The sequence below is a fragment of the Bombina bombina genome, chromosome 1, assembly GCF_027579735.1.
Source record: "Bombina bombina isolate aBomBom1 chromosome 1, aBomBom1.pri, whole genome shotgun sequence".
NCBI classification, from domain to species: Eukaryota; Metazoa; Chordata; class Amphibia; order Anura; family Bombinatoridae; genus Bombina; species Bombina bombina.
Window position 1 is genome coordinate 1,022,163,157 of NC_069499.1, and position 72,089 is coordinate 1,022,235,245.

Genomic DNA, 72,089 nt, shown 5'->3' on the forward strand with positions numbered 1-72,089 from the left:
GCCTGAGGCACTACATGACAGGAAATAGTGCTGCCATCTAGTGCTCTTGCTAATGTATAACATTGTTGCAAAACTGCTGCCATATAGTGCTGCAGTCATGTGCACACTCCTGAGCCTACCTTTCTGCTTTTTAACAAAGAATAACAAGGAAACAAAGAAAATTTGATAATAGAAGTAAATTGGAAAGTTGTTTAAAATTGTATGTTCTATCTAATATATAAAAGAACATTTTTGGGTTTTATTTCCCTTTAACGGCACTCTGGTATGAATGTTTTAGGAGTACTTATAGATAACAAGCTAACGGTGGTTGCACAATGCAGGGCAGAGGCTTTATGAGTAATATGATACAAGCATGTATTAAAAGAGGCATTGATGCAAGGGAGGAAAGCATAATTATGTCCCTATATAAATCCCTGGTAAGACCTCCCCTTGAGTATGGAGTGCAATTATGGGACTAATCTCAAAAAAGACATTGCATACCTTGAAAAAGTTCAGAGAAGGGCCACAAAGCTAATAAGGGTAATGGAGATTTTAAGCTATGAGGGAGAAGTTAGACAAACTTGGTCTGTTTTCTCTAGAAAAAAGGCGCTTGAGAAGTGACATGATTACTTTATATAAATAAATTCAAGACCCATATACAGAGATGGCAGAAGCTCTGTTTATTCCAAGAAAATTGTTTGTGACAAGAGGTCACATTTTAAAAGGAAAGGAGATCTAATCTCCAGCAATGCAAACGTTTTTTTCACTGTAAGAGCAATAAAATTGTGGAACTCATTACCTGAGGAGGTAGTAAATGCCAATACCTTAGATACATTTAAAAATGGTTTAGATAAATGTATTGTTAGAAACAGAATTCAGGGATATGATTGCTTGTGTTAAATGTGTCACCTTTTTAAATGGAATGAATTAAGCTGAGCTGGAACTTTTATTGTAAGTATATTAGTATAAGACTTATATAGGTTGAACTCGATGGACTTCTGTCTTTTTTCAAACTCATCTACTTTGTTACTATGGGTACTAACACCCGTAGATCCCCCTTTAAATTTTCCCATACATGCGGGGGACTCGGGCTGGTTATTGGTGTCCAAGTCACAGAGCAACACCTCTCAAATTGACCTCTTGTGTCCACACACACTCTCCATGAAATCTCCTGATAATGGGGCAAGAAATAGAAACAACATCTTGCTGTACATAGCTGAAATGAGCTTGAGAGAAATAGCTGGTCACAGTAGCATTTGTGTCTGAGATTAGTGCACAAAATATGCACTAAATCTACAGCAACATGAGACACTTCACAAAATGGAAAGAAAAAGAGGTGCAATGGCGCTACACTAATATCTGTGGGAATGCCCTATATACAAATCTATTAACATCAATGTGTTTACAAAATTAGCAAAAAAAGGTCAGAAAGTACTGGCCCACAAGTATGTACATCTTAGCACATCTGTTTCCCTTTTTATTACTTATATCCCCTATACAAAAGTAAGCCATAATAAAATATAACCTTTATTAAAATTGATTAAAAACTGAAAAAAATAAAAACACAGGAAGGTCACTGTAAGGTTACTAACTGGCCAGTTTTTGACTTGTTAGCATGTATCTAGCTCAATCAATTTCTATTATTTGAAAGTCTGTAAAGTATATACATTGCTGTTTATCTAAGAATATTTGCATCAGGTATAGGAAAGCTATACTAATATTGGTGTCACTTTATTTATCTACTTATAATGATTTTACCCTTATTAATAAAATAAATTATTTATAGTGACAAGATTGGAAAATATTATGTACAGTGTTTATGATTTACATTTGAGTTGGTTTCACTTTTGTTTTATGCTTGAAATGATATTATTGAATAAAATAGTTTGGTGTAACCATAACACTTGGTCTTCAAATTTATTTGTGATTTATTTGTGTTTGATGTACATATTGAGGGAGAGGAGAGAAGAGAGACAAATCACAGAGTAAAATAGACTTATAAATAAATGTCTATTTCTACTATATAGATTTATTGAGCTTTTGCTGTAATTAGCCTTTAACTAACTAATTTTTTATTATACTGTTTAATGCCACAATTATTTTTATGTTCAAAGGTTCTTAAACTTGACACAAAAACATTTCAATGAGCACTCAAGAGCTGTATAAAACTTAGCGTTTATTTTCATCAACGGGTAAAAAACATTCAATGTAGATTATAGGCAACAAAGTTGATAGGGTTTCCCCAGAACCTGCTGACGCGTTTCGGGGATCAGCAGGTTCTGGGGGAAACCTTATCAACAGCCCGACTTTGTTGCCTGAATGTTTTTTACCCGTTGATGAAAATAAATGCAGCTTTTTTTTTTTTTATCTTTTATTGAGGTTATGTGAAAAAGAGAAAACAAAGGACATACATCAAATGCCACGTAAAATACATGTCAACAGTTTCCATGAAGCACAGTTCAATAACATGAATAGAAAAAAAAACTGACATATAAACTCATAAAACCTCCATTTTGTAGATAAACGCTAAGTTTTATACAGCTGCCGAGTGCTCCTTGAAATGTTTTTGTGTTAAGTTCAGTGATTGGATGGAGTGAGCACCTCCAAGTGTATCACGAATCAGGATCCAACAGGCTATTAACTACAGTGCACATGTGACCGGAATCGGATGACGTAACACGCCAAGTGAATTGGGACGAGAGTACAGGGACGGACCGCCTTGTGGCTGAAGCGGTAATGCAACTATTTCTAAAAGACCGTTTAGGTATGCCTGGAGGGGTAGCAGAGGATACTGAGGGCCACAAGTGAAACCGGAAATTCGTCCAGCTGTAAGTACGCTCCCAAGAACTCCTGTGTTTAAGTTTGTGCAGGTTTGTTCAGTTGCCTGTATGGTGTGAATTACAGCAGTAGGTGCTTGACTTTTTCTTGTTTGCAAAGGTTCTTAAACTCTTTCCCTTTAATGACAATTTGCCATTTTCTGGATTCTGCAGGAATGTGTGCAAAACTTGTGTATTTTTGTCTCATATATATATATATATATATATATATATATATATATATATATATATATATATATATATACTGTATATATATTTATATATATATATATATATATATATATATATATATCTATTGATACTAAAAAGAGAAAACAGTATGTTCTAGCGGGCACTTGCACATAAATACCCCTGGTATCAAGTACTTAGTGTACCAGGGATACACTGATAGGTATGATATAGGTGAGCTGATGCATCGTTTTCTGTCATATGCAAATATTTAGGCACCCCTGACAATTTCTAAGATTTTCATTTATATAAATAATTGGGTGTTTGGATCAGCAATTTCATTTTTATCTATCAAATAACTGAAGGACACAGTAATATTTCAGTAGTGAAATAAGGGTTTATTGGATTAACAGAAAATGTGCAATATGCATCAAAACGAAATTAGACAGGTGCATAAATTTGGGCACCCCAACAGAAATATCACATCAATATTTAGTAGAGCCTCCTTTAGCAGAAATAACAGCCTCTAGACACTTCCTATAGCCTGTAATGAGTGTCTGGATTCTGGATGAAGGTATTTTGGACCATTCCTCCAAAACATCTCCAATTCAGTTAGGTTTGATGGTTGCCGAGCATGGACAGCCCGCTTCAGATCACCCCACAGATTTTCAATGATATTCAGGCCTGGGGACTGGGATGGCCATTCCAGAACATTGTACTTGTTCCTCTGGATAAATGCCAGAGTAGATTTTGAGCAGTGTTTTGGGTCAATGTCTTGTTGAAATATTCAGCCTCGGTGTAACTTCAACTTTGTGACTGAGTCCTCAACATTATTCTCAAGTATCTGCTGATATTAAGTGGAATCCATGCAACCCTCAACTTTAACAAGATTCCCAGTACCGGCACTGGCCACACAGCCCCACAGCATGATGGAACATCCACCAAATTTTACTGTGGGTAGCAAGTGTTTGTCTTGGAACGCAGTGTTCTTTTGCCGCCATGCATAACGCCCCTTGTTATGACCAAATAACTCAATCTTTGTTTCATCAGTCCACAGCACCTTATTCAAAAATTAAGCTGGCTTGTCCAAATGTGCATTTGTGGCATGTGTGCAGAAAAGGCTTCTTCCGCATCACTCTCCCATACAGCTTCTCCTTGTGCAAAGTGTGCTGAATTGTTGAACGATGCACAGTGACACCATCTGCAGCAAAATTATGTTGTAGGTCTTTGGAGGTGGTCTGTGGGCTGTTTTTGACCGTTCTCACCATCCTTTGCCTCTCCAATATTTTACTTGGCTTGCCACTTCTGGCCTTAATAAGAACTGTGCATGTGGTCTTCCATTTCCTCACTATGTTCCTCACAGTGGACACTGACAGTTTACATTTCTGCAATAGCTTTTTGTAGCCTTCCCCTAAACCATAATGTTTAACAATCTTTGTTTTCAGGTAATTTGAGAGTTGTTTTGATGCCCCCATGTTGCCATTCTTCAGAGGAGAGTCAAAGAGAACAACAACTTGCAATTGACCACCTTAAATACCTTTTCTCATGATTGGATGCACCTGTCTATGAAGTTCAAGGCTTAATGGGCTCACCAAACCAATTGTGTGTTCCAATTAATCAGTGCTAGGTAGTTACAGGTATTCAAATCAACAAAATGACAAGGGTGCCCACATTTATGCACCTGTCAAATTTCGTTTAGATGCATATTGCACATTTTCTGTTAATACAATAAACCTAATTTCACTACTGAAATATTACTGTGCCCTTCAGTTATTTGATAGATCAAAATGAAATTGCTGATCCAAACACCCAATTATTTATAAATGAAAATCATGGAAATTGTCAGGGGTGCCTAAACCTTTGCATACAACTGTATCTATATATATACAGTCACTCTAGACTTTGAAACGCGTCAGGCTATTGAGTGTGGAATCTGGCTGCTCCATATACTTCGTGCACTTTTCGGTACTATTTGGGTGTCCCGCGGGCACTTAGTTTCCGGCTGTGCTTTTATTATTGACATATATTTTACACGCTGCTTTGATACCTCATACTTGATTGAGGGCAGACTTGTGAGTACCACATTTTTATTTTTAATAAATATACCTATGGTTTTACGGTATTACACTATGTCTGGTCTCCTCTTTTATCCCTAACTTTGTACACCGGAGCTTCAGTGAAAGGAGAATACACTGTGCTAGTGAGAAGAAGCGGGGTAACGCTGAGGACAGGAGAAAGATTTTTCCAAGGAAACTTCAGGGAAACTACCTCTTCACCTGGCTTTCTACACGCCTGTCACTTACCTCATATGATTGGGGGCACAGAAATAAGTGAGCTGTGAGACCTTTTAAGGACACAGCATTAGAAGAATCGCTGAAATAAATCTTGTCTATACTCCGTATAATACAACCTATAGACTGTCTGAACACTACTCCTCATAGGGGTTCTTATAGTTTGCGATTATACTTGCTCCAATATATATTTATATAACAACTAATCTGTATAGATTATATATATCTATATTTTAAATCTGAAATAATTTCTATGTGCATAGGTTGTATTCTGAAATCATACCATTGGTGTTGCTATTACAAGTTACATTACAAAGGTCTAAATATATTCCTGAATACAGAGGGATTAGCGCTGTTGAACATACTGAATCTTCTTCATACATTTCACCTTCCGTGTCTGGAACTTAGAGGGTAATTTCTTTACACAACATATTGTATATTCCAGCAGCTTTTCTCGACTACCAACTCAATTGTCCGCCTCCAGCCCAGTTGCCTGTTTTTACAAGCACTGTGCTTTACAAAACCTTTTTGCCTGATATATATATATATATATATATATATATATATATATATATATATATATATATATATAAATGATGTATTGTGTGTAAAATAATAATGGGCCCGAAATATTGGAATTAAACTCCATTTCATAAGCATAGATTGCTGCTTTGAGGCCCGTCGTTTCAAGCTCACATGAATTAATAGTTAATTAACCTGTCTGCCACCTAAAAGGTGGTGAATTTAAATCATCCCAATCCGATCGGGATGATTGACAGCCCCTGCTAAAGGCCGACTATTCTTAAAAATATATATTTCTATGTATATCTGATATGTGAAATATATATCTATATATAATCATTTATATATCTATATATATATATATATTATTATTATTAATATACTTTATTTATTTAGCGCCATCATATTCAGCAGCGCTGTCCATGGATATAGTTCATTTAAATAAAACAATAATATAAAACTTCTAAGAGACAGGACAAAATTTACAAACACATACAGAAATTCCCATGGGAACTTACAATCTAGAAGTTATATATTTATATATATATACATACACACACAGACATATATATATATATATATATATATATATATATATATAGTATCTCACAAAGTGAGTACACCCCTCACATTTTTGTAAATATTTTATTATTTCTTTTCATGTGACAGTTTGCTACAATGTAAAGCAGTGAGTGTACAGCCTGTATAACAGTGTAAATTTACTGTCCCCTCAAAATAACTCAACACACAGCCATTAATGTCTAAACCGTTGGCAATAAAAGTGAGTACACCCCTAAGTGGAAATGTAAAAATTGGGCCCAAAGTGTCAATATTTTGTGTGGCCACCATTATTTTCCAGCACTGCCTTAACCCTCTTGGGCATGGAGTTCACCATAGCTTCACAGGTTGCCACTGGAGTCCTCTTCCACTCCTTCATGACGACATCACAGAGCTGGTGGATGTTAGAGACCTTGCGCTCCCCCATCTTCCATTTGAGGATGCCCCACAGATGCTCAATAGGGTTTAGGTCTGGAGACATGCTTGGTCAGTCCATCACCTTTACCCTCTTTAGCAAGGCAGTGGTTGTCTTCCAGGTGTGTTTGGGGTCGTTATCATGTTGGAATACTGCTCTGTGGCCCAGTCTCTGAAGGGAGGGGATCATGCTCTGCTTCAGTATGTCACAATACATGTTGGCATTTATGGTTCCTTCAATGAACTGTAGCACCACAGTGCCGGCAGCACTAATGCAGGTCCAGACCATGACACTCCCACCACCATGCTTGACTGTAGACAAGACACACTTGTCTTTGTACTCCTCACCTGGTTGCCGCCACACATGCTTGACACCATATGAACCAAATAAGTTTATCTTGGTCTCATCAGGCCACAGAACATGGTTCCAGTAATTCATGTCCTAAGTCTGCTTGTCTTCAGCAAACTGTTTGCAGGCTTTCTTGTGCATCATCTTTAGAAGAAGCTTCCTTCTGGGACGACAGCCATGCAGACCAATTTGATGTTGTGTGACATATGGTCTGAGCACTAACAGGCTGACCCCCCACCCATTAAACCTCTGCAGCATTGCTGGCAGCACTCATACGTCTATTTCCCAAAGACAACCTCTGGATATGATGCTGAGCATGTGCACTCAACCTCTTTGGTCGACTATGGTAAGGCCTGTTCTGACTGGAACCTGTCTTGTGAAACCGCCGTATGGTCTTGCCCACCGTGCTGCAGCTCAGTTTCAGGGTCTTGGCAATCTTCTTATAGCCTAGGCCATCTTTATGAGGGGCAACAATTATTTTTTTCAGATCCTCAGAGAGTTCTTTGCTATGAGGTGCCATTTTGAACTTCCAGTAACCAGTATGAGAGAGTGTGAAAGCAATAACACCAAATTAAACTCACCTGCTCCCCATTCACACCTGAGACCTTGTAACACTAACGAGTCACATGACACCCAGAAGGGAAAATGGCTAATTGGGCCCAATTTGGACATTTCCACTTAGGGGTGTACTCACTTTTGTTGCCAACGGTTTAGTCATTAAAGGGACAGTATACACTCATTTTCATATAACTGCATGTAATAGACCAGTGATTTGCAATCTTTTTTTTGCCGTGGCACACTTTTTTACATTAAAAAATCCTGCGGCACACCACCATCCCAAAATTTTACAAAATCACACATTGTAGCCTCATACAGGATATATATATATATATATATATATATATATACACACACACACTGTACTGTGCTGTCATGCCATGCCTCCTACAAACTATACATGACATATTGACATTCATTCACAAGCAATCATAATGATTGTCTGTGAATGAATGTCAATGTCATGGTTGTAAATGATGCCTGATGAGCCTGTCACATACCTCCCAATATTTCAAAATTTGAAAGAGGGACACCCCCTCACACCTGAGGATCTCTCAGGGCACACTAGTGTGCCATGGCACACTGGTTGAAAAACACTGTAATAGACACTACTATAAAGAATAAGATGAACAGATACTGATATACAAATCCAGTATAAAACTGTTTAAAAATCTTACTTAGAAGCTCTCAGTTTAGCTCTTTTGAAAAGGTAGTTGGAAAGCCCACTGCAAGTGGCAAATAAGACACTCCCCCCTCCCCCTTCTTTTGCATATGAAAAGACCCTTTACACAAACAGGAGCAAGCTGGAGAAGGTAGCTGACAGTATTCACATAAAACTTTGGGGCTTGGTTAGGAGTCTGAAAATCAGAGCAATGTTATTTAAAAATAAGCAAAACTATACATTTATTTAAAAAAAACCTTTATGGGCTACATAAATAGATCATCTACAAAACATTTATGCAAAGAAAAAACATAATTTATGCTTACCTGATAAATTCCTTTCTTCTGTTGTGTGATCAGTCCACGGGTCATCATTACTTCTGGGATATAACTCCTCCCCAACAGGAAATGCAAGAGGATTCACCCAGCAGAGCTGCATATAGCTCCTCCCCTCTACGTCAGTCCCAGTCATTCGACCAAGAAACAACGAGAAAGGAGTAACCAAGGGTGAAGTGGTGACTGGAGTATAATTTAAAAGATATTTACCTGCCTTAAAACAGGGCGGGCCGTGGACTGATCACACAACAGAAGAAAGGAATTTATCAGGTAAGCATAAATTATGTTTTCTTCTGTTATGTGTGATCAGTCCACGGGTCATCATTACTTCTGGGATACCAATACCAAAGCAAAAGTACACGGATGACGGGAGGGATAGGCAGGCTCATTATACAGAAGGAACCACTGCCTGAAGAACCTTTCTCCCAAAAATAGCCTCCGAAGAAGCAAAAGTGTCAAATTTGTAAAATTTGGAAAAAGTATGAAGCGAAGACCAAGTTGCAGCCTTGCAAATCTGTTCAACAGAGGCCTCATTCTTAAAGGCCCAAGTGGAAGCCACAGCTCTAGTGGAGTGAGCTGTAATTCTTTCAGGAGGCTGCTGTCCAGCAGTCTCATAGGCTAAACGTATTATGCTACGAAGCCAAAAAGAGAGAGAGGTAGCAGAAGCTTTTTGACCTCTCCTCTGTCCAGAGTAAACGACAAACAAGGAAGAAGTTTGGCGAAAATCTTTAGTTGCCTGCAAGTAGAACTTGAGGGCACGAACTACATCCAGATTGTGTAAAAGACGTTCCTTCTTTGAAGAAGGATTTGGACACAAGGATGGGACAACAATCTCTTGATTGATGTTCCTGTTAGTGACTACCTTAGGTAAGAACCCAGGTTTAGTACGCAGAACTACCTTGTCTGAGTGAAAAATCAGATAAGGGGAATCACAATGTAAGGCTGATAACTCAGAGACTCTTCGAGCCGAGGAAATAGCCATTAAAAACAGAACTTTCCAAGATAATATTTTTATATCGATGGAATGAAGGGGTTCAAACGGAACACCCTGTAAAACGTTAAGAACTAAGTTTAAACTCCATGGTGGAGCAACAGCTTTAAACACAGGCTTGATCCTAGCTAAAGCCTGACAAAAGGACTGGACGTCTGGATTTTCTGACAGACGTCTGTGTAACAAGATGGACAGAGCTGAAATCTGTCCCTTTAATGAACTAGCTGATAAACCCTTTTCTAAACCTTCTTGTAGAAAAGACAATATCCTAGCGATCCTAACCTTACTCCAGGAGTAACCTTTGGATTCGCACCAGTATAGGTATTTCCGCCATATTTTATGGTAAATCCTTCTGGTAACAGGCTTCCTAGCCTGAATCAGGGTATCAATAACCGACTCAGAAAAACCACGTTTTGATAAAATCAAGCGTTCAATTTCCAAGCAGTCAGCTTCAGAGAAGTTAGATTTTGATGTTTGAATGGACCCTGTATCAGAAGGTCCTGTCTTAGAGGTAGAGACCAAGGCGGACAGGATGACATGTCCACTAGATCTGCATACCAAGTCCTGCGTGGCCAAGCAGGTGCTATTAGAATTACTGATGCTCTCTCCTGTTTGATTTTGGCAATCAATCGAGGAAGCAGCGGGAAGGGTGGAAACACATAAGCCATCCTGAAGTTCCAAGGTGCTGTCAAAGCATCTATCAGAACTGCTCCCGGATCCCTGGATCTGGACCCGTAGCGAGGAAGTTTGGCGTTCTGGCGAGACGCCATGAGATCTATCTCTGGTTTGCCCCAACGTCGAAGTATTTGGGCAAAGACCTCCGGATGAAGTTCCCACTCCCCCGGATGAAGAGTCTGGCGACTCAAGAAATCCGCCTCCCAGTTCTCCACTCCCGGGATGTGGATTGCTGACAGGTGGCAAGAGTGAGACTCTGCCCAGCGAATTATCTTTGATACTTCCATCATTGCTAGGGAGCTTCTTGTCCCTCCCTGATAGTTGATGTAAGCTACAGTCGTGATGTTGTCCGACTGAAACCTGATGAACCCCCGAGTTATTAACTGGGGCCAAGCCAGAAGGGCATTGAGAACTGCTCTCAATTCCAGAATGTTTATTGGAAGGAGACTCTCCTCCTGATTCCATAGTCCCTGAGCCTTCAGAGAATTCCAGACAGCGCCCCAACCTAGTAGGCTGGCGTCTGTTGTTACAATTGTCCAGTCTGGCCTGCTGAATGGCATCCCCCTGGACAGGTGTGGCCGATGAAGCCACCATAGAAGAGAATTTCTGGTCTCTTGATTCAGATTCAGAGTAGGGGACAAATCTGAGTAATCCCCATTCCACTGACTCAGCATGCATAATTGCAGCGGTCTGAGGTGTAGGCGTGCAAAAGGTACTATGTCCATTGCCGCTACCATTAAGCCGATCACCTCCATGCATTGAGCTACTGACGGGTGTTGAATGGAATGAAGGACGCGGCATGCATTTTGAAGTTTTGTTAACCTGTCTTCTGTCAGGTAAATCTTCATTTCTACAGAATCTATAAGAGTCCCCAAGAATGGAACTCTTGTGAGAGGAAAGAGAGAACTCTTCTTTTCGTTCACTTTCCATCCATGCGACCTTAGAAATGCCAGAACTAACTCTGTATGAGACTTGGCAGTTTGAAAGCTTGAAGCTTGTATTAGAATGTCGTCTAGGTACGGAGCTACCGAAATCCCTCGCGGTCTTAGTACCGCTAGAAGGGCACCCAGAACCTTTGTGAAGATTCTTGGAGCCGTAGCCAATCCGAATGGAAGAGCTACAAACTGGTAGTGCCTGTCTAAGAAGGCAAACCTTAGATACCGGTGATGATCTTTGTGGATCGGTATGTGAAGGTAAGCATCCTTTAAATCCACTGTGGTCATGTACTGACCCTCTTGGATCATGGGTAAGATTGTCCGAATAGTTTCCATTTTGAACGATGGAACTCTTAGGAATTTGTTTAGAGTCTTTAAATCTAAGATTGGCCTGAAAGTTCCCTCTTTTTTGGGAACCACAAACAGGTTTGAGTAGAACCCTTGTCCTTGTTCCGACCACGGAACCGGATGGATCACTCCCATTGTTAACAGATCTTGTACGCAGCGTAGAAACGCTTCTTTCTTTATCTGGTTTGTTGACAACCTTGACAGATGAAATCTCCCTCTTGGGGGAGATAATTTGAAGTCTAGAAGGTATCCCTGAGATATGATCTCTAGTGCCCAGGGATCCTGAACATCTCTTGCCCAGGCCTGGGCGAAGAGAGAGAGTCTGCCCCCTACTAGATCCGGTCCCGGATCGGGGGCTCTCGGTTCATGCTGTCTTTGGGGCAGCAGCAGGTTTCCTGGCCTGCTTGCTTTTGTTCCAGGACTGGTTAGGCTTCCAGCCTTGCCTGTAACGAGCAACAGCTCCTTCCTGTTTTGGTGCAGTGGAGGTTGATGCTGCTCCTGTTTTGAAATTCCGAAAGGGACGAAAATTAGACTGTCTAGCCTTAGCTTTGGCCTTGTCTTGAGGTAGGGCGTGGCCCTTACCTCCCGTAATGTCAGCGATAATTTCTTTCAAACCGGGCCCGAATAAGGACTGCCCCTTGAAAGGTATATTAAGTAATTTGGACTTAGAAGTAACATCAGCTGACCAGGATTTTAGCCACAGTGCCCTGCGTGCCTGTATGGCGAATCCTGAGTTCTTAGCCGTAAGTTTGGTTAAATGTACTACGGCCTCCGAAATGAAAGAATTAGCTAGTTTAAGGACTCTAAGCCTGTCCGTAATGTCGTCTAGCGTAGAGGAACTAAGGTTCTCTTCAAGCGACTCAATCCAAAATGCTGCCGCAGCCGTAATCGGCGCGATACAAGCAAGGGGTTGTAATATAAAACCTTGTTGAACAAACATTTTCTTAAGGTAACCCTCTAATTTTTTATCCATTGGATCTGAGAAAGCACAGCTATCCTCCACCGGGATAGTGGTACGCTTAGCTAAAGTAGAAACTGCTCCCTCCACCTTGGGGACCGTTTGCCATAAGTCCCGAGTGGTGGCGTCTATTGGAAACATCTTTCTAAATATTGGAGGGGGTGAGAACGGCACACCGGGTCTATCCCACTCCTTAGTAACAATTTCAGTTAGTCTCTTAGGTATAGGAAAAACGTCAGTACTCGCCGGTACCGCAAAGTATTTATCCAACCTACACAGTTTCTCTGGTATTGCAACAGTGTTACAATCGTTGAGAGCTGCTAAGACCTCCCCTAGTAGTACACGGAGGTTCTCCAATTTAAATTTAAAATTTGAAATATCTGAGTCCAATCTGTTTGGATCAGAACCGTCACCCACAGAATGAAGCTCTCCGTCCTCATGCTCTGCGAGCTGTGACGCAGTATCAGACATGGCCCTAGCATTGTCAGCGCACTCTGTTCTCACCCCAGAGTGATCACGCTTGCCTCTTAGTTCAGGTAATTTAGACAAAACTTCAGTCATAACAGTAGCCATATCTTGTAATGTTATCTGTAATGGCCGCCCAGATGTACTAGGCGCCAAAATATTACGCACCTCCCGGGCGGGAGATGCAGGTACTGTCGCGTGAGGCGAGTTAGTCGGCATAACTCTCCCCTCGCTGTTTGGTGAAATTTGTTCACATTGTACAGATTGACTTTTATTTAAAGTAGCATCAATACAGTTAGTACATAAATTTCTATTGGGCTCCACCTTGGCATTGGAACAAATGACACAGATATCTTCCTCTGAGTCAGACATGTTTAACACACTAGCAAAAAAACTTACAACTTGGTTATAATCTTTTTTAGCAAAAAAACGCACTGTGCCTCAAAGAGGTACTAACGATTAAATGACAGTTGAAATAATGAACTGAAAAACAGTTATTGCATCAAACTTTAAAACAACACAACTTTTAGCAAAGGTTTGTTCCCATTAGTAAAAAACAACACTAATTAAATTTGTACATAAGAAAACAAAACAACGTTTTTTATACACAGTCACTATAAGAATTCTCACAGCTCTGCTGAGAGAATTTACCTCCCTTCAAAGAAGTTTGAAGACCCCTGAGATCTGTCAGAGATGAACCGGATCATGCAGGAAATATAAAAGTAGCTGACTGGAATTTTTTGATGCGTAGCAAAGAGCGCCAAAAACGGCCCCTCCCTCTCCCACACAGCAGTGAAGAGAAACGAAACTGTCACAATTAAAGCAAAAAACTGCCAAGTGGAAAATAATGCCCAAACATTTATTCACACAGTACCTCAGCAATGTAAACGATTCTACATTCCAGCAAAAACGTTTAACATGAGAATAGTTATTAAAAAGGATTAGTGACCTTTAACACAGTAGTTCCGGTGAAATACCATCCCCAGAATACTGAAGTGTATACATACATGTCATTTTAACGGTATGGCAGGCTTTTCTCATCAATTCCATTCAGAAAATAAAAACTGCCACATACCTCAATGCAGATTCATCTGCCCGCTGTCCCCTGATCTGAAGCCTTTACCTCCCTCAGATGGTCGAGAACAGCAATATGGTCTTAACGACTCCGGTTAAAATCATAGTAAAAAAATCTCTGTCAGATTCTTCCTCAAACTCTGCCAGAGAAGTAATAACACGCTCCGGTGCTATTTTAAAATAACAAACTTTTGATTGAAGTCATAAAAACTAAGTATAATCACCATAGTCCTCTCACACATCCTATCTAGTCGTTGGGTGCAAGAGAATGACTGGGACTGACGTAGAGGGGAGGAGCTATATGCAGCTCTGCTGGGTGAATCCTCTTGCATTTCCTGTTGGGGAGGAGTTATATCCCAGAAGTAATGATGACCCGTGGACTGATCACACATAACAGAAGAAATTAGTGTATAATGTCCCTTTAATGGCTGTGTTTTGAGTTATTTTGAGGGAACAGCAAATTCACACTGTTATACAGGCTGTACACTAACTACTGTACATTGTAGCAAAGTGTCATTTCTTCAGTGTTGTCACATGAAAAGATATAATAAAATATTTACAAAAATGTGAGGGGTGTACTCACTTTTGTGAGATACTGAATATACTATATATATATATATATATATATATATATATATATATATATACACATGATTATATAGAGGTATAGATATATACTGATTTATAAAGAAACATATATTTAAAAATACTTAGAGCATTTTCCCCTATGTAAAGAACATTGGAATGTGAAATATTGAGTTCATGTTTTCATGAGGCTTCAAAGAGCTCCAATGCACTTATATATATGTCTATATATATATATGTATACAAATGTTTTTATATGTGGATGTATGTCTGTAATGTAAGAACATGTATACACATATAAATACATATGTACACACATATATGCATATACTATATATATATATATTTATACACAAACACATGTATACATATTTAGACATGTATATGAATGTATCTCTATGTCTCTTTTTTCTCCTAACACCTTTGAGCCTTTATAACTTTTTATGCAATATTTTTTTTTTATAAATATTTTTTTATCAGAAAGTATTAATAGGATTTTTGATGTATTTTGTGCAACTTTTATGTCTCGTTAACCAGAGCTCTGACATTGCTCTAACTAGGGATGGGCGAATGTGCTGAAAGTGTAATTTGGTAGGTAAAACGAATAGTCCTGTGGACATTTATTTTGGACAATCGAATATTGATAAGAATGAAAATGCATTAAAATTCGGTAATCAAATGTTATTCATTTTTAAATGTTCATAATAAAATCGAATGTCCACATTCGAAGTTTCGAATGTAACATTTGATTTAACAAATACTATTCAGAAGTTCAATAGTTCATGTGGTAGGGAATTTAGTAAATTGATACATAATAGATACAAATACATCAATTCGAATGTTTCTATTTTGAATATTGCATCATTTGAATATTAAATTTAAAGGGATCATTAGAAATACTATTACAAATATATTTTGAATGTTCAAATTTGAATATTGCATAATTCAAATATTATATTTAGAGAGCATTAGAAATACTATTACAAATATATTTAGAATTTTCGAATTCAAATATTGCATAATTCAAATTGACCTTTTAGAAAAATTTGAATGAAATATTACATTTAAAGAAAGCATTAGAAATAATATTACATAAAACAAATGTTAGAATGTTGTGTAGACATTTGAAATTCGAAATGAATAAACGAATGTGTTACAATTCGTTTCAATTTCCGAATTTTGCAAAATATTCGTCCATCCCTAGCGCTAACCCAACCTATGTTAGATTCTATTAAGCTCAAGGAAAATGTGTTTACTTTCAATTGGTAATATGCACGCTATTCCGTTGCGTGCAAACGGTTGATAAACACTCCATATTGCTTGTGTGCTACAGTTAGTGCAACATGATTAAGGGATAACACCCGAACATCGCTGTTTTATTTTCTTTTTTGGAGTTGATGTGAATAAATAATACATCTGATTTGCTCTATTGCTACAGTTAGTGCACCACTTGGAATCTAGCCCTGAATGTGTTTCCAATGTTCCATTTACCTGCTGGAGTGTATTAAACTGTTTATACATAGGGGCCGATTCTTGATACAGCTGTTTCTGGCTCGCGGAAAAAGGAGTTAAGAAGCAGCGGTCTTAAGACCCCTGTTCCTTAACTCGTCCAACGCCTCTGAGGTGGCGGACAGCAATCCGTGCGATCGCATACGATCGGGTTGATTGACACCCCTGCTAGCGGCCAATTAGCTGTGAATCTGCAGGGGGTGCCAGAACTGCTTGTGCAATGATAAATGCCAACAGCGTATGCTGTCTGCATTTATCGATGTGCGACGGATATGATTGCTACAGTGGATCATGTCCATCCGCACTTTTATAAATCGGCCCCATAGTTTCTTTAGCTTTATATTGCCATTTAAAATAGCTGCTTTACCCCTTTAAACCTGCCACCTATACTGAACATTTTGACTATAGAAAAGTTATGTTAACATAACCAGCAGAAGAAAATACATTCCCAGTAAGGAGTGGAATAGATAAGTACTAACATGTTAATTTTTAATCGCTCTTTTATGTATTGGGCTTTGGTATACAGACAGAAATAAGAGATGAGATAAGGAGGTCTGACCTCTCTGCAAGCTCAGCCCATTTAAATGGATTGTAGTTTCAAAGAACAAACACAGATATTTCATATACTATACAATTTTCCATACATGTTTTGCTCTGCAGCTGATATATACATAATTAAGGGGGAAACAATTTTACTGTATAGTGTCTCTTTAAGCTTGGTATTAACTATTTGCACTTGCTAATGTGATTTCTAATACACCTAAAATGCTATAAAAAATATCATTGGAGTAATGCAATGGCAGCACAAAAATGCAAGTGTTATGTATCACACTAGAGCAATATTAACTCTTCATAATTCTCACATTTTAGTTCTTAGGCAGTAATCTGGCCCTTATGGAAGGCCAGAGAGGCCATACATTTTTTTTGTTATGTTGAGAAAACAAGTTGTTTTGTAATCATAACAAGCTGTTTTCTCAACACAACAAACTTGTTTTCTCAACATTACAAGTTGTTATATGAAGATTGTTTTTTACTCTCAGATTGTTACATTTGTCTGACTAGATTTCAGTCAGGAAGTGTTACAGTGATGGAGCATACTGATTGAAAGGGAAAGCAGCTGTCAAGGCTGTCACAGCAACCTGTAACCTGCTACCTAATCTTACCAGCAGCCAGTACAAGAACTTTTATTCAGAACTGTGTGCCTGTCTGGGAACATTTATCTTGCCTTCATATCTGTTATCCAGTCACTTCAACGAAGTGGTTATCTGGCTGCCCTTTAAACACTTGGAGCCTGGAACCTCCAAGTGAGGTGCAATGCGAGAGCGCGCTTCCATAGGCTCAGACATTGCATGAGAACTAGCGCAGTGAAAGGGGTAAGTCGTGCAGCGATGGGCAGCAAATTTAAATATATATGTATATAATTATACATACATATTTATGTGTTTATATGTATATATACACATATTAACACATATAGTAAATATATATGTATATAATTATATGCATGCATATTTATGTGTTTATATGTATATATACACATATTAACACATACAGTAAATATATATGTATATAATTATATGCATGCATATTTATGTGTTTATATGTATATATACACATATTAACACATAAATATGCATGTATATAATTATACATACATATTTATGTGTTTATATGTATATATACACATATTAACACATATAGTAAATATATATGTATATAATTATATGCATGCATATTTATGTGTTTATATGTATATATACACATATTAACACATACAGTAAATATATATGTATATAATTATATGCATGCATATTTATGTGTTTATATGTATATATACACATATTAACACATACAGTAAATATATATGTATATAATTATATGCATGCATATTTATGTGTTTATATGTATATATACACATATTAACACATACAGTAAATATATATGTATATAATTATATGCATGCATATTTATGTGTTTATATGTATATATACACATATTAACACATACAGTAAATATATATGTATATAATTATATACATGCATATTTATGTGTTTATATGTATATATACACATATTAACACATACAGTAAATATATATGTATATAATTATATGCATGCATATTTATGTGTTTATATGTATATATACACATATTAACACATACAGTAAATATATATGTATATAATTATATACATGCATATTTATGTGTTTATATGTATATATACACATATTAACACATACAGTAAATATATATGTATATAATTATATGCATGCATATTTATGTGTTTATATGTATATATACACATATTAACACATACAGTAAATATATATGTATATAATTATATACATACATATTTATGTGTTTATATGTATATATACACATATTAACACATACAGTAAATATATATGTATATAATTATACAAACATATTTATGTGTTTATATGTATATATACACATATTAACACATACAGTAAATATATATGTATATAATTATATACATGCATATTTATGTGTTTATATGTATATATACACATATATACACATATTAACATATATATTTACAGGGAACACACAGTTCCCATAGGTCTTCTGCTGTAATAGATGTTTGAATAAAATTGCCTAGAAATAGTTATGTTAGTAGAGAAAGTAAATTGATTTGAAAATCCTTGAGATATGCAGAAAAGAATGACCTTATCTGATAATGGGTACAGTAAATAGTGACTTTGCAACATACAGACTGAGCTGATGATTTGTGTGAGGTGTGTAGACACCATTCATAAGAATCTTATGGTATTTCTGGCATGTCAGATTTTTATATTTTTTTCCATTTATTTTTGCAGCTGCTAGAACAATGATACACTGCAGCTGTACATGACAACTCAACTTACTTTATGTATAAAACAATTTTTACTAAAACCAAGAATAATGCCTTAAAACTAAATGACCTCATTACGAAGTCAAAGTTGTTTTAAGCTAAGACCGAAATAATGTAAAATATAGAATATATCAGGATCCAAAGAGGGCAAGAAGTGCTTATGAGTGAACAAATGGAAGCAGGCACTCTTTGGTTAGGCAAAAAATATATTAAAACATACCTTTATTTAACCTTTAAAAATAACAGCAGTGTATCCCAAACAGAGGGCAGATATAGGCAGTAACAGTCTGACGCGTTTCGCGCCCCCTAGTGGCGCTTCCTCGTAGACTTGTGTGTCAGTTCAGAGACAAGTAATTTATACCCTAGGTAACCATCACTTAACTCCTTCTGTGCCACAACTAATTTTTAAAAAACACAGTGAAAGTGATGTTTAAAAACAACTCTAATTAAAATACAGTTACATGAGAGAGGTATCTATACATCTTAGAACATGTTTAATTGTATGCCAAAAATACATAAAAAAATGTATATATGCATAATGGTAAACAATAAACTTATGTAGTGCATGCTGACACCACTGTGTTGTTCTATCCTTAAGAAAAAATATATAGAATGCATAATTTCAATATGGGATTAAAAAATCCATTAAATTAATCCTGAAACAGCCACATATGTGGAATTAAACCACTGTAAACAGGACAATAAAACAATACCTGAAACAGAAAAGTTATTTATGTAAAAAAAATTGGAATATTAAGGATTTTGAAAAATCAGGATGTTAAAAAAAACCATTTTGCAAAAAAAAGCTATGTTAGAGAAACCATTACATTGAGAAGGGTAGTAAGTCTAATAACAGCACAGAAAAAGAGAAAAAGAGAAAAAAGTATGGAATCCATATGCAGCCCAATTAATGAAGAGAATGAGTGTAATGTAGAATGCAATATGAGACCCAATGATATAACATATCTAAAATATTTACATTGGTTTTAGATGACACTTGTGTACCCAATTATTGCTACATTATGTGTAATCCATAGATTTCTAATTGTCAATGAAGTAACTTATGTCAAACTCCTTGTTCATCCCCAATGGTGACCTTGTTTTTAATTTTAGAATCAAGAAGAGTTCCTTCCTATCTAGGACTTTGTTTTTATTACCACCTCTGGCAGAAGTGCTGGCTAAGTCTATCACCTGAACTGAGAAATTGCCCTTATTGGTGAAATGTGTGCCATTGAAGTGGCTCGCTACTGTTGATTCCTTTACATAATTCTTAATGTCTCTAGCATGTTCCCCTATTCTCTTCCTGAGCTCTCTAGAGGTTTGGCCAACATATTGGCACTTACACAGATTGCAAGTAAGCAGATATACCACCCATTGGGTGCCACAATTGGCATAGAATGAAATGTCAAATGTTTGATTTGTAACACTAGATACGAAGAAATTACCTTTTAATACCATAGTGCATGTATTGCAGTTTCTGCTGCCACATCTGAAATTACCTATATGTTTGAGCCACATTGTGTCTTTGGAAGGAGCATGTCTGTAAACCATGCTAGGTGATAATGATTGTGCTAATGTTCTGGGTCTTTTTGGGACAAATTTGCACTTTTTGACAAGTGGTTTTAAGATCTCATCCCCAGATAGCAAATGTAAGTGTTTTTTAAGGATTTTTACAATTTGGTCATATTGGGCCGTATACTCAGTCGTGAAAACTACTGAGTCACTAAAACTGTTGTTACTTTGTTGTCTGGAGTGTCGGTTAGCAGAATTTGCATCCGAGTTTTTAATAAGTTTACGACATTTAGATAAAGAGCTTTTGTTATAACCTCTGTTAACTAATCTGTTTCATAAACCTTGTCTGATTTTGTGTTCCTGCACAATCTGATAAACTGCCCCTTCGAAATGGCCTGAATGAGGTGTTTAGGATGTTGAGATTTGGCGTGTAAAATAGTGTTGCCGGATGTTGGTTTTCTGTATGTTTTTGTACTGATATTATGGTTATTTCCTTGTAGTGTTAGATCCAAAAAGTCTATTTGTGTGCTATTGAATGTTCCTGTAAATTTGAGTCCCATGTTGTTATCATTTAGATAGCTTATGAAATCATGGAATGAGGAATCATCTATAGGTTTTTTTACTATGAAAATTAAATAATCTATGTATCGTGAATAAAAGATGATATCCTCATACCATGGATTGGATGGATCATATATGTACATAAGTTCCCATCTGGCTACAAAAAAGTTGGCAAACAATGGGGCGAATTTCGCCCCCATCGCCGTGCCGAATGTTTGTTGGAAATATTTTTGGTCAAACATGAAAAAGTTATGTGATAATAGGTACCTCAAAATATCACTGACATAATATTTTTTGACATCATCTAATTGCATATCTTTGGCCAAGAATGATTCAACAATCAAAACTCCCAAGAGCTGGGGTATGCAGGTATATAAGGATGAGATATCAACTACCATCCACGTGTAGTGTTCCTGCCACTCAATAGTTTCTAATTTCTTGAGAAGATGTGAGCTATCCTCCAGGTAGCTCAACTGACCCCTGGCAATGGGTTGAAGAATGGCATCTATCCAAGCTCCCATTGGTTCAAAAAGGGAGCCAATGCCAGAGACTATTTGTCTACCTGGAGGATGCTCAAGAAGTGCTTATATAAAGCCAGATTACAAGTGGAGCGCTAATTTATCACACGCCCGCATACAGGCAAATATTCCCGTTTGCGGGTGCACGATAAATAACCAGCCATTACAAGTGACTGGTTATTCCTACCGCCACTTGAATTTATCACAGTAGTTTGACTCTATTCATTATTATCTATATAGTGTGTTTATATAAATTTGTGAATATAGACATTCATTTATTTCCTGAACCAATTTGTTAGCTAAACCTATATGGTTTTAACAGGAATACAGATAGGATTTAACCGATCCTCTGTTCAGATAAAAGTGTGCCCTGACTTCATTCATTTTATTAGTCTATTTTATTATGACAGATATCACGCCCTTACCCCATGGATAACTTCATATCAGTTGTACAATGTTTCCTTAATTTGTGGTATGTAATTATTTTAGTCCTTTCAATATTGGCATGTACGTTTCACTGTAACACAATACTGCCTAGAATATATATACTTGACACTTATAGATATGCACTTTAATGTATTTGAATTAACATATGATTATGACTTTGTACATTGCTATTGGTTAATTTATAGATTTATTAAATGTCGGACGGACATCGCTAAATGCCGAATACGCTGTCGGCATTTAACATTGCACAAGCATTTCTGGTGAAATGCTTGTGCAATGCCGCCCCCTTCACATTGACGGACAATCAGCCGCTAGCAGGGGGTGTCAATCATCCTGATCGTATACGATTGAGATGATTGCTGTCCGCCACCTCAGAGGTGGCTCGTGCTGAAACAGCTGCATTCACAGCATAGTAAATCTACCCCATAAAGCAGGAAGTTCTTCTCAATTGGTGGGAAGGATTACACTAGCTGTATATTTTGAGGTGAAGACCTCAAAATATCACACTTTGAATTGCACAATAAATTATAGAGAATCCAGTGAGTACCAGCTACTCTTGCCTCTTGCTTGATATATATATATATATATATATATATATATATATATATAATCAGTACATAACAGCATACCATATCTAATTCAGTGCATCAAAAATGCTGAGATACAATAGACATCAAATAGAAAAAGAGTTAACAAGAAAAACGTATAAAAATCATGTTGTAGTGCAAGAGGACATTTTCATTTTATAGGGATTGATAAAACTTTCAAGGATTGCCATTTGAGATCAGTATATTGAAGATTGAGCTGTGAGTCTCCCATGTGTAATGTACACAATGACATCTCTCATGGCTAGTTATGCAGATAGTCAAAGTTTGATAACAAAAGTCCATCATTCTAATTTTAAACTCAGTGTTAAAATGCGTTCCAGCAGTAATGTCAGTGTTGCAAGTGTTGGTTTTATGAGTCATATAATATAAAGCCATAATCTAGGGAAAAACTATTAAGGCTTGGCAATTAAAGAAAGATGAAGAAAAAGGTAAGAAAAGTGGTATTATTTAGAAAGCAAGGTATATAGAGTTCTGGCCAGAGGAAGTAGAGTAGAAAAATTCAGTAGAAGGCAAAGAAGGGTGTAGATGGAGGCCAGTTGGAAAAAATAGCCTCACCACACCCACCCTGAGGATTAAGTGACTTTTCCATTATGCCGGGAATAAGTGGATTGATGCTACTGACAGTGCTTGAGCCCAGTAGAAAAAAATCAAATTAAACTTGTCTAATTGTTCTGTATGAAATAGTTAAATTCCTCTAAGGTACTGTATTCTTTCTAGACATGACTGAGGGGTAGGTATCTGATTAGATTTACAGTGTCTACCCCATTTATTACTATCTGCAAAAGTTGGGATCTTAACACAAGGGAGTTTAGGTTTCATATTTAAAAGTGCCATTGCAGACTCTAGTGTGAATAGTTAATCAAATAGGGGTCGTAGTAGTTCTACTGAAATGTAGAAAGGAACTTACAATTCCACCAGATAAGTGACATTGTGTCCACCTCTTTACAGTCCCTCCAATAACTACCAAGAAGCTGAGTGGTAAAACAACAAAGTCTAGCCGTACCAGCAAGTTAAAATTGTGTCGGTAAGTTCCAGTATTTGTGTGTATAGTAAAATATTATGAACCAGTCCTCTAGGGCCAACCCAAAGTCTTTCTGCCATTGAGTGGTGTACAGCATATATCGAATGTTTGCAAATTTTTATTAGTATATAATAATTATCTAATATTGATCAGATATGGCTACAAAATGGGAACAAGACAGACATTCGATCCAACAAAAAAGAGAAGCAGATTTAAATGAAGTTTTTCTAAACCCCAATACTTCTAACACGAACATTAATGATAGAATTAATCAAACATTAAAAGATATTCACAGACTGATGCACAAACAGGACAAACTCTGATGGAACCACCACTTTTTTGAGAAATATAAAGAGTTACATATGATCCCACAGGGATTAAGAATACAATTATTCCCAGCCTTTGACTTTCATGATCCTGCTTTAAGCGCTGAGTGGGAAGAGGCACTCTCCCAATGTTCTGATAAGTTGATGAAAATACTCATAAAACATGATAAGTCTGAATATGACCTGCTTGAAACTCAGATAAAAGATCTAAAATAAAAATTAAAAGAATTTGAATCCCTAAGTGACTTTGAGAATTCATATAAAAAATACCAACAGGAACTTGACAAATATGAACAAGAAATCAAAGTCATGAAACAAAGTAAACTCAGCAGAGATAAATCAGATTATGAGAATAAAAGGGTTTATAAATGGAAAAGAAAGAACAATAATAACAAAGATAAACCTTCACGCATCTACATAGTTAAGAGTGATATATCTGATACTGATATAGAGGAAACAGACAACTCTGAATCAGAAACAGAAGCTTCAACATCTAATACTATTAACAATGACAGAATCACACGTAGAAAGAGGAAAGATTTTTTAGAAGAAAATGCCTCTTCTCTACCAGACGCACAAGAAGAGGCAGGGGGGAAACCCAAAAGGCAAATGAAGAACAAAACCAATTCTCAAAACAAAGCAGAGAGAAAGAAATGGAAACCATACAAAAGACAGAGACCCTCTCAGATAAGGATGAAAAAATGAGAATCATCAATCTTTCTCATAAACTGCTCACAGAAGATCATACCCAAGTACTGTCAAAAGTACTATCATTTTGTCCAACTTCCAAAAGTGATAAATTTGAATTTATTAAACATGTACAACTTTTTTTTAAGAAAAATAGCGCTAAAGAGATTGTATAGTGCTAACACTAGTAATGGCCTTGAGGAAACAGACATACAAACATAGTCAGAAGATGAATTGATTACATTAGAAATAATGCAAAATCTTCTCAACGATAATGAACCTGAACGTGTAGCAACTTGGAGCGACAAAATCAGAAATAAGTCTCAGTTAATGCCTAAAACTAATCAGAATCCCTATTTGGAAGTATTTAATAATCTGGTATGTAACCAAATTGTAAGTTTAAATACTCAAAAAACTAAACATAATCTTTCTCAAAAAGAAAAAGAGGCCTTATCTGATTTGAGGAATTGGAAAGATGTGATAATAAGGAATTCTGATAAGGGAGTTAATGTGGTTATCTGGCCGGTAGATATGTATCTACTGGAAGCTGAAAAACAACTAAGAGATACAGCATGCTACCAAAAACTGGGTTTCAACCATGCACAAGAATTGTTACAGAATCACATGCAAATGATAGAGTCAGCCAAACAAGACTGCATAATAACCCCAAAAGAGTACAGATTCCTTAAAATTACTAATCTGACCACAGCAACATTCTACCTGATCCCTAAGGTACACAAAAATCAACATCATCCACCTGGTCATCTGACTGTTTCAGGAATAAACTGTTTAACTGAAAAAGCCAGCAAATATGTGGATTATAGTTTAAGAGATTACTTACCTCAACTCTCCTCATATATTTAAGATACTCTGGATCTACTGAAACAATTGGAAAATATACATGTAAATACATCAACCTGGCTGGTGACGGCTGACGTTGAATCACTGTATACGAGTATAACTCACGACTTAGGACTCAAAGCAGTCAGCAGTTTTCTCAAGATGGGATCAACGGAAGATATCTCACGTCATGATTTCATTCTACAACTTCTTAGCTTTGTCCTCCATCACAATTTCTTCACCTTCAATTATGGTTTTTACCTACAGGTCAGAGGGACGGCGATGGGCACTGCCTGTGCGCCCACCTACGCCAACCTATTTCTAGGTTGGTGGATGCAGCATAAAGTTTTCTCTGATGACAATTTACAACACCTGTCACACATACCTATGTGGTTATGTTACATAGATGACGTGCTGTTCCTCTGGGAAGGAACTAAAGAGGAGCTAGATTGATTCCTGTTAAATCTAAACAAAAATTATCTGAATATTAAACTTACATATGAAGCAAGACAAACAGAGATAATCTTCTTGGATCTCTGTATAACCAAAAACCCTGAAGGAATAATCAATACTGATGTATACAGGAAAGCTACAGCAACCAACAGCATTTTGCACAGTACAAGTGTACATGCTCCTAATACAGCTAAATCACTACCAATAGGAGATTTTCTAAGAATACAAAGAAATTTCTCAACAGAAGAAAACTACCGCTGTAGAGCCAAGGAGCTAACCAACAGATTGTCACTCATAGGGTACAGGGTAAGAGATCCATTAAGAAGGCTGAGTTCAGAGCCAGACGAACCCCTAGACATAAATTACTCAACAAATCAGCAGATACGAAAGTCCCAGAACAAGTCAGATTCATCACCACATACAACCCTCAAACTAAAGAGGTTGTGAAAATACTACAAGACAACTGGCATATTTTAAAATCGGATCCTGTACTAGTATCACTGCTAGGAGATCCTTTAAGTGTCGGTCATGTAGCATCTGCAGTTTTATGCAAAAAATTAATTATATCACAGAGAGATTTGGCAAAACAAACAAAATGAACACGCATATTAATTGCCAAACACAAGGGGTAATATATGGGGGGGTAGTTATCAAGCCGTCAGCCTCAAATACGCTGGAATTCTGCAGCGTATTTGTGGCGAGGCTGATTCGCCTTAGTTATCAAGCCCTAGATACCGGCAAAAGTAGAATTTTGTGACGTAAGCTTCGATCCGCCGGACTCAGTCCGACACAGATCGATTCTTACATCACTACAGATGTTCCGCACACAAGTTCGGCACAATCTGACTACTTTTGCTAGTTATCAAAAACCTAGCAGGTACGCTCGGCACTTTTCCGGCCCAGCGTACCTGGTTTTCAATCCGCCGCCCTGGAGGTGGCAGATCCCATAGGAATCAATGGGAGTCTGACCATAGCGAAAGTTCAGGTTCGCTGCTGCCAGACATCCCATTGATTTCTATGGGAAACGTCTGCACCTAACACCCTAACATGTACCCCGAGTCTAAACACCCCTAATCTGCCCCCCCTACACCGCCGCAACTAAATAAATTTATTACCCCCTAAACCGCCGCTCCCGGAGCCCACCGCCACTCTAATAAACTGTTTAACCCCTAAACCGCCGCTCCCAGACCCCGCCGCCACCTACATTATACCTATTAACCCCTATCCTGCCCCCCCATACCGCCTTACTCTATAATAAAGTTATTAACCCCTATCCTGCTGATCCCGGACCCCGCCGCAACTAAATAAATAGTTTAACCCCTAAACCGCCACTCCCGGAACCCGCCGCAACCTATCTTAAACTTATTAACCCCTAATCTGCCCCCCCTACACCGTCGCCACCTATAATAAAATTATTAACCCCTATCCTGCCCCCCTACACCGCCGCAACTCTAATAAAATTATTAACCCCTAAACCTAAGTCTAACACTAACCCTAACACCCCCCTAACTTAAATATTAATTAAATACATCTAAATAAATTTAACTCTTATTAACTAAATGAATCCTATTTAAAACTAAATACTTACCTTTAAAATAAACCCTAATATAGCTACAATATAAATAATAATTATATTGTAGCTATCTTAGGATTTATATTTATTTTACAGGCAACTTTCAATTTATTTTAACTAGGTACAATAGCTATTAAATAGTTATTAACTATTTAATAGCTACCTAGCTAAAATAAAGAGAAATTTACCTGTAAAATAAAAACTAACCTAAGTTCCAATTACACCTAACACTACACTATACTGAACCAATCAGCCAATCTGATTGAACTTGAATCTGATTGGCTGATTCAATCAGCCAATCAGATTTTTCTACCTTAATTCCGATTGGCTGATAGAATCCTATCAGCCAATCGGAATTCGAGGGACGCCATCTTGGATGACGTCACTTAAAGGTACCGTCATTCGTCGTTAGTCGTCGGGAAGAAGAGGATGGATCCGCGTAGGCTCTTCTGAAGATGGCTCAGCTCCGGATGGATGAAGATTGAAGACGCCGCCTGGATGATGACTTCTAGCGGATCGAAGACCTCTTCAGCGCCGCCTGGATGATGACTTCATCGGATAGAAGATTTCTTATGCGCCCCTTGGATGATGACTTCTGCCGCTCCGGATCTCCTCTTCAGTTCCATCGGTGCTCGGCTGAGTGAAGACGACTCAAGGTAGGATGATCTTCAGGGGGGTAGTGTTAGGTTTATTTAAGGGGGGTTTGGGTTAGATTAGGGGTATGTGGGTGGTGGGTTTTAATGTTGGGGGGGGTGTATTTTTCTTTTACAGGCAAAAGAGCTGTTTTATTTGGGGCATGCCCCGCAAAAGGCCCTTTTAAGGGCTGGTAAGGCAAAAGAGCTGTTTACTTTTTAATGTTGGGGGGGTGTATTTTTCTTTTACAGGCAAAAGAGCTGTTTTATTTGGGGCATGCCCCGCAAAAGGCCCTTTTAAGGGCTGGTAAGGCAAAAGAGCTGTTTACTTTTTAATGTAGAATAGGGTAGGGAATTTTTTTTATTTTGGGGGGCTTTGTTATTTTATTAGGGGGCTTAGTTTAGGTGTAAGTAGCTTAAAATTGTTGTAATATTTTTAAATGTTTGTAACTTATTTTTTTTATTTTTTGTAACTTAGCTTTTTTTATTTTTTGTACTTTAGTTAGTTTATTGAATTGTATTTAATTGTAGTTATTTGTAGGTAATTAATTTAATAAATTTAATGATAGTGTAGTGTTAGGTTTAATTGTAACTTAGGTTAGGATTTATTTTACAGGTAATTTTGTATTTCTTTTAGCTAGGTAGTTATTAAATAGTTAATAACTATTTAATAACTATTCTAACTAGTTAAAATAAATACAAAGTTACCTGTAAAATAAATATAAATCCTAAAATAGCTACAATGTAATTATTAATTACATTGTAGCTATCTTAGGGTTTATTTTACAGGTAAGTATTTAGTTTTAAATAGGATTCATTTATTAAAGTATAGTGTAGTGTTAGGTGTAATTGGAACTTAGGTTAGTTTTTATTTTACAGGTAAATTTCTCTTTATTTTAGCTAGGTAGCTATTAAATAGTTAATAACTATTTAATAGCTATTGTACCTAGTTAAAATAAATTGAAAGTTGCCTGTAAAATAAATATAAATCCTAAAATAGCTACAATATAATTATTATTTATATTGTAGCTATATTAGGGTTTATTTTAAAGGTAAGTATTTAGTTTTAAATAGGATTCATTTAGTTAATAAGAGTTAAATTTATTTAGATGTATTTAATTAATATTTAAGTTAGGGGGGTGTTAGGGTTAGTGTTAGACTTAGGTTTAGGGGTTAATAATTTTATTAGAGTTGCGGCGGTGTAGGGGGGGCAGGATAGGGGTTAATAATTTTATTATAGGTGGCGACGGTGTAGGGGGGGCAGATTAGGGGTTAATAAGTTTAAGATAGGTTGCGGCGGGTTCCGGGAGTGGCGGTTTAGGGGTTAAACTATTTATTTAGTTGCGGCGGGGTCCGGGATCAGCAGGATAGGGGTTAATAACTTTATTATAGGTGGCGGCGGTATAGGGGGGCAGGATAGGGGTTACTAGGTAAATTTCTCTTTATTTTAGCTAGGTAGCTATTAAATAGTTAATAACTATTTAATAGCTATTGTACCTAGTTAAAATAAATTGAAAGTTGCCTGTAAAATAAATATAAATCCTAAAATAGCTACAATATAATTATTATTTATATTGTAGCTATATTAGGGTTTATTTTAAAGGTAAGTATTTAGTTTTAAATAGGATTCATTTAGTTAATAAGAGTTAAATTTATTTAGATGTATTTAATTAATATTTAAGTTAGGGGGGTGTTAGGGTTAGTGTTAGACTTAGGTTTAGGGGTTAATAATTTTATTAGAGTTGCGGCGGTGTAGGGGGGGCAGGATAGGGGTTAATAATTTTATTATAGGTGGCGACGGTGTAGGGGGGGCAGATTAGGGGTTAATAAGTTTAAGATAGGTTGCGGCGGGTTCCGGGAGTGGCGGTTTAGGGGTTAAACTATTTATTTAGTTGCGGCGGGGTCCGGGATCAGCAGGATAGGGGTTAATAACTTTATTATAGGTGGCGGCGGTATAGGGGGGCAGGATAGGGGTTACTAGGTATAATGTAGGTGGCGGCGGTGTCCGGGAGCGGCGGTTTAGGGGTTAATAAGAGTTGCGGTGGGGTCTAGGAGCAGCGGTTTAGGGGTTAGTAACTTTATTTAGTTGCGGGGGGCTCCGGGGGCGCCGGTATAGGGGGTAGAACAGTGTAGTTAGTGTGAGTGCTTAGTGACAGGGGTATCAATAAAGCTGTGAAAAAACCAAAGAGCAGCGAGATCGGATCAGTGATAACTATCACAATCCGCTGCTCATCGCCCCGTACTTGGTGCGTGGCTTTTTGACAGCTTTTTTGATAACTTAGGCGAACGTATTCAGGTCCGCGGCGGCGATGTGAGGCGAGCTTAGGCGGGCGTATTGGACCGGCGAAGGCAGGTAAAGTAGACGGCTTGATAACTAGAGGCCATGGTCTCCAATGCAAATGTGATCAAATCTATGTGGGTATGACCACCAGAAAAATCAGAATTAGAGTACAGGAACATCTGAGAAATATCAAAAATGCTCACAAAGATACCCAGGCGGGCAAAACAATTACCTCTGTCACCAGACATTTTTTGAAAGAACACTAATCAAAGCAATCAGATCTCCAATGCTTTGGTTTACAAAAAATAAACCTGGGAATTAGAGGTGGTGACCTAGAGGCAGCACCATTACGTGCAGAAAGATATTCCTACTTGACTCAGTTCATCCATCAGGGTTAAATGAACAAAACAATTTTGCCCCTTTCCTGTAAATCACATCATAATTCTATGATGAAGTTCTTAGAACCACCAATGAATAGGCATCATGATAGCAATAACTTGTATCTGTACTGGGTTGTAGCTTTGATTTAATTGAGAAATACAACATACAACCTCTCAACTATCACCCCCAATCCAATACAACAATTGTTATCGTTATATACTTGGATATACACATTTATAGATACAGTAATATCTATTAGTCATTTACATAATATCCTTTTCTTTCTGGATATCATTAGGTTTACACCCACCTTATTCCACTCTTTTTATACAACTCGAAACACGTTTGTTGATTCAAATGGGTCACAATTTTATTTAAGCCTGTAACCCAGGACAATATAACTTGCACTTTCCATGAATCATGGGAAATCTTAATCACACATTGATATCTACATAGCATTTTCTCTTATATATAATAATTTTCAATTTTATGGTAAATAAGTGCCATTCAAGTTCACTTTAATGTATTATTTTTCACTAGGAATCCACATATTATGTATACATATTTATTTTTGTATCTATGAAGGCACCGTGATATCTTATTTCAGGCTGCTGTGTTCCAATTCATCTTTAATTTATCCCCCATGCACAATCACACTTTTTTACACTTAATCACTTTCAACACATTGTGATACCCAGAGAGTGACATTATATCTATATGATATTAGTATTCTTTATCAATATAATATTACATTGATTTCCATGTATATTACCTTTAACATGTACTAGTCTATCACTGTCTAAATGACAGGATGCCGAGGATATCCTCGCAATGTGATATCATGATGATGTCACTCAGGGGGCGTGATCTGCTTCAACCAAACGCCATAAATATCCACCTTCAGCGCGATGCCCACTCACCCTTTGATAAAGCCATCTTACGGCGAAACACGTTAGGGCTTTGGTGAGTCTAGGAGCTCTTGTGTTTGTGAGGATAGTTTAATGAGGATATCATATGCAACTTGCAGTATACCGATTAGCTCATTCAAGTGTACTGGTTTCTATGGGTTATAATTAAGCAGAGATTTTCTAAAGCATGCTAATTTTGAGCTCCACAATCAGCTGGGCACTTAACGGAGTGTGAACGCTCACAGCACGGCTCTGTTTTTCTCTGCTATTATTTAATGTGTGATATCAATTTTAACCAACACATATATATTTACTATAACTATGTCTCAAGTTAGTATCTTGTAATTGTTGTGCTCTCTACTTACCCAATTATAAACAATATTTTGAGTGAATATCACTATATTAATAGCATACCCATATTGCTTTACCACACTTTATTAACTCTTTGTACATATATCCTGATATCAGGGTAAATCAGGTATTTCATTGAACAATATGGGGCCTATCTATCAAGCTCCGAATGGAGGCTCGCCAGAAACAGCAGTTATGAAGCAGTAGTCACAAAGACCGCTGCTCCATAACCCTGTCCGCCTGCTCTGAGCAAGCGGACAGACATCGCCGGAAGTCAAACCGATCGAGTACGATCGGGTTGATTGACACCTCCCTGCTGGTGGCCCATTGGCCGCGAGTCTGCAGGGGGCGGCGTTGCACCAGCAGCTCTTGAGAGCTGCTGGTGCAATGCTGAATACGGAGAGTGTATTGCTCTCCGGATTCAGCAAGGTCTGGCGGACCTGATCCACACTGTCGGATCAGGTCCGCCAGACTTTGTTAAATAGAGGCCTATGTGTGGTTATCTTACTTTAGTGGCGGATTAAGTTCAGCAGTGTATAGCTGCATAATTTTGTAGAATCCACGCTGTTTAGTCACTCAATTATAAACATTAAACTAATAATAGATTGTTACACTAAGAGGGAGTGTTGATTATCAGCACACCATTACCGATTTACCTACTGTCTTTAAATCCACTTGTTATATTCTGATGCCAATATTATTTTGTCATATTGTGGATTTTTAACCTCAGTAGTCAATTTACATGAGTTCTGTATAGTTTAATTACATCAGACCAGTATCCATAGTTTGGTTACACAAGATATTTGATACTTTTTGTATCTTTCATAATCCCTTACTCTTCAGGTTATTTGTTGGAGTTACTGACATCTTTGTACATTGTTCTTATGTATAGAGGGAAAATAATATTATTGCTTGAGAATCAGGTATTATCCTTACCCCTTCATTTTCTTTTCTTTTTTTCCCCTAAGGACAGGATATGCAGGGAATTTGTAGTTCTAGTTATTGAGCTGGGACTTTTTTGTTGTACATTGTACTCCATTACTGTTTACACTAATCACACTGACATAATCCCACCTTATCTAGGTGTTCAACCAAACACCAATTTACTTTCCGGTACATGGTATTGATCTGATGATTGATAACCCTCATTAACTTAATTAAATTGATTTTAATTGCACATCCCAGTAATTTAATATTTTTGCATTTTTAATAAAAGTATATTCAAGCGAATTACACCTTGACCCCATTTGGGCCTATTCTTAAGGCATAGCATATGTATTTGTCTGCTTTGAGTGCTATACGTGTACTCTTAAATGGTTTTCTTCCCTACCATTTCCCTGTGGTACAGCATATATTGAATGTATGTCAAAATTTAGTTTTTTCCCTTTAACACCTGGAGAGCTTTTCCTTTGACATCTAAAAACGTACATCATTGTTTAAAATATCAGGTCATATTATTTCTCCCAATGATCATCTATCTATGCACTTTTTACTCCACTCCTTTGCTTTATATTATTTCAGAATTTTTTCTCATATCTTTAAAGTGCTCTTCAGCCTCAAGTAATGAACAGAAAGTGAAAGTAATTTCCTGTCTACCCAAAATGTTTTTATCTAATAAAATAAAAGGGCATTTTAGCCCATAAAATGATTATATGTCTACACTACATGAAGAGTATTCTCTTTGTGTTCACATGTTTATTACACCTCATTAATTAATAAAGATACACCATTTGAGTGTACAATGTATTTAGCTACTGCTAGTATGGGTCTTTACAGCTTAAAGGGGCAGTCTAGTCAAAATTAAACTTTCATGATTCAGATAGGGCATGTAATTTTTTTTAAAATATTCATTTTTATTGTGTTTTCAACATGTTAACACATACATTTGTTTCTCTTACATTGTCTCATTTAACCTCACCAAATACATTGTCATAGTATAACCAAAGGCACAAGGGGAGATGCAAAAGCAAAACAAAACAAACAAAAACAAATAAACAAACATGATATCATAAGGAACCACTTTATCTTTAAGTCTTTACCCATTTTGAACCCTTCTTAGCTTATAATATTTTATAATACTTTGTCTTATAATTGCATACTATAACCAGCAAGACACAAAAAAAAAAAAATTGATTCCGAAATAAAGGGTAAGAACTCAATTTAACCTTTCATCCTGTTTCTGACCATGTGAAAACAACATTATTATCTTATCTCGGAGAGGGGGGAGAAAAGGGGGGGGGGAAAGGGAAAAAAAAAACAAAAAAAACAATTAAATAATTGTCTACAATAAACTAAATAGCTCCATTTGTAAGTTATATTGTATTTTACCATACTCCCAAAATAACTAGTTCTGAGTGTCTGAATGGATAGACTAAATGATCAATTTCTTTTTTTGACAAAGTTTTTATGAATGCAGACCATTTTTGAAAAAAGCTACACACACTACTTGTGTCATAAAGTTTTGTGTTATATTGCTCTAGGATGCATTGTTTTTTTATAGAATTAATTATTTCTGGGATAGATGGAACAGACACCTCCTTCCATTTCTTGAAAATCATATACCTTGTTGCTAATATGGCCACATTAACAATTTTTTTTTTATCTGGTAAAATTCTTGGATCTAACCTAAGAAATATTATCTCTATAAGTGATAGGTTCAGTTGGGAGATTCCCACCCTTTTGTTTAACCAATATTCCAGCTTCTTCCACATCGATTTTAATTTTGGACAATCCCATATCATATGTTTTAAATTAGCCGCCTTTAATAAGCATTTCGGGCATTTATTAAATTGAGAGTTCCCCCATCTGTGTCCCTTTTCAGGGGTAAAATAAGTCATATATAGGAGCTTTATATGGGATTCTCGCCAGGTTGCAGAGAGGGTTGTTCGTCTGACTTCTGATAACGATGTCTGTATATAGTCTGCCTCCACCTGCCCCTGAGCTAAGTTGGGCGCCCACTTAGATTCGATTCTTGATATATTATTTCTCCCTTTTTCTGAATTCAGCATTTGATAACAGTACGTAATTGTTAATCGTCCCTTTTTAGTCTGATTCAGCCAGTTCTCCAATGGTCCTAGTGACCAATCCCATCCTGAATGATTTATCAGTTTCCAAGTATAATGTCTTGCCTGTAAATAAACATAAAATTCCTTATGGGAGATATCAAATTCCTTTCTTATATCAGCAAATGTTTTAATAAACCTCCCTGAGATATCCACTAATTGTATTACTTTATCTAAGCCCGCTACTTGCCATCTTTGCAATGGGATTGATTGCAGGCCCATTATTAGATGGGGATTCCCTTTCAATGGTAAATACTTGGAAGTTTTTTTATCTATATTCAGGAGATTACATATCTTTGACCAAGCTTTAATTGGAGTAATAATAGCTTTAAGATTCTTAATTGCCCTTGGCAACTCATCTAATTCGATATGTATTAATGCTGTTGGAAGATATGGGGAAGTTATATTTCTTTCTAGATCATTGTCCGTTACATAATCTTTAAGGGAAATCCAATCAACTACAACTCTCGCCAAACCCGCCAGGTTATATAGATAGAGATCCGGTAAAGCAAGGCCTCCTAATTTTTGAGGTAAACTAAGTTTGTCTAACGCAATTCTAGGCTTTTTGCCTTGCCAGATAAATTTTCTAAGGGCCATATTTAAAACCTTGATATCTTTAACCTTCAAAAGGACTGGAACATTTTGAATAATATACAAAATTTTTGGAAATAGGATCATTTTATATAAGGCAATACGCCCTGAAAGTGAAATGGGAAGATTCTGCCAATTTTTCATTATACTGACTACACTCTTTAAAATTGGTGGAATATTAAGGCTATACCACTTCTCAGGTGTAAGTGATACTATGATACCCAAGTATCTGAATGATTCTTTAACAATTTTAAATGGTATATTTTTCTCCAATTGCTCAGGTATTTTTAACCAAAATAATTCGGATTTTGATGCATTCATTTTGTAGCCTGAAAACATACTAAACTGATTTATAATTGACAATAACTTAGGTATATTTGTCTGAGTATCCCTTATGTAAATTAAAATATCATCGGCATAGAGTGCTACTTTAAGTTCTCTGTTGCCTATTTCTATTCCTTCAATTTCCTGCCTGATCAAAATCGCAAGGGGTTCAATTGCTACATTAAAAAGCAAAGGAGAAAGAGGACAACCCTGCCTTGTGCCCCTTGCTAAACATATATCTAATGATTGTCTAGCATTTACTATTAACCTTGTAGATGCATTGCTGTACAGATTCTTAATAAAATTCGAGAATTGACCCCTAAAACCAAACTGACCTAGCGTATGAAGGAGATGGTCATGATGAACTGAATCAAATGCCTTCTCGGCATCGATTGTGATCACTGCCTTGTCATGGCTAATCTGATCTCCTTCGTGGCCTTTGTTTAAATCTGAAAAATAGTCAATAGTAAGGAACAGCTCTCTAATTTTAGCTGAGGAGTTTCTATTCATCATAAAACCCGCTTGATCTTTATGAATTATGGTTGGTAAAAAGGTTTGCATTCTTCGGGCGAGGATGGAAGTCATAAGTTTATAATCCGCATTTAACAAGGCTATTGGCCTGTATGATTCTTTCTGAGTTAGATCTTTCTCTGGTTTTGGTAATAATATTGTATAAGAAGCTGCAAAGCTAGCAGAGGGCAATTGGCCCTCGATGTACATGCTGTTGAATAGCCTTGTCAAATGCGGAACTATCAATGGCGATATTATTTTATAAAATTCACTTGGAAGTCCGTCAGGGCCTGACGCTTTATTAATAGGCATATCCTCAATACCCTTCCTAACCTCTGCCTCGGTGATAGAGGAATTCATTTTTTCATTTAAGTCCTCAGTTATTTTTGGACAAGAGATCTTTTCCCAAAACTTCACACGTTCTATCTTATTTGATGCCCTTAATGAGTAAAGATCTTTATAATATTCTGCCATAACATTTAAAATTTCCTCTGGCTTTGTAATCAATTTATCTCCTTTCTTAATGGCTTCAATTGGGGCAGTTCCTTTATCTTGTTTAACTAAGTTGGCAAGGAGCTTGCCAGGTTTGTTTCCATATTTAAATAGCTGCGCTTGTAGTTTTAGTTCTCTTTGTGTAGTTTTATGTATGAGAAAGGTATCTCTTTCCTTTTTAGCTAGAGTATAGCTATTCCATGCCTCAGGGGTTTTATTCAATATATAATTATTATAAGTGTTTAATAGTGTTTTTGAAATGTCCTCTTCCTTCTTTTTATATTTTTTTGTTCTATTAATATTGTACGCTAAAATTTCCCCCCTTAAGACTGCCTTTGCGGCTTCCCAAAATATTATTGGTCGATTAACATACTCACTATTTAATTCGGAATATTCTTGAAATTTCAGACTCAGCATTGTTTTAAACTCCGGGTCTGTGGCCAAATACTTTGGGAAATGAAATAGTGAGTATTTGTTTCTAGGATCCTGTGTGTATACTTCAAAGGTTATCGGGGCATGATCCGACACTGTAACCGGAAGAATTTTAGATTCTATGTTTAAGTTTAAGAATTTCTCGTCTACCAAAAATAAATCAATCCTTGAGAGCGTCTTATGCGCCTTCGAGAGACATGTGTAACTCTTAGTATCTGGATTATATAATCTCCAAATATCCTTAACTTTTAAATTTGTAAACAATTTAGCAAAAATTTTAATTTCCAGGTTATCTTTCTTTGTTCTTAAGATTCGAGCATCTTGCCTTAATCTATCTAATGCATACTGTGGGGTCATGTTGAAATCTCCTCCGATTATCAACAAGCCCTCCTTTTTTGCAAGTATTATATTTTGCAAAGAATCCCAGAATTTATAATCAATGATATTTGGTGCGTATATGTTACAAAATGTGTAAGTACTTTTTGCGATCTTAACCTTTAACATTAAGAATCTCCCACCTGGATCTATTTCAAGGACTGTAGTTTTCGCTTTAATTTTTTTGCCAATTAAAATTGCTACTCCCCCTCTTCTTCCCAGGGCTGGGGCCGCAATAACTTCCTGAACCCATGACTTTTTAAGTTTAGTTATTTCTTCTATTTTCATGTGTGTTTCCTGGAGGAAGGCAACATCTGTGTTTAACTTTCTTAGATGAGAAATAATTGTCTTTCTTTTGATAGGAGATGTTAAGCCTCCTATATTCCAGGAAACCATTTTAAAACTAACATCCGTGGCCATTATTTATTGGGATAAGAAGAACAAAACATAACCAAACAGAGCAATGCAAGACAAAACAAAACAAGAAAAAAAAAAAAAAAAAAAGGGACCCCTCTCCCCCCCCCACCTCCCCCTCGAGTGTGCTATCCTGAATGTCCCATTTTCCCCCTATTACCTCGAATATCAGGACTACCCTGACCAAGGCGTCAACCCTTTTTATGGACTGACCATGTATAACAAGCAAAAAGATAAGAATTCTCATCATCTTTAACACTGTTGTGGTGAACCTTTCCCTGGACCCACTTGATCGCATTATTCCCCCGTCCTTACTACCTTCCCATGCGTTTGACTCTGCCCCTTATCTAAAGGTGGTAATTGGGCTATATAATTTTCAGCTTCTTTGGCTGTTTCAAAAACTTGAGTCTTGTTGTTTATTGTTATTTTCAGTTTAGCTGGATATATTATAGAAACTTGATACCCTTGATTAAACAATTTGGTACAAATTGGTGACAATAGCCTTCTCTTGGCTGAAGTCTCAGCTGAGAAGTCCTGAAACAACAATATTTTAGCGTTTCCTAAAAATATAGGTTGATGTTTCCTAAAATGTTGCAGCAGGGTAAGTTTGTCCTGATAATTTAACATTTTAACAATAATTGGTCTTGGTCTAGCATTCCCTTTTTCAGTGTTATACCAACCTATCCTATGAGCCCTTTCAATTATCATTCGTGGTTGTGTTTGTGGTATTTGTAATAACTGTGGTATTGTTAAAGAAAGAAATTTCTCAAGATCCTCGTATTGTTTATCCTCAGGTACACCTATTATTCTTAAGTTGTTTCTTCTCGCACGATTTTCTAAGTCTACCAGCTTTAGCTCAGTTTTTATTAGTTTAGCGTTTAACTCCTTTAAATCAGTACTATGCTTTACTGTAGTATCTTCTAGCTCAGATATTCTCTGTTCTGCCTCTGCGATTCTATTAGCATATTGACGAATTTCTGTGGAAAGAGAGTTCATGTCATGTTTAATTTCTTTCCTCAGATCATCGAATTTAGGGGATAAAGCCTCAGTTATTTTTACCACCAAAGCGTGTATATCAATTGGTTCGCTCAATTGCGAGGCATTACTGCTAGACTGTGTTTCTGCTGAAAGCTCTTGTGTATTCTTATTTCTTTTCTCTCTTTGTTTTGCTGCCATGACTGATGGAGAAGTTCTGACAGGTGGAGTGAAATATTTATCCATAAATGTGTGTGTTAGTTGTGTAATTTGAGGGATGTGAGAGTGAAGGAATCCTACTAATAGTGTTAAGAGGGGAAGAAAAAAAACAAAAAAAACAAAAAAAAAACAGGGGTATTGCCCCCCTGCGTGTGCTACGTGAAAATAAGTGCTTATTGGTGAAGGGTGTAAAAAAGAAAAAAAAAAAAAAAAAAAAAAGGGGGTGTTGCCCCCCTGGGTGTGCTACGTGAAAATAAGTGTTTATTGGTGAAGGGTGTAAGAAAAAAAAAAAAAAAAAAGGGGTGTTGCCCCCCTGCGTGTGCTATGTGAAAATAAGTGCTTATTGGTGAAAGGTGTGAGAGAAAAAAAAAAAAAAAAAAGAGATCTGTGAACTGTGATATAGATTACTCCCCGGTCATGGGAATCTCAAAAACTTTCAGAAATTTTATAATCCCTTATCCAGAAATTCAGTATGTCTTTTCAGGTCAACTATGTGCGAGGATAAGTCTTATATGCAATGATTATATGCAATATGGTAGAGTCTTTTCTAAAAATTGTCAACTAATAGGGAGATTTTACCTTATTACCTCACCTGTCCGCTAGCTCCTTCCTAGGCTTTCTTTACCTAGCCCGCTGTAAGTACTTAGCTAAATATATTTAGTTCAACAACATTTACAAACACAATTTTCTAGGGTACACTGTTACATAGAAAAAAGGTTGAGAGCACACTTATAACAGATTGGCATGTATTCAACAAAAAAAAAAATGAGATTTTTAAATTAAAGTTTTACACTTTCGTTTCAGTTTTTTTGCCTAGCCTAAGAAGCCCTTATGAGAGAATAATTATACATTACTTAACCTTTCAATCAGGGTAGGCAAACTTTTTTTTTTTTTATTTTAAAGAAATGAATTATATACATGCCATGTATATATTTTTTTTTTTCCCCTTATCCCCTTTGACTTTACTGATCCTTCTAACCCCTTACAGTTAAGTGAACATTATCCAACCTTCTATACAACCTAAATAATATAAGGCAAGGATTTAATATTTATGCAGTTAGATATATAATCCCTTAGTCAGAGGGAAAGAACCTTAGTTTACTGTGGAAACAAATTAACCTTCATCAGCATTATTATTACATTGTATCACAGAAACAGACACTGAGTCTGGAAGGCAGAAAAAAAAAAAAAAAAAAAAAAAAGGAAGCTCCCAACCTAACTGAAGCTTTCCTTAAAGTCCAGCAGCACAATTATATATAGTGTGTTAATATGATACACACTCTTCAGCTTTATTCCTGATAAGAAAGCCGTTTCATATGAGAGTCTGCATTCGATTCCCATTTAGTCCCCCCGTATCCCCTCCTCCATCACCCAAGGGCCAAGGCAGGGAAAAAACACAGTGGGGTCTGAAGAACCAGATCAGTCCGGCCAATGCAAAAGATAGAGCTTACCCAGGGGACCTCAGCTTCAGCTCAACACCTGGCTCAGATCACAGGCCCTCTTGAAGTCTTGGGGCCAACTTTGCTAGAGGATGGCTTCTGCTTTATATCCAGAGCTCCCCCATGCAGCACCGGTGGGGGGGAGCGAGACAGGGACCAAGCCTTTTCCAATCCCGGCACCGCGCCGAGTCTGCACATCGCAGAGCCCCTTAGCAACGAGCGGTCTATGGCGTCTCCCGGGCTCACTTGGATCCTCCGTCCAGACTGGGAAGGACCGCCCCTACTCGATCACGTGTGGCTCCAATCCTCAGAGCCAGCGACAGCAGGATTCCTCCACGCTGCAACCAAAAAACAGCTTAGCTCGCCGGGGCAACCCCCATCTGGTCAGCGCTGTGACAAGGAACCACCACCACAAGGTAAGACCAGCTCACGAAGGTGCCTCTCCCCCTGCTTCCCGGAGTGCCACAACACCATGTATTTTAGTCCATAGTTGCTCTCACCCTCACGCAACACCGGTGGGAGGGTGGAGTGAGTAAAATTGTAAGTTTTCCCTTACTAGTGTCTGCACCGTTACAGGGGGGGGAATCCAAAAAAGTTTTTAAGTCAGTCCATGATATTGCTGCTAGTAGCAGCTCAGTGAGATGGAAAATCACTGCTGGGGTGCTGGAAGTGTATGGTATGCTACTTAGAAGAGCCACCCAGGGACCAGGGTTTAAAGCACAGATTTTTCCTGCCAGTAGCTCTTACAGGGAGACAGAGAACAAGCGTTTGCGCGCCCTTGTGCTTGTGCTCCTCCCACCAGCTTCCTCTCTAGGGCATGTAATTTTAAACAACTTTCCAATTTACTTCTATTATCTAATTTGCTCAATTCTTTAGATATCCTTTGTTGAAGAAATATCAATGCACATGTGTGAGCCAATCACACAAGGCCTCTATGTGCAGCAACCAATCAGCAGCTACTGAGTAGCTGGGGCCTGTTTTGTTTAACATATTTATCTGCGATATCAGCAAAGGGCTACAGGGGAAAGTATGTCTCTTTGCAGATGATACAAAAATTTGCAACAGAGTGGATGTTCCAGGGGGGGTAGACAAAATGAGAAGTGATATACAACAATTGGAGGATTGGACAAATGACTGGGATCTAAAGTTTAACACAGCAAAGTGTAAAATAATGCATTTAGGGAAGAAAAATCCAAATGTTAATTACAGACTCAATGACACTTTACTGACTGTTACAGACGAGGAACAGGACTTGGGAATTATTATTTCAGATGATTTAAAACTTAGTAAACAATGTAGTAATGCAGCGAGTAAGGCTAGCAGAATGCTTGGATGTATTGGTAGAGGTATTTGCAGCAGAAGTAGTAAGGTTCTTATGCCACTTTATAGATCATTAGTTAGGCATCATCTTGAGTATTGTGTGCAGTTCTGGAGGCCATATCTTCAGAAGGATATTAACAAACTTGAATCTGTGCAAAGGAGGGCTACCAAAATGGTACATGGTCTAAAAAATAAAACTTACCAGGATAGGCTCAATGACCTAAATATGTATAGCTTAGAGGAGAGAAGGGAAAGAGGTGATATGATAGCAACTTTCAAATACATTAAAGGTTTAGTAAAACTGAGGCTGTGGGTATTTTACATAAAATGGAAAATTCAAGAACAAGGGGTCATGAGCTCAAGCTAAAGGGTAGTAGATTCAGGAGTAATTTGAGGAAGCACTTCTTTACAGAAAGAGTGATTGATTTATGGAATAAACTTCCTCAAGAGGTAGTAGCAACAAACACTGTGGGGGACTTTAAAAATGCATGGGACAAGCATAGGGCTATCCTACGAACTAGATAAGTTTTGTTAGTTAAGGTCGGGCAGACTTGCTGGGCCTATGGCTCTTATCTGCCGTCAATATCTATGTTTCTATGTTTCTATGAGTATATCTAGATATGCTTTTCAGCAAGTGATATCAAGAGAATGAAGCAAATGAGATAATAGAAGTAACAACAAAAGTTGTTTAAAATGACATGCTCTTTCTAAATCACGAAAGAAAAAATGTGGGTTCCATGTCCCTTTAAGCCATATGCTTGTTTTGTTGCTCATTCTAAAAGGGCAATAAATCATCATAGCCTGTAATTCATGCATGTGGACACGTACTGTACACTCAGTGCTATATGTGAAAATCATGTATAAGGGGCTGTATCTGGGTGAAAACTGAAAGTTTCTAACATCATTAAAGGGACAGTCTACACCAGAATTTGTTTATTGTTTTCAAAGATAGATAATCCCTTTATTACCCATTCCATAGTTTTGCACAGCCAACATGTTTATATTAATATACATTTTACCTCTGTGATTACCTTGTATCTATGCCTCTGCAAACTGCCCCCTTATTTCAGTTATTTGACAGACTTAAATTTTAGCTAATCAGTGCTGACTCCTAGGTAACCCCACGTATGTGAGCACAGTGTTATCTATATGAAACACATGAACTAACACCCTCTAGTGGTGAAAAACTGTCAAAATACATTCAGATAAGAGGCAGCCAGCCTTCAAGGTCTAAGAAATTAGCATATGAACCTCCTAGCTTTAGCTTTCAACTAAAAATACCAAAAGAACAAAGCAAAATTGGTGATAAAAGTAAATTGGAAAGTTTTTTTTAAAATTACAAGCCCTATCTGAATCATGAAAGTTTATTTTGGACTAGACTGTCCCTTTAATTCAGATTTTTTAGGATAAACAGTACTTTATACAAGATAAAAAAGAAACATTTGATGACTCTCCCTTTTATGCTAACTATATGTTACTATTGTTGGAAGATTCAGTGCCATAAAACAAATGTAGATTTTTTTCTGTGTGTGCGTTTGCTCTCTTTGCCCCATTGCATACAATGCAGTTCTTCAGCAAGCAAATGAAGCTCTGTAGAGTTTCAGGTTTGGATTTCTGTGGCTGAGACACTTCAACAGCAGTTCCAGACAATATGGCTGTTTTAGCTGCAGCAATTAATATATCTCATAAAGAATAGTGTATGTTATTTCTGCTGCTATGTGTGATTTTAAATTGCGGGTGTCTGTATTTCACACATCTTCATGTGTACTCTGCAGTTGAATTCTTTCAGTCCGAACTCCTACAAGTTTGGAATTTGCATACCCCGCTGCATAAGGTGAGAGTAAAAGGAGCACATATGAATTGGATCACAGCTGACCTCATTCAAATGTACCAGTTTTGGGACGCATTGTGGTCAAAGTTCAAGTATACTGGCTCTATGAACAATCACTGTGTATATAGACAATGACAAAATATATACACTAAACAAACAAAATTGGCTAAGGCCCAATATTTCGGTGAAAATCTGAACAATAACATATCTAACCCTAGAAAGTTTTGGAAAGTCATAAATAACTTACACACTCCCCCAATCCACTCCCAACCCTCCACTGTCAAAGTGGACAACCAAACCCTGCAACTCCCCTTAGAAGTAGCAAATGCCTTTAACAATAATTTTGTCAGATGCTCCACCACCCTGATTGACAAACAAATAAATGACACGCATCCTGAAACTAAAAAAGGGGATCAGGCCCCATTAAATCTGCAAAGACCCAATATAGAGAAGTTCAATTTTAGACCTGTACCCATCAATGTCATTAGACACCGTAATAATCTAAAAGGAAAAACCAGTCTGGTCCTGATCAAATCCCAGCAATGCTGTTGAAGCTCAGTGCGCCGGCAATTGCTAAACCTGTCACAACCCTAATTAACGAATCCTTGGTGTCTGGATACATACCCAAACTTTGGAAGACTGCACGAGTAGTGCCTATCCAAAACCTTGGTTACTAACTATCGCCCAATATCATTGCTCCCAGTATTGTCAAAAATCTTAGAAAAATGCATCTGTATGCAACTATGTGAGTATTACCAACAATCTAACTATCTGCCCCTGATCAATCCGGTTTTCGCCTGAATCACTCCACTACAACTCTGCCCTCCTAAAAGTTTGCAACAACATCCAAACTGGCATGGAACAAGGAGACCTAACCGGAGCAATTTTCCTTGATTTTGCAAAGGCCTTTGACACAGTGGATCATGACATACTACTGCTCAAACTAAAAAACCTGGTTTCGATCATATGAATCGGATCGATCACAATATGTCTCCATTTCTGACAGCGACTCCCTCCCTCTCCCAGTCACGTGTGGTGTTCCCCAAGGTTCCATTCTCAGCCCCCTACTATTCACAATATTTATAAATTATCTGTCTAATGTCTGCAAATCCTCAACTGTACACATGTACCCAGATGACACAGTAATCTATGCAAGCAAATTCGATCTGCCGCAGCTTGAGGCAATACTCCAAGACCAGTTCACAGCGGTAGAAAAATGGATCTCAAAAAACAAACTCTTCCTAAACACTGACAAAACTGCCACAATGAAATTACAGAGAAAAAAAAATTCCCATCTACGCATCAAAACAAAATCAAATGGCACACTGACCGCAGTCCACTCTTTCAAAGTATGGATATGTTGTTAGTCCCCAATCTATCTTTTGGCCTCCACAAGAAAAACTTGCATCTAAACTCTATCCAAAACTAGGTGCCCTGTACAGAAACAAATCTTGCCTCAGCCCTACAGTAAAGGAAAAGATTGTACAGCAAATGCTGATGCCAATCATGGATTATGGGGATGTAGTATATGCACCTGCACCGCTAACTCACCTTAATAAACTTAATACACTGTATAACTCATTCTGCCGCCTTGTGCTACAATGTAATTACAGGACCCACCATTGTGACATGCTAAAAGAACTAAACTGGCTCTTGCTGGAATCCAGACGCACCCTCCATCTTTCCTGCCTTGTGTTTAAGAGCTTTTCTGGAAAGCTCCCACCCTACCTGAGCAGAATGCTCTCCCCGGCTGTTCCCACCTCCTATAACCTCCGATCCAATACCATCATATTATTTAGTTTGCCTCAATACAAAAAGAAAGCAGCTCGATCCTCCTTTTCCTACAGAGCACCACAATTATGGAACGACCTCCCGCACACTTTCAAACCTTCCCCAAGCCTAATATCCTTTAAGAGATCCCTCTCTACATATCTCAAAACAGAATGCACCTGTCATGGTTGATTATATATGTCCTACCAGTTCTATGTTAAATGTTTGCTTATATTGTCTATTATTATTGTTTTTGTATTTTATTGTACACTATTGTATCAATGCAATGTTTTGTGGACCCAGGACATACTTGAAAGTGAGAGCAATCTCAATGTATCCTTCCTGGTAAAATATTTTATAAATAAATAAATATTTGCCTCCACCTTGACATTGAGATCAGTAAGTGTTCTGTGTATAATACAAAGAGCAGAATTTGTACAAGTATTTTACACAGAGCTGTGTGTATATCTCTAATACACCCAGGGCCACGTGTCTGTTTAACCCTTTAAGGACGCAGCTTTCAGTTTGCTCAATTGTTTTATGACGGAAAAATTCCGTCATATGTCCTTAAGGGGTTAATACACAGAGCACTTCATGCATCTGTTTAGTACCCTGATCAGTTTTTCGGTATAGCTAGATAACAAGCTCCGCATTTCAACCCATATTACTGGGGGTGGGAGATTCACCAGTCATCAGACATGTATACATTTAGGAATTCCCTATATTTCCAATGTAACATTCAGTAAACTAGTAAAATCTTTTTCTCTGGACCAGTAACTCTTTTCACCTGACTAGTAAACCATAGTGACATTTTCCTGGCTGTGCACACTACATTAGGTGCAGGCTTATAACATGTCTACATCTGGGTAAATGTAATGACCTTCCTCAAGGTACTCGATCGGGTTGATTTTCGGCGATGTCTGTCCGCCTGCTCAGAGCAGGCGGACGGTTATGGAGCAGCGGTCTTTAGACCGCTGCTTCATAACTGGTGTTTCTGGTGAGCCTGCAGCCTCGCCAGAAAAACGGGGCTTCAAGCTCTGTACGGAGCTTGATAAATATGCCCCTGTGTGAGTTAAGCAGTGTAACTCCCTTATCTCATTAATAAATAAAAAAACCACCAGGGTGAAGTGACAGCAATAGGATGCAAAAGTAATTTGAGTTTATTTGTTTGCAAAAATAAAATGTGCAGATTTAATTTTGCTCATGGAAGTCATACATAGACAATAAATAAATTATTTATCTTGGCTCACTTTACAGCATTTACCAACAAAGATCAATTCCCATTCAAAGGAGAAAGTCAGAAACCCAACTCCTACACTTTTCAAGAGGTCTATGTTTCATGTCTCCATTATTTTAATTTTGTTATATGAACTTAAGTATTTTCCCACTCGTGCTTTATTGTTGTCACTAGGCTTTTTTCCAATTTTAGTTCCTTGATAAAGCATCCCTCATTAACACAGTGAGAGTTGTCATGGGGTATTTTTATTTTGTGCTGTGTGCTTATATATTATATTCTGGGAGCCGGTAATATTGTGTAAGTAATAGCAGTCAAGCTTTTCACTTTCTATTTTATACTGAGACTAGAGCATGTAGCATAGAGCAAGGCAGACTTTTTTCTTGGAAATCCGACCTCTTCTGGCCGGCTTCGATGAAGACTTCTGCCCGTCTGGAGGACCACTTCTGCCCGGCTTCGTGGAGGACTTCGGCCTGGCTGGGTGAAGACTTCTCAAGGTAGGGTGATCTTCAAGGGGGTAGTGTTAGGTTTTATTAAGGGGGGATTGGGTGGGTTTTAGAGTAGGGTTGGTTGTGTGGCTAGTGGGTTTTAATGTTGGGGGGTTTTGTACTTTTTTTTACAGGTAAAAGAGCTGATTACTTTGGGGCAATGCCCCGCAAAAGGCCCTTTTAAGGGCTATTTGTAATTTAGTGTAGGGTAGGGCTTTTTATTATTTTGGCGGGCTTTTTTATTTTATTAGGGGGATTAGATTAGGTGTAATTAGTTTTAAAATATTGTAATTATTTTATTATTTTCTGTAATTCAGTTTTTTTTTTCGTACTTAAGATAATTGTTTTAAATTGTATTTAATTGTAGTTAATTTAGGGAATTAATTTAATTATAGTGTAGTGTTAGGTGTAATTGTAACTCAGGTTAGGTTTTATTTTACAGGAAAATTAGTATTTATTTTAACTAGGTAGCTATTAAATAGTTCATAACTATTTAATAAATATTGTACCCAGTTAAAATAAATACAAAGTTGCCTGTAAAATAAAAATAAACCCTAAGATAGCTACAATGTAACTATTAGTTATATTGTAGCTAGCTTACGGTTTATTTTATAGGTAAGTATTTAGTTTTAAATATGAATTATTTAGTTAATGATAGTAATTTTATTTATATTTATTTAAATTATATTTAAGTTAGGGGGGTGTTAGGGTTAGACTTAGGTTTAGGGGTTAATACATATAATATAGTGGCGGCGACGTTGGGGCGGCAGATTAGGGGTTAATAAATGTAGGTAGGTGGCGGCGATGTTAGGGATGGCAGATTAGGGGTTAATAAAATTGAACTAGTGTTTGTGAGGCGGGAGTGCGGTGGTTTAGGGATTAATATATTTATTAAAGTGGCGGCAATGTCCGGTTCGGCAGATTAGGGGTTAACATTTTTAAGTAACTGTTTGCGATGTGGGGGGGCCTCGGTTTAGTGGTTAATAAATAGTTTATGGGTGTTAGTGTACTTTTTAGCACTTTAGTTAAGAGTTTTATACTACGGCGTTAGCCCATAAAACTTTTAACTACTGACTTTCAAATGCGGTACCAGGCTTGACAGGAGAGGCTGTACCGCTCACTTTTAGGACGACTCGTAATACTGGCGTTAGGAAAATCCCATTAAAAATATAGGATACGCAATTGATGTAAGTGGATTTGCGATATTTTCGAGTCGCGAAAAAAAAGTGAGCAGTACACTTGTACCTGCAAGACTCGTAATACCAGCGGGCGTTAAAAAGCAGCATTGGGACCTCTCAACGCTGCTTTTTAACCCTAACGCAAGACTCGCAATATAGGTGATAGATATTGACGGCAGATAAGAGCCATAGGTCCAGCAAGTCTGCCCGATATTACCTAAAAGTATAAACTTATCTAGTTCGTAGGGTAGCCTTATGCTTGTCCCAGGCCTTTTTAAAGTTCCCCACAGTGTTTATCATTACTACCTCTTGAGGAAGTTTATTCCATAAATCAATCACTCTTTCAAATTAATCCTGAATCTAGTACCCTTCAGCTTGAGATCATGACCCCTTCTTCTTGGGCACAGATCCCTATTCCAGAGTAATTCCTGCTTTTTCAGAGATTCTTATTTATTAATAACTGTAGCTTCAGCACAATTTCCTGTTACTGATGAATTCCTGTTTGGTAACAGATTCCTGTTTCTGAGTAACTCTAGTTTGAGCACAAATTCCTGTTCCTGAGTAACTCTTGCTGGAGTTGAGATGTCAACTTTTGATTATTTCTGACCTTGACTGAAATCCTGTTTTTATTTTGTTTCTTTATCTAGTGCTCAGTGCAATTCCAGTGTTACACCTGTGTCTGTGTCTAATGCTTTTCCAGCCCAACTTGACCTCTGCAAGAAGGGGTTGACTTAAAGGGACAGTCAACCTAAAAAATGTTCCTAAATATATGTAAAAGTTTATTGAAGCTAAATACATCAAACAGTATCCCAAAGTGGAACGTTAAGAAATGTGTAAGTAAATCAATTAACTATTTCATCCCAGGCCATTTAGAGATAGCCGTCTGAGCCCTCCTACCCCTAAGTCATCCTGATGTATTCAGTCTCCCAAAATTCAATCTAGTTGAATTTGCGCGGTCCTGCAATTTGCACATGAGCAATGCGCCGATTATGCTCAAGGGGGGCTTTTTGTTGCAGGAACTACTAACAACCGCTCAGTATCGTAGTGGTTGTTCTTATCAGTGGATCGACTGTTAGATACAGTATTCCATTTACCTTATTTGAAAGTGAGCGGTTACGATACTGAGCGGTTGTTAGTAGTTCCTACAACAAAAAAACCTCCTTGAGCATAATCGGCGCATTGCACATGCGCAAATTGTGGGACCGCGCAAATTTGACTAGATTTAATTTTCGGAGACTGAATACATCAGGATGACGTCGGGGTAGGAGGGCTCAGGCGGCCATCTCTAAATGGCCGAGGATGAAATAGTTAATTGATTTACTTACACATTTCTTAACTTTCCACTTTGGGATACTGTGTGATGTATTTAGCTTCAATAACCTTTTACGTATATTTAGGAACATTTTTTAGGTTGACTGGCCCTTTAAGTTCCACGGAACTCTGCTTATCAGGCCCAGCCTTATAGTTTTATAAGTAAACATCATAAAAGTAAATACATAATTTAAATTATATTTTAAAACTTTATTTAAATTCAAGTTAAAGCATTCTAAACAACTTGCAGCACATTGGTGAATATGGTGTGACACATTGCAAAAAAGCTCATAATTGAAGCATGCAATTATATGTATGAAATTAAGGCGCCCTAAGGGCTAGATTACAAGTGGAGCACTAAAACTTGCGATAGCAATAACCCGTCCCTTGTAATGGCTGGTTAATTATCACGCTCCTGCAAACAGGAAAATGTGCCCGTTTGCGGGAGAGCGATAATCTAGCCCTAAATCTGTGAATGATTGAAACTATGTATTGTGAATTTAAAGTGATATGTTCTTATCAGTAGAGGACCTACTCCACACAGGACTCAGCAATAAGCAATAGTAACTATATACATGCTTCTCTGTATAATGATTTGAATATATATATTATTTATTGATAATGAGCATGCTACACTTTATAATGATACTCAGGGGTGGACTGATAAGCTGGCCAAATAGGACCTGGACCGAGGGCCCAGCATGTAGGGGGGCCCACAAATGTCATCTCCATGGCTCCTAGTGTGCTGCTTAAGCTGGGGCTGACAACTGCCCTATCAGTAACTAAGAGTGTGGGTTTAGTGGGGGCCTTGGTCCCAGAGTGCCTGGATGTGGGGTTTGTTGCTCCGGGGCCCTAGAGTAGAGGGCCACTGTCGGGGATCTGTTGCTGTGAGGGCCATGGAGTGTAGGGTCTGGCCCTGGAGGTTGAGGGCCCTGTCTCTGGCACTTGACATTGGAGGTCCTGGCCCTGGAGGTTGGGGGGCCTGGTGGGGACAGGGAGGCTACTATGTTCATTTGCATACATTTTGAATAAATGTGGGTCACTGTGGGACAGCGGGGGCCCTTCCCTAATTTTTGCCCAGGGCCCTGATTGGTCTCAGTCTGCCCCTGATGATACTGAGTATTTATACACTGGCATTGCTGTATAAAGATGTAAGTTAATATACACTATACCCTGATGAGTACACTGCTCTATATAAATATGAGTTTGTATACTCTAATGAATATGCTGTGCTGTAAAATGATGGAATATCTATAGGCTAATAGGGAACACACACACTGCACTGTATAATGATATGATTATCTATGCACTGAAGAGTATGCTGCACAGTATAATTATGTGGAGTATCTATAGACAGGCACACACCTATGTATATACTGGCTACTATGCCCCCCCCCCCAGCATTTGGGCCCTGGTACCACTGCACCTACTACACCAATGGTAGTTCAGCCCTTGCTACTTATCAAACACTTCAAAGTGAATTGTGCTTAGAAGTTTCCAGGAAAATACAACCACTTAATAATTTGGTGATTGAAGGGTAAGAGTCTCATGCAGACAAAACAAGATATCGAAAGGTTTTAAAAAAGATAAATAAATGAGAAGGGACATGGGAAGGGTAATGCTGAAAGGGTTGGGAGTACAGTGAAAAAAGATTCAGGAGAGGTAGAAAGAAGCAAAAATTATAATATATGGCAAGCATGGGTGGAAGAAACACAGCCAGATAAAGGGGAGATATACATAAAAGTGGGGCTAACACTGGATTACAAGAAAACAAAGAATCAGACAAAGAAATATATAACTAAAAAGGCAAAAAAGAAAAGGGCGGTAAAAAATAGGCAAAATAATGTGAAAAAAATGTCCAGAGAAAAAGCAAAAGAAAAGGAATGAACATTGTGTGAGAGGTAGACTGGAGAAAGAAAAAGATGGAGGGGGGTGCAGGAAGTGAGAGTGAGAATGGAGGTGAGCAGTGTCCTGGGAGCTGTAAATTTCCTCTGGCTGTGCTGGTTTCCATTAGTATGTTGGCTGTGCATCAGAGTGTGTGTCACGGGACATAGAACCGCTGTATATGTGCAGGTGCGCGGCACGTCTGCAGAGCAGGCAATTATAGAAAGCAATAGTCATAGTCCTGTCTGTGTGCTGCATATGTCACTGAGGTTTATGTAAACAGAGGTTGGCATTGCCTGCGTCTGTTTATTGTATACTTGTCATATTGTGGCTATGTGTGAGGGGAGAGGTGTTAGTGCAGACCCAGCTGTACTTTATCCTGTTTGAGGAAGAGACCCAGTGGTCCTGTACCTTTATACCTAACAAATTCATTTCAAATTGAGGAGCCAAAACGACCTTTATCCACCTTTGTTTTTTTGATGCCAGACAATGGTGTTTGTTTACAGATTGAGGTAGATTGAACGTGGAGTAAAATTCTAGGAGCTGTTATTACCTACTCCTGAGATTTGCTATTCCTGGGAAGGTCCTGCAGCTCATAGTGCTTTTAAGGAGAAGGCTGGTCTTGTCACTGAAAAATATGTATACTGTACATTCACATGAGGGGTCTCTTTCCACAGTAGATCCTAAATAATGTTAAAAAATATGTAAATATATATATATATATTAATAATATATATATATTTATCCATACGTAATGTGGTAACTAAGTGGTTTTATTCAGACTATGTAAAGGAAAGTATGGGGTGGGGGAGTATGGGAGGGGTTTGAGGTTTGATGAAGGATGGGGGCTAATATTCCCATCTTACCCACTCTGTATTTTATATTTTAACATTTTTCAGCTGTCTGTGACGGTCATTTAGAAGAATGCAGTTAGTGGGGAAGTGGAGGGGGCGAGGAGAGGGCTGAATATAGAGGGAGGTGAGCGTGATGAGGGGGTAAGGGGCTCTGGTTTATGTTTCTCAGTTAATTTGAAACTCCGGGGAATGAAAAAGTGAAGCTATCAGGACATTGCATCGGCACAGGGGGAGAACAAATTCCTGTGTGTTTAGTGCAGGCAACAGGGTGGAGGGAGAATAAGTGGGTCTTAGAAGGAAGGAGGGGAAATGGCAGGCAACAGTGGCAAATTGAGTGGTGAGGAGAGGGAGGAAAGAAAGCAGAAGAAGCAAAAAGATGAATAGAAAATAAGTCAAGTTAATAGAATGGAGAAACAGAGAGGAAAGAAGGAAAAGGGGAAGGGGAGACATTTTGTAGACATGGAAATAAAGGTGTAAAGAAAAATGCAACAGAGAACATTGCTGAAAGGCAACAGAAACTTATCACACAGGTGATAAAGAAGCTAGAAATACAGACACACCAGCAGGCATGGCCTATCCTATACAGAAACACTTGCAATACATACACAGAGAGATATCAGCAATATGTACAGCACACGTTACAGCCTGACATCTCTACAGCACACTTACATAATAAGCCTATATAACGTGACAACACACTGACACATCTATAGGCCTATATAACGTGACAACACACTGACACATCTATAGGCCTATATAACGTGACAACACACTGACACATCTATAAGCCTATATAACGTGACAACACACTGACACATCTATAGGCCTATATAACGTGACAACACACTGACACATCTATAGGCCTATCTAACGTGACAACGCACTGACACATCTATAGGCCTATATAACGTGACAACACACTGACACATCTATAGGTCTATATAACGTGACAACACACTGACACATCTATAGGTCTATATAACGTGACAACACACTGACACATCTATAGGTCTTTATAACGTGACAACACACTGACACATCTATAGGCCTATATAACGTGACAACACACTGACACATCTATAGGTCTATATAACGTGACAAAACACTGACACATCTATAGGTCTATATAACGTGACAACACACTGACACATCTATAGGTCTATATAACGTGACAACACACTGACACATCTATAGGCCTATCTAACGTGACAACACACTGACACATCTATATAACATGACAACACACTGACACATCTATAGGCCTATATAACGTGACAACACACTGACACATCTATAGGTCTATATAACATGACAACACACTGACACATCTATAGGCCTATATAACATGACAACACACTGACACATCTATAGGCCTATATAACGTGACAACACACTGACACATCTATAGGCCTATCTAACGTGACAACACACTGACACATCTATAGGCCTATATAACATGACAACACACTGACACATCTATAGGCCTATATAACATGACAACACACTGACACATCTATAGGCCTATCTAACGTGACAACACACTGACACATCTATAGGCCTATATAACATGACAACACACTGACACATCTATAGGCCTATATAACGTGACAACACACTGACACATCTATAGGCCTATCTAACGTGACAACACACTGACACATCTATAGGCCTATCTAACGTGACAACACACTGACACATCTATAGGCCTATCTAACGTAACAACACACTGACACATCTATAGGCCTATATAACATGACAACACACTGACACATCTATAGGCCTATATAACGTGACAACACACTGACACATCTATAGGCCTATCTAACGTGACAACACACTGACACATCTATAGGTCTATCTAACGTGACAACACACTGACACATCTATAGGCCTATATAACGTGACAACACACTGACACATCTATAGGCCTATCTAACGTGACAACACACTGACACATCTATAGGCCTATATAACATGACAACACACTGACACATCTATAGGCCTATATAACGTGACAACACACTGACACATCTATAGGCCTATATAACATGACAACACACTGACACATCTATAGGCCTATATAACATGACAACACACTGACACATCTATAGGCCTATATAACATGACAACACACTGACACATCTATAGGCCTATCTAATGTGACAAGACACTGACACATCTATAGGTCTATCTAACGTGACAACACACGGACACATCTATAGGCCTATATAACGTGACAACACACTGACACATCTATAGGCCTATATAACGTGACAACACACTGACACATCTATAGGCCTATCTAACGTGACAACACACTGACACATCTATAGGCCTATCTAACGTGACAACACACTGACACATCTATAGGCCTATATAACGTGACAACACACTGACATATCTATAGGCCTATATAACATGACAACACACTGACATATCTATAGGCCTATATAACGTGACAACACACTGACACATGTATAGGCCTATCTAACTTGACAACACACTGACACATATACATGCCTACCTAACGTGACAACACACTGACACATCTATAGGCCTATCTAACGTGACAACACACTGACGCATCTATAGGCCTATATAACGTGACAACACACTGACGCATCTATAGGTCTATATAACGTGACAACACACTGACACATCTATAGGGCTATATAACGTGACAACACACTGACACATCTATAGGCCTATCTAACGTGACAACACACTGACGCATCTATAGGCCTATATAACGTGACAACACACTGACGCATCTATAGGCCTATATAACGTGACAACACCCTGACACATCTATAAGCCTATATAACATGACAACACACTGACACATCTATAGGTCTATATAACGTGACAACACACTGACACATCTATAAGCCTATATAACATGACAACACACTGACACATCTATAGGCCTATCTAACGTGACAACACACTGACACATCTATAGGCCTATATAACGTGACAACACCCTGACACATCTATAGGCCTATATAACGTGACAACACACTGACACATCTATAGGCCTATATAACGTGACAACACACTGACACATCTATAGGTCTATATAACGTGACAACACACTGACACATCTATAGGCCTATATAACATGACAACACACTGACACATCTATAGGCCTATATAACATGACAACACACTGACACATCTATAGGCCTATCTAACGTGACAACACACTGACACATCTATAGGTCTATATAACGTGACAACACCCTGACACATCTATAAGCCTATCAAACATGACAACACACTGGCACATATACATGCCTACCTAACGTGACAACACACTAACACATATACATGCCTACCTAACGTGAAAACTGACACACTATAACACATACAGATCTATCAAACTCAAGTTACAGGGGATCATGTTCGCCCGCACAATGGTAAATCGGCCCCATAGACATATGTGCAATAAGCAGGCTTACCTACTACAGGCAGATGGCATTACCCTGGAAACATATAGGTAAATGCTTCTTTATTTGGCCACCCCCCCTCCCCATATATGGTGCCTGGTGAGGTAAATGCATACACTAACAACACCTACTACAGGCCCTACATGTTTGTTACTTTTTTGGATTAAAGGCTTTTTTGGAATCTGGTTACTGTGTTGTCTGCTTCATTAATATCACCATTTACCCCAGGCCAGGTTTGAGATACCTGGACTGTATACATTCTTACTACAGCAGTGCACCAGGCAGCTGTTTGGATGGTGTGTGCCACTTTCTTTATATTGTTTGTATATATAGTAAGTTTATATGATCTGTAGATGGGGGTAATACCCAGAAACATCATTAAATACGCTTAGAAGTCCGGTGAGTGCTATCTTTTAAGAAAAGTATATATACTGTATATATATATATATATATATATATATATATATATATATATATATATATATATACATATGTTCCTTGTTTGAAAGAAGGCACTCACTGGTCTTAGAAAAAACAATTTTTAATTTTTCAATTTATCCAATAACTGTCAAAAGCAAGTTCATCCATAACGTTTCGATGTCGTTATGACACCTTTGTCAAATGATCTCCCAATATCAATATCACAGAACCATCATGTCCCCAAAGTAGAAAAAATCGCTAATACTATACACCTAATACCCACCTTATATACAAACATTTTAAAATGTTCCCGCTCGGCAAATCGCCACCTTCACCTCCGATGTCATCACGCTCAAATGTGAGCGAGATGCGTCAGTCGGATCCGATTGGCTACAGGTTCCCCTGGTAACTGTATATACACAACCTACAATCCGTACTCCACACCCCACATCCCACCGATGTCATCACGCAGAAGCGTGATTTTGACATATCAGTATGGGCTGATTGGCTACCGGTTACCATGGAAACCTTAGAAACAAAACAAACGTACCGTGTAAGCCCGAAGTCAAAAGTGTATGCGTGTGAGTGTCAGTCCAATCTCCAGCTCAAAATTAAAGCGCGGTCTTATAAGGCACAACAGTGCTCTAATATTTCAGACCCATCGAGTTATATTTGTTACTGACCGACACTACACCAGCATATGACACCTGAGACTAAAGGGCTATAGTTTCAGTGAATAAAAACAATTAAACTATTTTACACAACCTATGCCAAAAAATTTTTGCACTCCTATATAATGTTATTAACACTTCATTCTCTAATAAACTTATTCAAAATCCTAGGTATGCACAAATTACTCTTCTACTGTATACAATTATCATATATATTATTACCACCCTCCTTCATGCCTCTTGAAGTAGATAGAAACCAGTGTGTACCCACTAGAATTAAAATTCATGTAGGATCCTGGTACTTATTATTGCATATAGGAGTGGTAAATTGAAATGTATCTGTAGTCAGTCTAGGGTTATTTAGTGTAAAACGGTCCAAAGTCCAGATAGGTGTTTAGTCCCTTGGGTATTACAGTGTCCAACAAATGAATCCATTTAGTCTCTCTCTGAAGAAGTCGATTCGCTCTTTTGCCATCCCTGGGTAATGGTGGAATGTGATCAATAACCATAGTTTTCATGCTCGAAACACTATGTCTGTGTTGCACAAAATGGCGTGCTACTGGCTGATCTGAATCGCCTGTTTTTAGGGCTTCTCGGATGGCACACCGATGATTTGCCATCCTATCCCTGAAGCTCGTGACTGTTTTTCCGATATATATCAGGGAGCACGGGCAAATCAACATGTTTATAACATGTGTGCTGGTACAGGTAAATCGATGGCGAATAGTAAAGCGCTTGTTAGTATAGGGATGTTGAAATGTTTTCCCTTTTATCATGCAATTGCACGTTGTACAACCACCGCATGTAAAACAGCCTTTACTTGAGGGTTTTAACCATGTTTCCTTCTGGTAACAGCTGACTGGATCGGTTTTCACCAGCAGATCTCGTAAATTATCAGCCCGCCTGTGCACCATACGTGGTGGCCTGGTACCATAAAAAGGGAGCGTTGTGTCGGTCTCCAGGATTGACCAATGTTGGCGTACAGATCTTGACAATTCTCCACTCATTGGAGTGTAAGTGCTTATAAAGTTCTGTTGTGTTGTGGTATTGTCTTTTGGTTTTCTAGCACGTGTGGCAACACAACAGAACTTTATAAGCACTTACACTCCAATGAGTGGAGAATTGTCAAGATCTGTACGCCAACATTGGTCAATCCTGGAGACCGACACGACGCTCCCTTTTTATGGTACCAGGCCACCACGTATGGTGCACAGGCGGGCTGATAATTTACGAGATCTGCTGGTGAAAACCGATCCAGTCAGCTGTTACCAGAAGGAAACATGGTTAAAACCCTCAAGTAAAGGCTATTTTACATGCGGTGGTTGTACAACGTGCAATGGCATGATAAAAGGGAAAACATTTCAACATCCCCATACTAACAAGCGCTTTACTATTCACCATCGACTTACCTGTACCAGCACACATCTTATAAACATGTTGATTTGCCCGTGCTCCCTGGTATATATCGGAAAAACAGTCACAAGCTTCAGGGATAGGATGGCAAATCATTGGTGTGCCATCCGAGAAGCCCTAAAAACAGGCGATTCAGATCAGCCAGTAGCACGCCATTTTGTGCAACACAGACATAGTGTTTCGAGCATGAAAACTATGGTTATTGATCACATTCCACCATTACCCAGGGGTGGCAATAGAGCGAATCGACTTCTTCAGAGAGAGACTAAATGGATTCATTTGTTGGACACTGTAATACCCAAGGGACTAAACACCTATCTGGACTTTGGACCGTTTTACACTAAATAACCCTAGACTGACTACAGATACATTTCAATTTACCACTCCTATATGCAATAATAAGTACCAGGATCCTACATGAATTTTAATTCTAGTGGGTACACACTGGTTTCTATCTACTTCAAGAGGCATGAAGGAGGGTGGTAATAATATATATGATAATTGTATACAATAGAAGAGTAATTTGTGCATACCTAGGATTTTGAATAAGTTTATTAGAGAATGAAGTGTTAATAACATTATATAGGAGTGCAAAATTTTTTTGGCATAGGTTGTGTTGCAAAATAGTTTTGTTGTTTTTATTCACTGAAACTATAGTCCTTTAGTCTCAGGTGTCATATGCTGGTGTCGGTCAGTAACAAATATAACTGGATGGGTCTGAAATATTAGAGCACTGTTGTGCCTTATAAGACCGCGCTTTAATTTTGAGCTGGAGATTGGACTGACACTCACACGCATACACTTTTGACTTCGGGCTTACACGGTACGTTTGTTTTGTTTCTAAGGTTTCCATGGTAACCGGTAGCCAATCAGCCCATACTGATATGTCAAAATCACGCTTCTGCGTGATGACATCGGTGGGGGCGGATGTGGAGTACGGATTGTAGGTTGTGTATATACAGTTACCAGGGGAACCTGTAGCCAATCGGATCCGACTGACGCATCTCGCTCACGTTTGAGCGTGATGACGTCGGAGGTGAAGGTGGCGATTTGCCGAGCGGGAACATTTTAAAATGTTTGTATATAAGGTGGGTATTAGGTGTATAGCATTAGCAATTTTTTCTACTTTGGGGACATGATGGTTCTGTGATATTGATATTGGGAGATCATTTGACAAAGGTGTCATAACGACATCAAAACGTTATGGATGAACTTGCTTTTGACATTTATTGGATGAATTGAAAAATTAAAAATTGTTTTTTCTAAGACCGGTGAGTGCCTTCTTTCAAACGAGGAACATACATATTTTATTTGAAGTGCACCCTGGCTGTTGTGGTATTGGAAGACTGTGCTTATCTCTTTTTGGAGGACTTTTATATATATACATATATATATACAAACAACTTATATACAAACAACTTGTAAACATAGTTTGTTGAAATAGAACATGCAGTCACAGCTACAATACAGAGACATATCTACTACATTAACATGTGCTGCTGAAAGGGGTTTAGTCAGTGTTTTTTTTATTTTATCTATTAAGAAACCTACAACATATACTCAATACTTATAATTTTGACACACAACAAACACACAATAAGAAGATGATGAATGTTCAAACACAATATGTAACAAAAATGTTAATGCATATGCTAACCAGAGAATTTTTACGCATTCATACAATGCTTATAATAGGACACACATTATATACACATACAGTAAACACATCCTGAATACTCTGTCAGTGAACAATCTGTTCTGCCGAATACCACACGTGCACAGCACATGTCCACATTGAGTAGAAAGGTAACATTCATTCCTTATGAGAAGGAAAAGCACATTCTACAGAAATAGCAGAGATGGAAAGGAGGGGCAAAGGAAATTTGTGAAGCGAGAAAGAGAGGGAGGGGAGGAAATAGGGAGCAAATATTGATATTGTGGTTGAGGTAGAAAGAGAGGGGTGTAAGGAAAAAAAAAGATGAGAGAAAGAAATGCTAAAAAAAGAAGCAAAAACAGAACAGGCTAGGGAAAACAGACTAACTTAAGGGGGAACAAATAAACCAATTGGGAACAAAGACATTAATAAAAGAAGGAGATAAAGGCAGGTTTTAATTTATATAGAGAAAAAAAAAAGAAAGCAAAAAACGAGCAAAGTAAAGCAAAATGTGGAAAAACATTGAGGGAAGAGTATTATTTAATGCTCCAACTCATGCGCTAACTCCGCTAGATGTAAGCTTTTTGCACACATCGGGTAGCGCTCGTATTACAAGTTGAAAAGTTTTTGCTCGAGCGCTAACCCGATGCACGCAAAAAGCTGACGTTAGAATATCGCAACCGCGTTAACGTATTCCCCCATGGTAGTCAAAAGAGCAAAATAAGCCCTAAAAATATAATTTTCACATTCCAATATTCTTTACATAGTAGAATATGTTCTATTTATTCTTAAATACATATTTCTACATATATCTGATGGGTTTTTTGTTTTTGGTACAATATATATCTATACCTTTATAGATATATGATTATATATAGGTATAGTCTAGATATATAGAAAAAAAAAAGAAAACAAGGCGCAACACCTCTAAGTGCAGTAAATCAGATGATACACACAATTTATTTCATAGTCACAATTTAAAATTCACAAGATCCAACCTCAAACACTATGAGGTATGTAATGGGCACCTGAGAACCGTATAGGTCTCTCAAGCGAAATCCATTATGATTCCAAAGGGGCAGAGTTCCAGGATTGTAGCTGACTTTCTCCAACGTGCACACAATGTGTACCGAACACTTCCTGCACTCATGGGATGGACTCAGGTTCTCCAAAACATCCACGGATCAAACAATGACCAAAGTACAATTGAGAGTCTAAAAACTAAAAGGCTTTGAAAAAAACGCCACCAAACAAAATAAATGTGCCGGCTACGTATTACAGCTGATCGTAGTAGCGTAAAGACAGTGGGCGTGGCCTTACGCGTTTCGTAGGGGATCTCCCTACTTTGTCAGAGTCTAAATATATACAGATATATATATATATATATATATATAAGACTATGTACTCTGCTAAGTGCAGGACATTGGAATGTGAAATATTTACAGTAAATACACAATATAACACTTTATTAAATATGAATATTGCATAAATATGTTTTTACATGTTTTCATGTAACTTGACTTCAAAGGGCTCCAATGCACTTATATATATGTCTATATATATATATATATATATATATATATATATATATATACTTTCAATGTGCACAAATAGCTGCAATAAACCCGCTTGCACTTAACTGTTAGCATACCACTTGTAATCTGGCCCTTTGTGGGGGTTTCCAAATAAATACAAATCCTTTCCAATTCATTAGAAAGAATTTATTTGTGAAAAGCACAATTGGGCTAAAAGAAGCTACTCCAGGGGATAACCAGGCCCTTGAACAAGCCACTGAGCTGTTGTTCGTTCCTGGCAGACTGCTTCTCTTTCGTTTTTTTATTTGTATAACGACCCCTCCATAAAAGTGGTTGGGGGAACCAGACGTGGACACCATGACCAATGTGCTTAGTGGGTTATGGCTGCACCTTACTGACAAGGCTCAAAATAGGCAGAAATGATTGTCTGGGGTTGCCATTTCCCTTGTTCAGAGGAGAATTGCCTGGTATTTCAGTGCTGAATTGACCATGTTAGACTGGATCAGTCTGATATACTTCAGGAAAAAAATTCCTCTGAAAAAGCACAATTGGGCTAAAAGAAGCTACTCCCAGGTGGTAACCAGGCCATAAAACAAGCTACTAAACTGTTCATTCCTGACAGACTGCTTCTCTTTCTATTTCTATTAACATTTAAAGTTGATCTCACAGCCAGATGAGTGGGTAGAGGGCGCTGACAAGAGTTGCCAAATGTTGTAGATCACCTTTCAAGAAGGGGCTCTATAGTACAGATGGGCTCGTAAACTTAAAGAGGTGCCATGGACTGACAAAATGAGATAAACTGAGGTAAAAAAGGTTATTACTACTTTTATTATCATTTATTTGTTTAGCATCGCAAAATTCTGTAGTGCCGGTAAGCATACATTGTGTTTAAAGGAACCCTCTTACTGCAAATGTTTCTTACAGATAAATGACGCATATGGGATTTTTTTAGGGGGTCATTGTTTATTTTTAAAATGAGGTAATGTGCCCAGGCAGGCACAAATAAATCTGAGATCTACCTTAATTCTTAGTATTGAGACACGTGTTATTTAGGTTGAACAGTAGGTGGTAATATTCTGTTAATTTCACATTCAGTATTGCCACAAAATCTTTTCCACTCCATTTTTAATTTTCATATTTCATAACTTCATCATAAAACAAATGCCTTTTATCACAGCAGCATTTATTAACCCCTGCATCACCTTACCACTGGCATCTCCTGTCTTCTCCCATCCACATTTAGCTTCTACACGCACCTCACTCCTCCAGCACATTACTCTGCAGTCTCTCATTCAGCTCCTTCCTGTTACGCTGTGCACCAAATTCCACACCTCCCTCAGCACAGCTAAAACAGAGGATTTCAGTTAGTTATTAGTATTGCTCCAGTCTGTGGCTCTGCTCACACTGATTATAGACTTTCCTCTTTACTCCTTCGTGTACAATTGCTTTCTGGCAATCAAGTAAGTCACCTAAGTAAACTTTGCACAACCCAATCACAAGCAGAATTTCATTAAGTAACCCTATAAACAGCTCAAATTATGAATCTAATTTTCCAGAGATTAATATCTCCACATAAAGACCCCTTGTCCCTATGGCCCCACTGACATCATGTGACTAGTGCTTAGACTCCTGACCCCATATTTCCTGATATATATATACTGTATAACAATATTGTCAAATAAATAAAAACACTAGCTAGAAACCTAACATGTTTATGTATTCTAAACCTGATGGTAAGCACAGCCCACAGTGGATATAACAATAGAGGGAAAAAACAATATTAATGTAAGGTGGATGGAGAGGTTTTAGCATCAGCTGCCCTTTTATTACATGTACTAAGGTGATATGTATTGCCTACAGTTTGAATCTGACAACTTTAGCGCAATAGATCTTATAATATGGATGCCCCCAAGACAGCACTTTGACATGTAATTACTCAAAATACCTTCATGGAAATTCATTTTAAATAACAAATAAAGTTTCCAATCAATGTATGTAACTGAACTACAAAATTATATTTTTTGATGACAGAGTCCCATTAAAAAATGCCTGAAACTTTAAAAACTAGACAAGAGTCTTGTGGAGAGAGACACGAATGTGAGGCGGTAACAAGAGAGGAGGAGAGAAAATGGTCACAAGCAGAGCAACTGGATGGATGGGAGAGTATTTGGCGATGAGGGAACATATATAGGAGAGAGCAGTGTTATTAAATGCCTGGAATGTTATGGTAAGGGTTTTGTATTTTATTCTGTAGGCTAGAGGAAGTCAGTAAAGGGATTGACAGAGAGGTGCAGCAGTTGAGGAGACCAGAGGCATTTAATATGGATTGTAAAGGGGATCGATGGCAGCTACGGAGACCAGAGAAGAAAGAGTTGCAATAGTCAAGGCGGGAATTAATGAGAGACTGTATTAAAATGTTAGTTGTGTGTTGTGAGGAAGTGGCAAATTTTGGAGATTTTTTTTTTAAAGGTGGAAACTACAAGAATTAGCCATGGACTGGATGTGTGGAGTGAATGAGAGATCTGAGTCAAGTTGACATCAAGATATCAGGCATGAGGGGTTGGGGTGATGATGTTATTATCAACAGTTATAGTGAGATGAGGGGTAGGCATCTTGGAAGAGGGGATGGAAATAAGGAGCTTCGTTTTAGAAAGATTTATTTTGAGGTAGTGAAAGGACATTCAGGATGAAATATTTGAAAGACAGTTAGTGACGCACATTAGCAAGGAGGGGGATAGGTCTGATGCAGAGAGGTAGTTTTGGGTATCATCAGCACATAAATAATACTGAACAGGTTTACTTCTAAATTACAGCCATACTGTAACGAACATGTTATTCATATTGAACACGTTTGGTACAGTGCAGTTGCATTATTAGAACTAAAAAGGGATAACATACAGAGGCTATAAAAATACAATATTAAAAAAGCTGTCAATTCCAAAAAAACATATTTTACATAGTGCAAAGCTGAAAAACGTACTTTGGTAAAACAAAACAAAAAAGTCACAGCTACTGTCTTCTATAGGATACTAGTATCCAGTACAAGAAATCTTCCTAAAAGGAAAAGAAAAAGTCAAAAATGAAAAATCTGTTTATTTAAATCATAAACTTGCTTTAAATACATTTGACTGTATTTTACTTTATAATACATACATATAACACACTGCATAAACAGGTACAATATACCCACAATTCCCAGCTCCTACAGGTATCTTATTACGTTTTTTTGTTGTTGAAATTGCTTTTATTGTCATAAGTTGTAACATACATCTTAAAATATACATTTTTTTTCCATCAGTACAACTGTATTTTTTATACAAAGAATTCCAAAGATTGCTTGTTATTTGTATTTCACAGTCATGTCTATAACAATTGAAACTATATCATATAATAAAGATAACATCTAAAATAATAAACAACAATAAACATATGTAAATATAACTGCTTTTTCTCAGTGTTTGTTCAAAGCTAATTACACTATGCATTCAAAGAACTCATAAGTAAATATTCTATTCTTCTTGTGGCTATGCATGTCTATTTCTTGCTTCTGCGAGCATAATCCAAGGTTCCCACATATTGAGGAATTGGTTCTTTGTTGCTAAGAGATCAGCTGCTAGACTGGACATCTGATAGAAATGTTCTATTTTTCGTTCTATTAGGAAAAATCCTGGAGGTACAGGTGACCCTCGTTTTACAACGGTTCAATTTACACCGTTTCAGAATAACAACCTTTTTTTCCAGTCATGTGACTGCTATTGAAAAGCATTGAGAAGCAGTGCATTTATTAAAATATCAGTAGGTGGAGCTATCTGCTTGTGTTGCAGCAAAGCCAAGCAAGCTGAAATTAATTAGTTTAACCAGACCTGAGTTATCGAGCAGATTTCAAAGGAACAAGATCTTCCTGTCTATAAATCAGTCCAGATTGGAATGCATAGAAATAATAAAATGCAAGTGAAGTCTGTGTTGTGTGATTATTTTATTAGGTTTATAATGCTATTTAGCAAATGTTTTTGTTCATTTAACTTAGTTTAATTATATATTCTGTGTTGTGTGATTATTTTATTAGGTTTATAATGCTGTTTAGCATTTAAAGTCTTCATTTCAAAGCTTTAAAAATAATGTATTAGGTGTTACTTATGACAATTTTGAGAGGGGCCTGGAACATATCTCCCTCACTTCCCATTTACTTACATTATAAACTGGGTTTCAATTTACAACGGTTTCGATTTACAACCATTCCTTCTGGAACCTAACCCCGGCGTAAACTGAGGGCTACCTGTACTGTATTCCAGTATTTAGCGAGACACATTGTGGTGACTGTGCAAATAATAGCAATTAATTTGTTTTGAGTAGAGGTATATCCCTCAATTGAAAAGTGTAGTAATGCGTTCTCTGGTAGTAATTCTATCTCTTTGTCAAATATTTTACTTAAAGGGACACTGTACCCAAATTTTTTCTTTTGTGATTCAGATAGAGCATGCAATTTGAAGCAACTTTCTAATGTACTCCTATTATCAAATTTTCTTCATTCTCTTGGTATGTTTATTTGAAAAGCAAGAATTTAAGTTTAGATGCCGGCCCATTTTTGGTGAACAACCTGGGTTGTCCTTGCTGATTGGGCAGCACCAATAAACAATTGCTGTCCATGGTTCTGAACCACAAATTTGCTGGCTCCTCAGCTTAGATGCCTTCTTTTTCGAATAAAGATATCAAGAGAATGAAGAAAAATTGATAATAGAAGTAAATTAGAAAGTTGCTTAAAATTGCATGCTCTATCTAAATCATAAAATAAAAAATTTGGGTACAGTGTCCCTTTAATAGATTATTTGTATCTTTCCAGAATGGCTGTATTTTGTTGCAATGCCACCATGTATGCAAATATGTCCCCTCCTCCCCACACCCTCGAAAACAGAGATTATTATCTGTGCCTCCCATCTTTATTAATCGGGAGGGATGTAGGTACCATCTAAACGCCGTCTTTATGTAGTTTTCTTGCAATGAGGAGCTTATAGTGAATGAGGTCCCTTTTCTCAGTGTCTCAACCCATTCTAGCGCTGACCACTCTTTACCTAAGATTTTTTTCCCATTTGAGCATGTGTGTTGTTTTGACAATGGGATCTGATTTATTAAATGTGGGGTACAGGGCCGTCTTTAATATTGACTGGACCCTGGGCGAAAAGTTTCTTGGCCCCCCCCCCCCCCATGCAATTTCGCTCTCCACCCCAACATCCCAAAAAACAACTAAATCATTTTTTTTAATTATTAGCCCAGCAGTGGATTATCCACTACTGAGCTAATCATTTAAAAAAATGAAATAAATTGCAATATGTGAAACTGGACCTAAGCAGTACTAATAAGTAAATAAATATATAAATTCCTCCACTGTGGATTCATTTAATATTCTTTTGAATGTGATTCTGGTGTGAGGTTAGTTGGTTAAAGAGATTTAGGGCAGCCAACAGGAGCAAAGCAAGGTAAAGACTGAGGAGGAAGCATGGAGGTGCAGTATAAGTTTACTGACTGGAACAGCAGAACTACTATGGGAAGCTGTAAAATCTGAGACAGAGAGAAAACAAAAACTATAAAAATAAACCTTACATTAATGTGTGAAGTATCAGCATGACACTATACATCAGTCACAGCAGCACATGTCACTTCTTTGCTAGGAACAAGTTCCCTCTCACCTTGCACTAGACAATGCTGCATGGGGAGGGGTGTGTGTGCACTCACTTATTCTTCCCACTGACACCTTTCTACAAAGCACTGTTCCCCCAACAAACTTCAGTTAGTTGATCTTAGGGCCACAGCAGAAAGAGCAGGGCTAAGTGGACCAGCAGACTGGATGCTGTCTGTCCAAGGCTGCATGGATACAGTGTGAGATGAGTCACACAGTCTCAAGCCTGAAGAGAGCAGTGTATGCAGCTGCACAGATGCTCATATCCTATTGTGCTTGCCGCTCCAGCTTTCTGCTGCATGCGCCTACAGTCAGCCCTACCCAGAAACAATCCCTACCACCAGAGCAGTTACCTGGTAACAGTGGTAACCCCAGTAGGAACTTTTATGATGCAGTGGGAATGGCTGGATGCCGAGTTAGGGCTTTGCATTCAGTGCTGCACAGTGCACATCTAAAACAGCACATGGCAATAGCTTGGCATATCACATGACACCGGCACATTCTGGCAGTTTTAAAAAAAAATATATATAAGCAGAGTACTTTTGACTGTGACAGTATTAGGACTGAATGTGTGTGTTCCCCATGGCCCCTCAACAGAAACTGGGCCCTGGGCAGCTGCCCCTTTTGCCCTGTGTTAAAGACGGTCCTGGTGGGGTATAGTCTTGCTATTGATCTCTTCGGTCTCTGTTTTGACAGACATAGAGTTTCAAATGGTGTGGGTCTATGCGTAAGTGTTTTTCACATTATCTCTGTGACTCTAGATCTCAATTGGAAATAGTGGAACCATGTGTTGCGGTCAGATGGGTCAAGTTCATTATATTGCTGTATTGAGAGGAATTTATTATTAACGATTGTGTCGGCTATTCTATATAGACTTCTGTTTATCCATTTATCCATCACTATTTTATCTAAAGAGGAGTTTAGATCTATCAGAGGTTCAACTGTTGATGTGCTATTTAATAGTGGGAAAAGTTTTGTAGTTCTATCCCATATGTACAAGATGTGTGCAATAGCTGTGTAATTTTTCGCCGTCTGCGGTCTCTTTGCCTTAGGCGCCCACAGTAGTTTGGCTATATCATCTGTTCCCGTAATGTCCGCTTCCAGTTGTATCCATTGAATATCCCCATACCTATTATGCCACAGTGCAGTTTGTGCCATTCTAGCCGCATTATTAAATTTAAAAAAAATATATATTAACTATGGTGATCAGATACATAGTGAATAGATATCAGTTCCATGGCAGTAACCTGTATTTTAATAGGAATACATTGCTGGGAGTTTCTAATTTTGTAAAGAATAACCTCCAGCTTTGGTACAACTTTTCACACATATCTGTCTTAGCATCGCCTGGTGCACAGATTGTGAAACTGGAGAGACAAAAATAGGCAATTCTCATGGATCTGATGATCCTTTTAACATTGAGGTCCTGGTGCCCAGCATTAATTCAGCCTGTATCCAGTTGTCCAGCAGTAAATTAGCCTGTGTCCTGGTGTCCAGCAGCAAATTAGCCTGTGTCCTGGTGTTCAGCAGTAAATTAGCCTGTGTCCAGCAGTAAATTAGCCTGTGTCCTGGTGTCCAGCAGTAAATTAGCCTGTATCCTGGTGTCCAGCAGTAAATTAGCCTGTGTCCTGGTGTCCAGCAGTAAATTAGCCTGTGTCCTGGTGTCCAGCAGTAAATTAGCCTGTGTCCTGGTGTCCAGCAGTAAATTAGCCTGTGTCCTGGTGTTCAGAAGTAAATTAGCCTGTATCCTGGTGTTCAGCAGTAAATTAGCCTGTGTCCTGGTGTTCAGCAGTAAATTAACCTGTATCCTGGCGTTCAGTAGAAAATTAGTCTGTGTCCTGGCGTTCAGCAGTAAATTAGCCTGTGTCCTGGTGTTCAGCAGTACATTAACCTGTATCCTGGTGTTCAGCAGTAAATTAGCCTGTATCCTGGTGTTCAGCAGTAAATTAGTCTGTGTCCTGGTGTCCAGTAGTAAATTAGCCTATGTCCTGGTGTCCAGTAGTAAATTAGCCTATGTCCTGGTGTTCAGCAGTAAATTAGCCTGTGTCCTGGTGTCCAGCAGTAAATTAGCCTGTATCCTGGTGTCCAGCAGTAAATTAGCATGTGTCCTGGGGTCCAGCAGTAAATTAGCCTGTGTCCTGATGTCCAGCAGTAAATTAGCCTGTGTCCTGGTGTCCAGCAGTAAATTAGCCTGTGTCCTGGTGTTCAGCAGTAAATTAGCCTGTATCCTGGTGTTCAGCAGTAAATTAGCCTGTGTCCTGGTGTTCAGCAGTAAAGTAACCTGTATCCTGGTGTTCAGTAGTAAATTAGCCTGTGTCCTGGCGTTCAGCAGTAAATTAGCCTGTGTCCTGGTGTTCAGCAGTAAATTAACCTGTGTCCTGGTGTCCAGTAGTAAATTAGCCTATGTCCTGGTGTCCAGTAGTAAATTAGCCTGTGTCCTGGTGTTCAGCAGTAAATTAGCCTGTGTCCTGGTGTCCAGTAGTAAATTAGCCTGTGTCCTGGTGTCCAGCAGTAAATTAGCCTGTGTCCTGGAGTTCAGCAGTAAATTAGCCTGTGTCCTGGTGTTCAGCAGTAAATTAACCTGTATCCTGGTGTCCAGTAGTAAATTAGCCTGTGTCCTGGTGTCCAGCAGTAAATTAGCCTGTGTCCTGGTGTCCAGCAGCAAATTAGCCTGTGTCCTGGTGTTCAACAGTAAATTAGCCTGTGTCCAGCAGTAAATTAGCCTGTGTCCTGGTGTCCAGCAGTAAATTAGCCTGTATCCTGGTGTCCAGCAGTAAATTAGCCTGTGTCCTGGTGTCCAGCAGTAAATTAGCCTGTGTCCTGGTGTCCAGCAGTAAATTAGCCTGTGTCCTGGTGTCCAGCAGTAAATTAGCCTGTGTCCTGGTGTTCAGCAGTAAATTAACCTGTATCCTGGCGTTCAGTAGTAAATTAGCCTGTGTCCTGGCGTTCAGCAGTAAATTAGCCTGTGTCCTGGTGTTCAGCAGTACATTAACCTGTATCCTGGTATTCAGCAGTAAATTAGCCTGTATCCTGGTGTTCAGCAGTAAATTAGTCTGTGTCCTGGTGTCCAGTAGTAAATTAGCCTATGTCCTGGTGTCCAGTAGTAAATTAGCCTATGTCCTGGTGTTCAGAAGTAAATTAGCCTGTATCCTGGTGTTCAGCAGTAAATTAGCCTGTGTCCTGGTGTTCAGCAGTAAATTAACCTGTATCCTGGCGTTCAGTAGTAAATTAGTCTGTGTCCTGGCGTTCAGCAGTAAATTAGCCTGTGTCCTGGTGTTCAGCAGTACATTAACCTGTATCCTGGTGTTCAGCAGTAAATTAGCCTGTATCCTGGTGTTCAGCAGTAAATTAGTCTGTGTCCTGGTGTCCAGTAGTAAATTAGCCTATGTCCTGGTGTCCAGTAGTAAATTAGCCTATGACTAATATATGGTATAAAATAATACATATAATTTAGATTAAGGTGCACCAACATTTTTTATTAGTTAGAAAAATATATACATTAGGTGTAAAAGGTTGAGTCACTTTAACTATAAATTTATATGCACTGACATTATATCATTATGTTTAAATCGGTACACGTTTTTAATTTCATAGTTAAAGTATATAGAGTGTAATCAGCAAAGTTTATTTACAGCACTTTACAATTGTTATTGTGCTATCACATTGACCTAATTAAAGATCGAGTATTATAAGCAATGAAGCAAATTGTTTTAGAGCAATCATATTATTCATTAACATGTTATTCATAATTTAGAGTATGTAATTCTGCCCCCACCATTACACTTAGGAGCGCAATGGGTACATCTGCAAAACCATTGCGAGTGAACCAAATGCGCCTGTATAGGGAGACTACAAGTGGATGCCCATTAGACACCAGATAGCGGTTTCTATTAGACACAGAGAAGCATGATGGGAGTTGTAGTCCATCAGAGTCAAACTGCAGTTAAAGTGGGAATGTGACACCAACCAATCGAATGGATTATTAAGTACAAGCCCCCACTTAGACGAAAAAGACTACAAAATAACAGTCACGCAGACACACTATCCGGGCACTTCCGGTAGAGACTAGAGAAGCATTATGGTACTTGTAGTCACTGAAATTAGACGGTCAGAGAACAATTCACAATTAGGCAAATTCTATTTCCTTATAGTTCCGGTAGAGAGGTATGATGGTAATTGTAGTCATCAAACTAAGAGCACATGAACCAATTGGGTGTTTCAAATTGTACAAGCCTCCTAAAGCAGGCTTTTAATTGGTCAAAAAACGATCACCGATTAAGTATGTTTACATTCATACACTTTTAATTATCTCACAATCGACACATTACGATCTAGATCTAACATCACACATAACCACATTAGGATATGGGCTCACAGATTATTGAT